The 68304-nt window shown below is 49.7% G+C and overlaps 4 protein-coding genes and 1 pseudogene across 9 annotated transcripts; 3 read left to right on the top strand and 2 right to left on the bottom strand.

Annotated features, from left to right (window-relative positions):
* The first annotated feature begins 15368 nt into the window (after window positions 1–15368).
* Window positions 15369–24996, top strand: LOC107326725 (zinc finger protein 263-like). Of its 3 annotated transcripts, none has more exons than XM_088151439.1 (6): window positions 15369–16717; window positions 17810–17939; window positions 18798–18880; window positions 20579–20705; window positions 24108–24196; window positions 24859–24996. In XM_088151439.1, the coding sequence occupies exons 1-6, from the start codon at window positions 16283–16285 to the stop codon at window positions 24859–24861; spliced, it is 867 nt and encodes a 288-aa protein (XP_088007565.1). In that variant the 5' UTR covers window positions 15369–16282; the 3' UTR covers window positions 24862–24996. The 3 variants fall into 3 exon arrangements, with proteins under 3 accessions (XP_088007565.1, XP_088007564.1, XP_088007563.1); XM_088151438.1 differs by having other exon boundaries at window positions 24856–24966; XM_088151437.1 differs by lacking the exon at window positions 24859–24996 and having other exon boundaries at window positions 24108–24846.
* Window positions 24997–25764: 768 nt separating this feature from the next.
* LOC103050911 (uncharacterized) lies at window positions 25765–29094 on the top strand (annotated as a pseudogene).
* Window positions 29095–36169: 7075 nt separating this feature from the next.
* LOC103051394 (uncharacterized) lies at window positions 36170–38685 on the bottom strand. The gene is made up of 2 exons (XM_088151188.1): window positions 37327–38685; window positions 36170–36891 (listed from the first exon to the last, which is right to left on the bottom strand). Exons 1-2 carry the CDS (start codon window positions 38683–38685, stop codon window positions 36496–36498), a joined length of 1755 nt encoding a protein of 584 aa, XP_088007314.1. The 3' UTR covers window positions 36170–36495.
* Window positions 38686–43205: 4520 nt separating this feature from the next.
* LOC103051153 (H-2 class II histocompatibility antigen, E-S beta chain-like) lies at window positions 43206–54166 on the bottom strand. Of its 2 annotated transcripts, none has more exons than XM_088151462.1 (7): window positions 53837–54166; window positions 51399–51686; window positions 47177–47458; window positions 46885–46998; window positions 46660–46683; window positions 43987–44010; window positions 43206–43353 (listed from the first exon to the last, which is right to left on the bottom strand). In XM_088151462.1, the coding sequence occupies exons 1-7, from the start codon at window positions 53919–53921 to the stop codon at window positions 43340–43342; spliced, it is 831 nt and encodes a 276-aa protein (XP_088007588.1). In that variant the 5' UTR covers window positions 53922–54166; the 3' UTR covers window positions 43206–43339. The 2 variants fall into 2 exon arrangements, with proteins under 2 accessions (XP_088007588.1, XP_088007589.1); XM_088151463.1 differs by having other exon boundaries at window positions 51399–51594; window positions 53837–54022.
* A 1508-nt stretch (window positions 54167–55674) lies between these two features.
* Window positions 55675–67374, top strand: LOC103064419 (uncharacterized). Of its 3 annotated transcripts, none has more exons than XM_088151409.1 (6): window positions 55675–57922; window positions 58374–59221; window positions 62251–62319; window positions 62547–62633; window positions 63309–63767; window positions 65962–66115. In XM_088151409.1, the coding sequence occupies exons 2-6, from the start codon at window positions 58726–58728 to the stop codon at window positions 65976–65978; spliced, it is 1128 nt and encodes a 375-aa protein (XP_088007535.1). In that variant the 5' UTR covers window positions 55675–57922; window positions 58374–58725; the 3' UTR covers window positions 65979–66115. The 3 variants fall into 3 exon arrangements, with proteins under 3 accessions (XP_088007535.1, XP_088007533.1, XP_088007534.1); XM_088151407.1 differs by having other exon boundaries at window positions 55679–57922; window positions 63309–64195; window positions 65962–67374; XM_088151408.1 differs by lacking the exon at window positions 55675–57922 and having other exon boundaries at window positions 58062–59221; window positions 63309–64195; window positions 65962–67374.
* The last annotated feature ends 930 nt before the right edge of the window (window positions 67375–68304 follow it).

Below are 68304 nucleotides of genomic sequence, written 5' to 3'. Positions count from 1 at the left end.
TGATTGTTTCAAATGTACTTACTTTTCATAAGAGGATCCACACAGGAGAGAAACTCTATCAATGCATAGAGTGTGGGAAGAGCTTCAACTGAAGCAGTCACCTTTCTTCCCATAAAAAGATCCATACAGAGGAAGAACCCTATAAATGCATGAACTGTGGAAAAAGCTTCAGTACGAATGGTTCCCTTATATATCATAAAATGATCCATATGGAAGCCCTATAAATGCATAGTGTTGGAAGAGATTCATCCAAAGCAGAGTCCTCGCTCCCCATAGAAGTATCCACACGGAGAGAAACCCTTTAAATGCACAGAGTGTGGAAAGAGCTTCAGGTTGAAAAGTCACCTAACTTCCCATAAAAGAATCCACACAGGGGAGAAACCATAGAAATGGTCTGAATGTAGAAGGGGCTTTTGTGAAAACAGGACCCTTACTTCTCATGAAGGAATCCGCAGAGGGGAGAAAAAGATATGCATGCATGGAGTATGGAAAGAACTTCAGGTGGAACAATCAACTTACTTCCCATAAAAGGATGCATTCATGGGAAAAACCCTTTAAATGCATAGACTGTGGGAAAAGCTTCAGTATGAACAGTTCCCTTACTTCCCATAAAAGGATCCATACAGGAGAGAAACTCTTTAAATGCATAGAGTGTGGGAAGAGCTTCAGTTCAAATGGTTCCCTTACTTCTCATAAAAGAATCCATACAGGAGAGAAAAATAGGCATACATGATATGTAGACAATACTTCAGGTGGAGCAATCTACTTCCCATTAAAGGACCCTCATGGAGGAGATGCTTTTAGGGACTGAAGTGTCCTTAATTCCTCTAAAAGGATCCAGTATGTTATGAAACATATAAAGGCATGGAACCCAAAGAGTCAACCCGTTGAGCTGCCTTTCTGCCCATAAAAGGATCCACTCTAAGGATCCCGTAAGTACAAGGATCCTGTGGAAAGAGGTTGAGGTGACCAGTCTTCCTTCTTTTGGAGGATTGCCATAGGAGAAACAGAATAAATGTATGGATTATGGAAAGAGCTCCCCAGGATAGATTTCTTAATATCAGAGGTGTTACCTAGTCAGTTAGGTCCAGGTCATGAGAATCTCTTACTAAATTGTTGCACTCATTATGTCAAAAAGCTCTCAAAACCTCTTCCTGATCAAGCTCCTTTATCTAGGCAGAAGCAACACCTGAAGCAAGTCTGGGATCAGGCTTCAGGCTTTGGGGAGAAATGGCATATGCAAGCAAAGCAAGGAAAGATGTTTGTGTCCATTTGAGTATTTTAGTTTTAATTGTATTGAAAATACCAGTCTTCCTTAAACATGTATAAAGTATTTAAGCTATTGATTCTTTTTTCATACAACCCGATGTGTATAACTGTGGTTTATCAGTAAAAATTTCACCCAATGTTTATATGCCTGTTTACCTTAGTAAATCTCCTGGTGTAAAATTGCATTAATCCTGCTGAAAGCAGAAGTGTAGCCAGTGAGGTTATGATTTTAGCTGTTGCCTTTTTACTTTAAAAATGGTTTTATTGATCCAATAGTGTACCATATGAGCAATATTTTAATCAATCAATGTTTTCTCTTTATGTCTTAATTTCTCTGAAGAAAGCAACCAGAACCATATTTTCTAAGCTTTTATTATCAAGAAATACCATTCAGCTCAAAGGGAATCCTTTATGAATTTTTTTTTTCTGTGAGTGTTACATTCCCAAACCACTGCATTTCTTGAACTTTTCAATGTCACTTTAGTGCCATTGTATTAGTTAAAGCAGATTCCTGAATTTGTGATATCAAGGTGATTAGAAAGTTCAATCTTATCTGAAATTTTAGGGGACCGTGGCATTGCAAATTTGAGAAACCTGGCATGCTTTTGATTCTCTGCTTTTTATCTTAATATAGCTTTTTAAAAAAACGTTTCGATACATCCTAATTATTAGCTATATTTTTTATTTTGAAGAGTTAATATAGTAAATTATTGGGACCAGTTATTGCATAGTGCAAATGATGCCCCTGCTTAATATACATGGAAGAAAAAAGCTAAAGGAAGAAACCAGATGAATATGTGGGAGAACCTTTAGTGAGGGGAGAGGAGCAGAATCGACTAATAGTTAGAAAGTGGTAGAAAGAGGTGGAATGAGATGGGGGGAGAGTAGGAGTGTAGTGTAGTGGTTAAGGTGCTGGCCTAGAATCCAGGAGACTGTGAGTTCTAGTTCCGCCTTAGGCATGAAAGCCAGCTGGGTGACTTTGGGCCAACCACTCTTTCTCAGCCAACCCACCTCACAGGGTTGGTGTTGTGGGGAAAAAAGGAGGAAGAAGCATTATGTATGTTCACTGCCTTGAGTTATTTATAAAAAAATAATAAAGGTGGGATAAAAATCTAATAAATAAATAAATAGGATTGACTTTTCATACTACTTGATATCACAAATTCAGGAATCTGTTTTATGTAATACAGTGGCACTAAAAAACCTTGAGAAATGCAGTGGTTTTGGAATGTAACACAGAAAAAAAATCCATAAAGGATTCCTTTTGAGCTGAATATTTTTTGATAATAAAAGGTTAAAAAATATGGTTCTGGTTGCTCTACTCAGAGAACTGAAGACATAAAGAGAAAAAGCTTGATTTATCTCCCTCCTTTTTAAAAAAATATTGCTTACCTGGATTCTCATCTGCCTTTTGAAAGATCTCATATACTTTGTGGCTCGCCAGCTGTTTTGGGAAGCCCTTTCGGAGCCCCTCAAGAACGCACTCACGGAAGCGGGACTTTGTCCTTCGGTCTGGCCCTGATCCCATACTGGCTTGGCATCTTTTATTATTTCTTCCACTGGAATATAAGTCTGATTGTCAAATTTCCATCTATCTTTGGCATAATTTCTGGCCGCCTGCCAAATTAGGGTTCTCTCTGCCTCCGTCAAGAGAACATTCAATAATAGGTGCATTACATCTCCCCACGTTGGCTGGTGGGAGAGCATAATCCCCTCAAATAACTGGGTCATCCGTTCTGGGTCATTAGAGTATGAGGGAATATGATTTTTCCAATTAAAGAGGTCTGCCGTGGAAAAAGGTAAATATACATAGGCTCTAGTGGTTTCATCATTAGGTCTCACCACCACCTGTTCTCTCAAAGGGAGCATCCTTGCCCCCCTCTCATCTCCCTCCTCCTCCTGTCCTTTCTTTCCCTTAAGGGCCGTTTTACTTCTGGTGACTGCTGGAGAACTAGCCCCCGGTCCTTGCTCTCCCTCTCCTCCCTCCTTCATACCTATTTCCTCCCTGGAGAAAGTGAAATCTTCTGGGATAGGTGGAAAATCTTCCTTGTCCATACGACTGGAAGAACCTCCCCCATCCTGGTCTCCCTGACTGGTAACTGTGTCACCTTGGGGAGGAGGAGGAGAAGACTGTTGAGCCCCCCTGCCTGAGGTACTCGGCTCTCCTCTTGCCCCGGCTCTGTCCCTTTGTTGGGCCTTTAAAGCAGCCTGAGCCGGGGATGCAGTTGGGATTGTGGTGTATGCTGGCGGAAGGCTTTCAAGAGACCCATAAAGGATCATTTTTGGCTCCTCAGAGCTTGCATCCCCATATGGATTATGGAGTTTCAGAGGTTTTTGCTGAACTATTAGCACAGTCCCATCACTGGGGTAGTGTTTTGGGTTCATCATTACTGAAGCAAAGCATCCTGCATATGCCAAATCTCCTCTCTCTATTCTGCCTGGAGTTAGTCTGCACCAATCAATCAGCGTCCCAATGTTTTCTGCCTCTAAGCTTCCGTCCTCCGGCCACGGAGGGAGAATTTCCTTTTGAGATGCCCAATCTTTGTTACAAAGATAAATTAATCTTTCTTTCGTCATTCCGGACTGGGAATCTCCCAGAGCTCGCCAATTTTTCATTACACACCCAAGAGGCGTCCCCCTGTGAGGGTGTGGCTTACTGGCACATCTGCCCATGCCAGAAGTCTTCCATACACCTAGCGCTAGGTTTTCTTCCCTGGTCCGGTTTGCTTTCACTCACACACACACACTGTCACTTGCTGCAAGGCGGGACACGCTACTGGCGAACGGAGCACACTGGCTTTCAACTCTGGCAGTCGTTGGTCTCAGACCTCGTGCCAAAATTGGGGCGTCTATACCCCATTCACTGAGCAGTCCTGGTCACCTCCAGGAGACAAGACAATAGACACACACACACCGTTCCTTTCAACCAGACCACCGGTTTTTCCTTCCCCCTTTGGGGATCCCTTAGGGGTCACCGGGCTCAAGCCTACCCACCTCTGTGGATGTATCTGGAAGCGAAAAGAAGGTCCTATGCTGTAAAGAACAATATTGTATAGGTACCTGGAATGTAAGATCTATGAACCAAGGCAAGCTGGATGTGGTCAAACATGAGATGACAAGATTGAATGTCGACATCTTGGGAATCAGCGAACTGAAATGGACGGGAATGGGTGAATTTAATTTGGGTGACCATTATATCTACTACTGTGGGCAAGAAACCCTTAGAAGAAATGGAGTTGCACTCATAGTCAATAAGAGTGGGAAAGGCAGTAATGGGGTACAACCTCAAAAACGACAGAATGATCTCAGTGCGTATCCAAGGCAAACCAGTCAACATCACAGTAATCCAAGTCTATGCCCCAACCACTGATGCTGAAGAAGCTGAGGTTGACCGCTTCTATGAAGACCTACAACACCTTCTAGAACTAGCACCAAAAAAAGATGTCCTTTTCATCATAGGGGATTGGAATGCTAAAGTAGGAAGTCAAGGAGTAATCGGAATAACAGGCAAGTTTGGCCTTGGAGTACAAAATGAAGCAGGGCAAAGGCTAATAGAGTTCTGTCAAGAGAACAAGCTAGTCATAGCAAACACTCTTTTCCAACAACACAAGAGACGACTCTACACATGGACATCACCAGATGGTCAATACCGAAACCAGATTGATTATATACTTTGCAGCCAAAGATGGAGAAGCTCTATACAGACAGCAAAAACAAGACCAGGAGCTGACTGTGGCTCAGATCATGAGCTTCTTACTGCAAAATTTAGGCTTAAATTGAAAAATGTAGGGAAAACCACTAGACCACTCAGGTATGACTTAGATCATATTCCTTGTGAGTACACAGTGAAGGTGATGAATAGATTTAGAGGATAAGATCTGGTAGACAGAGTGCCTGAAGAACTATGGACGGAGGTCCGTAATATTGTACAGGAGGCAGCAACTAAAACCATCCCAAAGAAAAAGAAATGCAAGAAAGCAAAATGGCTGTCTGATGAGGCTTTACAAATAGCTGTGGAAAGAAGGAATGCAAAAAGCAAGGGTGAAAGGGAAAGATATAAGCAACTGAATGCAGATTTCCAGAGAATAGCAAGGAGAGATAAGAAAGCCTTCTTAAATGAACAATGCAAAGAAATCGAGGAAAACAATAGAATGGGGAAGACTAGAGATCTCTTCAAGAAAATTGGAGATATGAAAGGAACGTTTAGTGCAAAGATGGGCATGATAAAGGACAAAAAAGGCAGGGACCTAACAGAAGCAGAAGAGATTAAGAAGAGGTGGCAAGAATACACAGAAGAACTATACAAGAAAGATCTTAATGTCCCTGATGTCCACACTGGTGTGATCACTGACCTTGAGCCAGACATCCTAGAGAGTAAAGTCAAGTGGGCCTTAGGAAGCATTGCTAACAACAAAGCTAGTGGAGATGACAGTATTCCAGCTGAGTTATTTAAAATACTAAAAGACGATGGTGTTAAAGTGCTGCACTCAATATGCCAGCAAGTTTGGAAAACGCATCAGTGGCCATGGGATTGGAAAAGGTCAGTTTATGTTCCAATTCCAAAGAAGGGCAATGCCAAAGAATGCTCAAACTATCGCACAATCGCACTCATTTCACATGCTAGCAAGGTTATGCTCAAAATCCTACAAGCTAGGCTTCAGCAATACATGAACCGAGAACTACCGGATATACAAGCTGGGTTTCGAAGAGGCAGAGGAACTAGAGATCAAGTCGCCAACATTCGCTGGATCATGGAGAAAGCACGAGAGTTCCAGAAAAATATCTACTTCTGCTTCATTGACTATGCAAAAGCCTTTGATTGTGTGGATCACAACAAACTGGCAAATTCTTAAAGAGATGGGAGTACCAGATCACCTTACCTGTCTCCTGAGAAATCTGTATGCGGGCCAAGAAGCAACAGTTAGAACCGGTCATGGAACAACCAATCAGTTCAAAATAGGGAAAGGTGTACGACAAGGCTGTATACTGTCACCCTGCTTATTTAACCTATATGCAGAGTACATCATGAGAAATGCCAGGCTGGAAGAATCACAAGCCAGAATTAAGATTGCAGGGAGAATCATCAACAACCTCAGATATGCAGACGATACCACCCTAATGGCAGAAAGTGAAGAAGAACCAAAGAGCCTCTTGATGAGGGTGAAAGAGGAGAGTGCAAAAGCTGGCTTGAAACTCAACATTAAAAAAACTAAGATCATGGCATCTGGACCCATCAATTCCTGGCAAATAGAAGGGGTAGAAATGGAAGCAGTAACAGACTTCATTTATTTGGGCTCCAAGATCACCGCAGACGGAGACTGCAGCCATGAAATTAAAAGACGCTTGCTCCTTGGGAAGAAAGCTATGGCAAGCCTAGATAGCATATTAAAAAGCAGAGACGTCACCTTGCCGACAAAGATCCGCATAGTCAAAGCTATGGTTTTTCCAGTAGTAGTGTATGGCTGTGAGAGTTGGACCATAAGGAAGGCTGAGCGCCGAAGAATTGATGCCTTTGAACTGTGGTGCTGGAGAAGACTCTTGAGAGTCCCCTGGACTGCTAGGAGGTCAAACCAGTCAATCTTAAAGGAAATCAACCCTGATTGCTCATTGGAAGGATCGATAATGAAGCTCAAGCTCAGATACTTTGGTCACCTAATGCGAAGAGAGATCTCTTTGGAGAAGACCCTGATGCTGGGAAAGATTGAAGGCCAAAGGAGAAGAGGACGGCAGAGGATGAGATGGTTAGATAGCATCACTGAAGCAATGAGCATGAAACTGAGCAAACTCAGGGAGGCAGTGAAGGACAGGAAGGCCTGGCGCAATATGGTTCATGGGGTCACGAAGAGTCGGACACGACTTAACGACTAAACAACAACCACCTCAGGATCACTTAACTGGAAAAACCTGCTCAGAGTACCCGAATGTACTCACCTGTTCTGGCGCAGCTCAAGGGAAATTCCCAGGCAGGAATCGTCAGATCTTTCCTTTGTGGATCCCTTAGGGGTCACCGGGCTCAAAAGGCCTCCCCCCTTTCAGGTTCACCGGACACTTAACAAAATCCCGGACGAGCCCCCATTTCTGTTAGCAAAATTTGAGAGTTTCTGACTCTCCCCAATTAGGATTCAGTCCGGCAGAAGATCAAACACGAAAGGACTAGCTGAGATTTTAAAGTTTTATTGAAAGTAAGCCAATTGAGTCAGCTGGGGTCTCCCCTTAAGGCAGAGGAGAACCCCTCCCACGCCCAAAGAAGACAATTTTATACATGTTTCTTACAAAGAGATACAGCAATTAACAAATGATTGGTTGAAATTGGCATAAGTTTTGGATCCTCCTTATTATTGGGGGAAATTTATCTTCCTGATGACCTATTGGATACTAGTCAGAGTTCAGGGCACCCCCCTTTGTCTTTATGGCCTCGACCCTTATGGAGACAGGATGTCTGAATGAGAGAAATGTGTGAACATTCATGAATGTCTGTGTCTGTGCTATCCCTTTGGTTTTCAAATGTAAGGAAGTGAATATGATGGAAACGAAGAGCCCTTTTTCATACAGTTTCACCAACACACTGATGTTTGAAATGGTTTAATGGGCATTCAGGAACCTACTGAAAAGAGCCCTTATTTAAACACGGCCTGTGTGGGAAGTCAGTGCGGAGAGTCGTCCTGTGGGGACCTTCAGAGGAGACATATACGCAACATGTCCGTGTACTGAACCCGTCTTTCTCAGCACGCTAAGCCACAGTGATCAGTCTTTGTCTCTCATTTACTTCTTTTTCTACATTTGCGGTTTCCTTGGGGAGCGCCAGGCGGGGACTCCCTCTTCCCTCCTCTTCTTCCCACAGTGACAGCCCCGTGAGGAGGCCTGGGCTGAGAGGGGAACCGGACCAAAGGCACCCAGGGAGCTCCTAAGGCTGAGGGGAGGCCTGAACCGAGTCTCCTAGTCTGGGCCAACCCTTTCACTGCTCCACCACGTGGAGGCTTCATCCGAGGGAGAGTCAAGGCCGAGGCCTTGAAGTGGCAGCCGAAGCAGGGATCGCTCCAGTCAGACCACCTCAGCCACGGAGCGACTCCGGGGGGGGTGTCCAGTGTGGTTTTCCCAGCAGAGAAGCCGCTAAAATGAGGGGTGGCTCCCCCAAGGGTGGCCGTGGGGTCACTCTTGTGTCGTCCTTTTGGGTTGCAGACTTTTATCCTTCCTGTCTGAACCAGGGACGTTTTTGACGTGATGGGAGTCCCCAGGAGTCTTGATGGGGGGCTGGAAAGTGACTTTTGAGGGGGAAGACACTGTGGGGGGAGGAGGGCCCCCAGAGGGAGAAGAGGGGACCCGACAAGGCCGTGCCCAGCGTGGGGTGTGACCTACAAGGAAGAGGCCCAAGTTGTGAGGAGCCAAGGAGGAGCTTCTCTGGGGGGCCCAATTCACATTAACGGGCAGAAGAGAGGGGGATTTGGGGGCCTGTCCTTGAGAAGCTCGAAAGAGCCCGGATTGAGGCGTTTCCTCTCGAGGAGGAGCGTCCGCCTCTCCCTGGCCGCAAAAGGAGGCTCCTCCTCACGTTCTGGGCTGAGCCGGGTTGGCGTCTCCCACCCCCCGTCCGGACTCCCCTTTCCCGCCTCCCTCCCGCTCCACCGCCTGAGGGAAAGTCTTCCAGAGGGGGAGGGGGAGGGGCCGGGTGCGCCACGCCCCTCCCTGGAACGCCTCTTGGTGGGCGGAGTGGTAAACGGTGGGGGAGGAGCTTCCTGCTGGCTCCGCCTCTCTTGCTTTGGCCGGTTTCCTCGAAGTCGCTCCTGGGGTCTCCTGCTCCACCTGCCTTTGGGTCTCTGCGGGGGGGTCCCAGACCCCCTCCTTACCGGGGGGCTCCTGCCCCCTTCTGATTTCAGGGATCCGGACAGCGCCCCACCAGCAGCAGCAGGGGGACCCCGGCAGAGCCCATGGACCCCACCCCACAAGCACCCGTCCAAGGGAAGGGAGACCCAGATGCTTCCAGCCCCAGAAGCGGAATCGGGAGGGGGGTCTGGAGGAGGGGGGACTTCAAGCGTTGGCTTGCCCGGAATAAGCAGGAGCACCAATGGGAATTCTCCCTTCTGCCGCGTCACCTGTCTCCGGGCAGAGTCTCTCTTGATTTCTCCCTGCGGGAAAGTTTTGGAACAGAAGCTGAGAAAGTTGCGGGGGGATCCGACCCACGACGTCTGCAGCTGCAGCCGGAGGGGACCGTTCCTTGTTGAACTGGGGTGCCCCGAACAGGACCCAGGTGGGGTCTGAGCAAAGCAGTATCTCGGGGAGACATTATTTCCTGAGACTTGGGAATCCCATTCTTCCTGCCGATGCCCAGAATTGGAAGGGTTCTCTGCAGGCGCAACCCACGTCTTTCTCACAAGACCCCCTGACACATCTTCTGTCTCTAGCCTTGTACCTGCACCTTTGACTCTTGCTTTCCAGGGGAATAACTGGATGCGTTTCCTCCTTTAAACTTCTTCCTCTTCACGTGTAGCCCATTTCTCTGACCTACCGGGATCATTTTGAAGTCTAATAATAATCAGATGAGGATGTGATTTTGAAGTCTGTTTCTGTCTTCCAGGGTACAGGCTGTTCCTCTTCCCTCCACATTTCTCTCACAATCCTTAATTACATAATTATTATTAATCATATAAACACTGAACCTAGAAGACCCAGGACTGGATTCCCATTTCTCGGAGAGGTATTGATGAACACGATTTGAATATGATTTTGCTGGCCCTTGTGCTCACCTTTAACTAGCTTGCAAATCAGACTCTCCTGGGATTTATTTATGGATACATAAGAAATAATCTGGATCAAATTTGTTGTTCCAGAGAGGTGTTTATGGGATGTTGGATGATGGAAACAGGGGTCATGACTCCTGGTGTCTTCATCTGCTCTGGAAGGAGATGGGAATGTCCATTTTGTCCCCTGGGAAACCTTAAACTTTTCCCTGCATCTTTCCTTTAACAGTAGGAAGAGCGTCTCCCATTGAAGGCAAACCCAAGCTATTGAACATCAGTCTCCTTGGGGCTCTTCTCCTCCCCGCGGCTGATGAGGGTCTGGGCCGAAGAGCTTCCTAAGAGGACATGCTGATTGGAGGGATGGGTCGAGCCCTTTCTCTCCCCTCCTCCTCCATTCATCTCAGCACCATCATCTTTCCGGGAGTATGATTGATCTCAGAAGTTGGGTTCCCCCTGGTTTCTAAAGGCCAGAGAACAAATCTGTTGTTTTACCTCATTGTGGGGTCAAGGAAATAGTCTTTTGGCAATTCTCTAGCAATCCTTCCACATTCTTGCCCTGCTTCAAAACCCCCTTCAGCTCCTTCACAGTATTAGCCTTCAAGAGCAGCTGTAGATAGTGGTGGACTCTCCCTATCAATGGCATCCTCATTTTGCTTTTAAGAGCACATCTGAATCCGATGCTTTGATCTCTGGATTCCCTGGATCCTCTCCTTCCTTTCTGTTGTTTTGTGGGACTATGGGACCCAAAGGGCTGAAGGGTCTGGGGTCCACTCTCTGCTTTGGTACATTCTTGGCAGCAGCTGGGGGCTTGGTAGGAGTTGCAGAAGCGGTGGATGGGCCTATTTCTGGAGCAAGCTCTCCACCCCCACCCTCTCCAAAGTCCTTCTGCCACTCCCCTGAAGCTGCTCTTGCAGGTGACCTCTGGGAGACCACAGGGGTGTGCTCTGGGTCTGCTCTGCTAAGGAGGGTCAGCTGGTGAGGCCCAGAAGGAGAGTATCATCTGGAGATCATCCTGGAACATCACCACTGGGATGATCTCCCAGCTGCTATTTTTTAAAATATATTTATGTTTTAACCTATTTTTAAAATTGTTCTTCCTTGCTATGATCTCCCCAACATCATCCAACCTCGACTTCCTTCCTTCCTTCCTTCCTTCCTTCCTTCCTTCCTTCCTTCCTTCCTTCCTTCCTTCCTTCCTTCCTTCCTTCCTTCCTTCCTTCCTTCCTTCCTTCCTTCCTTCCTTCCCACACATTTCTTCCTTACATTCAGCTTCCTTCTTTCTCCTGAGATTCCCAACTTCACTTCCAAGTGACCAAGTGGCAGAAGTACCCTTTAAACCCTCCCCCCGCAAAGGTTTCTTCAGCTCAGCATCTCTAAGCAGGCGCCCCCAGCATCTCCCACTTTGGATCTGCAAAGCCAGAGATTGCAATTTAGACATGTAAAATCACACTGTAGTTTGCAGCCATTCCATGAGAGGCTCATTCCCACAACCCCCAGGTCCCCAGGCCCTTTGCTTTCCAGAGCTCAGGAAGAAATCCCATTTGGCCTGGAGAAGCTCCCGGATCGGTCTCCCCAGCTTTTGCACTAAGAATGCCTCCACCTCCCGGCACTGGGCTTGACAGCAAGAGAAGCTGGAACCTGCAGGAGCCTCTGTCAGTGTGTGCCTTCTCTCTCCCCACATCCTCCCTAGAGAACTGAGAGGGACTCCCTCTTCCCTGGTTGTGGCCAAGGTGGGGAGGGGGGTTGTGGGAAGGCAGCCAATCTGGCACTCTCTTGCCCCCCTCCCTCCCCATGGGTGGGTCGGATTCGGACCTTCCAAGCCCCGAATTAGACCTGGATCTGGAGCCTCCAAGGTTTGTTGCGTTCAAAGAAGAAGGAGAAGGAAAGGGAAAGAGGGAAATTGAGAGTTTTTCATACCTAAATCCACAAATGCAACAAAAAATATAAGAAAAAGATTCATTTTGGGGGAAAAAAATTTTTTGCACATCAGAAGCTTCAGTTTTTGTTATGAATCTCAAATTAGAGGCTTTTAAGGTCAGGCAAGAGTTGAGCTTCTATCCCTTGTTGGGGAAGCCTCTGAATTTGGAAAGGAGACCAAGATGCCCCCCCATAATTCCCCGTTGCTCAATCAGGGTTTGGAGGGGAGGGGGAATCACAGGGGGGAACTGATGAAGGATATTGGAGTGGAGTCTGAGTTGGTCCCCCCAGATTGGCACTTAGGGAAGGAGACTGGAGACCCTGATTTGGAGGCAGAGAGGATGGCCTTGAAGGACATTGAAGATATGTTACCAAGGCAACGTTCAGAGAAGGAAGTGCCCTCAAGATCATCTGCAAAGTCATGAGTTTGTCTTATCAGGCATCTCAGCGGTTCCCACAACTATCTTAAACATTCATCCTTCATGGATTCTTTCTTCTGGGCCTTCTAGACAACCCCAAATCTGCTTAATTCTCATATCATCCAGAATAAAATTTAACCAACTCAATAATGGACAGTAAAGACTGCAAAAAAGGAAAGTGGACAGAAGTTTTTGTCCCTGCCTCCAAATAAAACTTTGAAAGGGGACTTAAAACACAGAACAAATTTAAGACTAAGATGGACCTTGGCCTGAACCAACCAACCTGCTCTTATGTTCTCGGCCCTGTTGTGTCTCTCATGTCCATCCTTCTCCCTTCCCTCCAGCCAAGCCCACCGTCACATCTCCCCCAGCAAGATGGACCCTGGTTCCCCCAACACCATCCTTCTTTGCACTGCGACTGGCTTTTACCCCTTGGTGATTGACATCCAGTGGCTGAAGAACAGGCAGCCAGAGAAGGAGGGTGTCACATTCAGGGAGGAGCTCCAGAATGGGGACTGGACATGCCAGCTCCAGATGATGCTGGAGATCCAGCCCAAGCACAGGGATGTCTATGCTTGCAAGGTGGGGCATGCCAGCCTGGAGGCCCCCATCACTGTCCAATGGGGTAAGTCCCTCCCTTCCTTCCTGGTCTGGGGTCACAATCCTGCACTGAGAAGGGGGCACCAGTGGAAAGACCCTCCCTTGTGTAGAGCCAGAATGGGCCCACCTGGAGGAAGCTGGCCCTGATCCTCCTGCTCCTTCTCCTTCCCTAGAGCCACGTTCCTTCAACTCTGCCAAGAGCAAACTCTGGATGGGAACCATGGGGGCTGTGCTGGGGGTTGTGTTCCTGGTTGCGGGGCTCTTTTTCTACCTGAAGAACAAGTAAGTCCATGGGGGGCTGGATAAGAAGTTATGGGGAGGGAATCATCTAGCAGAGGCATCTCACCAAGATGGCAAAGTGGGTGCACTTGGGGCCCCGAATATCATGGCTGATGCTCCCACTGGGAAATTTGCTTGGGAACTTTTGTTCTTCGAGGGGCTAGAAGGGAATATATTATGGGCTATCGATGGGGAGTGGGACCCCCTAAGTGCTCCACCCATTCACGGTTCTGATTGCATCTTTTTCTCCTTTTAGCAACTCCCATCCAGCAACCTGCAGGTGAGTTTCTTCTGTTCCCCCTCCATTAATTAGGAGGTTTTTCTAATTCTCTTTTCTGGAGCCCCCAAATTTTTTTCTAAGATTTTTGGCAGCTTTTCCTTAAAGGGGATCCCAAAATGCGGTGCAATAAAACACAAAAACACCACACAACACTAAAACCTCACCCAGTATGTCTCTCTTTTTTTCTTTTTAGCAACTCCCATCCAATAACCTGCAGGCGAGTTCTTTCTATTCCCCCGCCATTAATGGGTTTTTCTAATTCTTTCTTTTCCCAAAAAATATCTCTTAAGTAATTGCAGTAGCCTTGAAAGAGCCCTGCAAAGCCTCCTTGCTATGGGTGAGGCTCCATTATTTTCTTCAGCAAAAGCTTCCAAGATTTTCTGGATTCTCCAAATATTTTTCCAAGATTTTTGGCAGCTTATCCTTACAGGAACCTCAAAATGTAATACAATAACACACAAAAGCAGCACACAAAACTAAAACTTCACCCAGGATATTTCCCCATTTTGTGAAATTGCAAAAGAAAAGGAAAGAAGAGCCAGTTTGGTCTTGTGGTGAAGGCACCAGGCTAGAAAGCAGGAGACGGTGAGTTCTAGTCCTGCCTTAGGCATAAAAGCTGGCTGGGTGACTTTGGGCCAATTGCTCTTTCTTACCCAACTCACCTCACAAGGTTGTTGTTGTGGAGAAAATAGGAAAAGGAAGGAGTATTAGGTATGTTTGCCACCTTGCGTTATTTATAAAAAAATAATAAAGGCAGGATAAAATGTCAAAAAAAAAGGAGTGAGGCCATTCAGGTCATTGGGGGAAGGAGAGGGAGCACCCCAAGTTTGTGGGCTGCCCTTCCTGACCCCCCCCCCCCCGTTAGACATTTCATACAAGCTCTGGCAAAGTGACCCCAGGCTCCCTCCTTTCCTGCCCCCACCATCCGAGCACCATCTTCTCGGTTAAGATTGTCTGCAGGGAGGGAGGCCTCCTCTCTTGATTAACCTCCAATTAAATCAGTCAGCCCAAATTAGGAATAATTCCATCTTGGCAACGTCACCCTGGAGCCTCCCTTTTCAGCCCCTCTGCTGAACTCGAACCCCGTTCAAGTCCCGGGAGCTGAGATGGGGGAGGAATCCCTGGCCCTTCGCAGCCTTCACCACCCCAATCTCTTCAGCTCAGCACAGACCCCCCATTCATAGCAATGGCTGCAACCCACCCACCTGACAGCCACTTAACCTCAAATCCCTCTCACGTTCAGCTCAGGCCGCTGGATCCAGACAGATCCCAGACACTCTGCCTCTACCAGCCAGGCTGGGATCCCCCATTCCTGAGAAGTGATCTCAGGAATCAACTGCTGTCTGCCCAGCAGAGCCCCAACCTCCATTTCCCTTCTTTGACATGCTCTGAATTAAAATCTGGTGGCAACATCTGGAGGACACTGGGGCAAAATGCACGCCTGGGGGATCCACGTGGACAGCGGACCCAGGTCCCGTTCTCAGATGCAACAGCACAGGAAGTCGAAGCCTTCAACGAAGCCTTCAGTGAAGAACGGCGGAAGGGGAGTCGGGGAGAGTTTGCTCCTGATGCCAAACTGTTGGGCTGAATGATGTGGTTGGCATCCTTTGCGGTCGGCCGTCTGCAGTTTACACATTTGCACAATGACACGGCGAGGCATGTGATTTCTGGGTAGCTTCTACTCGATGCCCCTTGGCAGAGGCCGATCTCCCCTGCGGGTCCTGCCCTGAGCAGGGGTGCGCCCGGATGACCTCTGAAGTCCCCCGCACCCTCCCCTTCAGAGGCCCGCGTGGTGCCCGCTGGTTCCGCTAAGGGGCGCGCTCCTCGCCGCCGAGCGCCACTGCGCATGCTCCGCCCCGTCCGCCTGACTCAGGAGGGCCGACCGTGAGTTGCGCCCTGGGAATCTTTGGGGGGCGGGCAGGAGGGGTCCCCCGACCCAGAGCCTCCCCGGCGGGGGGAACGACTCCCTTCCACCCGTGGGCAGAGCCTCCCCAGCCGGTTTTTGCAGAGGGAGGGGGAGAGCGCGGCTCCCCTCCAAATATCCCCGGAGCCGGTGGCGAGAGGGGGGCCCCGGATTCCCCGAGAGGGTCTGCTGGACTCCGAATCCCGAGGCTTGGGGGCAGGGGGAGACCCCCCCATTCCTGCTCCTGGCCTGCGCATGCAAGAGGTCCAGCACTGGGGCAGGGAAGGAGTTGCGGGGGGAGAGTAGGAAGCCTAAAGGAACAATGCGCTTGAATTGTGCATAAACGCTTCCCAGAAACAAGAATCTGGGAAAGGGGATTTCCTGCCTGGCGCTCCTCCACCCTCTGCAAAGGGTCCCATTTCAAGGTCTTTTTTGGGGAGGGGGTTGAAAGGTCCAATTCTGTGCCTCAAATGTATTTGATGGCAGCGCTGGAAGGACCCCCAAGAGCTTTTCTGCTGCCAGTGGAGCTGAGCTGCACCTCTGCAGAAGACCCTCCCCAAAATGAGGGCAGGGGGGCCAGAGATTATAGGAGGAAGGGAGGGACAGCCGTTGCACTGAGCCTGAAACATTGCTTGATTTTGCCCCCCCATCAAACTGTTACTTTGCCCCGATTTTAATTAAAGAGTCACAGTTACTAAGTGAGAACAGTCTGTGTAATTGCTGAAGTTTGCTTTCCTTTCCACCTCAGATGCCAAAGCTGGAGGTCACTTGAGAGCTGGATGGCTTGAAAAACTTCTCCCGCCCTCTCTGTGCAGTTCATGCAGATCCTAGGACTGAAAAGACCTTTGGAGGCCCAGGAGATCCGCAGGGCCCTTCTGGATCTATGTTAGAGAACGGACCGAACATGGACGCAAACCAGCCAGCGTGCGAGGGAGTGGGAAAGGGCCGTGCTGCTGCTCAGCCCGGGAACTGTGGGGAGGTCTGGGCAGGAACCGGGCAGAGGGTCCTGGAGGAGGAAGCCCTCAGCTCTGAGATCCAGCACTGGCGCTTCAGGAACAGTCCCTTTCAGGAGGCCGAGGGGCCGCGAGAGCTTTGCAGCCGCCTTCACCGCCTTTGCTGGGGGTGGCTGCAGCCAGAGAAACACACCAAGGCCCAGATGTTAGACCAGGTGATCTTGGAGCAGTTTCTGGCTGTCCTGCCCACGGAGATGCAGTGCTGGGTGCGGGAGTGCCGGGCGGAGACCAGCTCCCAGGCGGTGGCCCTGGCCGAAGGGTTCCTCCTGAGCCAGGCAGAGGAGAAACAGCAGGAAGGGTACCAGGTGAGAGATGCTCATCTTGGGAAATATGAAGGGATCTTAATGTGATTGAATTTTTTTTATAATAACTTTATTAAAATTTAAAAACAGAAAGATAAAGACTAACAAGAACGAATAATCAAGGAAAAGAATAGAAGAAAAGAAAGAATAAAGAGAAAGAAAGAGAATAGAAGTGCAGAAAAATAAAAAGGAAGAAAAAAGCTGAGATACAAAAAAAGAATTATCTCACATTTCTTTTACAGCAGATATAAATAAAACATACATTAAACTCTTACTCTAGGATTACACATTAACATTCATTTTTCTATAATCTATTAATTTTACTAATCATCAAATCCATTTATCATAATTTCATTTTTTTCTGTTTCCCTCAAAAGTTCAAAAGGGGCTTCCAATTAGCATCGAATTTTTCAAAAATTTAATTACTTTAAATCTCCAGATCTTCCCAAAGTTTATAGTCCCCCCCCCCCAAAAATGAGATACCAAGAGAAATACTTACGGCCGTTAAAAAGAAGTCTCTCTTAAACTGAAGAATAATTATAATCCAAAAGTGCTATAGAAATGGGGATCGGCCGGTTCCAGTGTCCTTATACAGGCTGCAGCTCAGCCATGAACAGCAATGTAATTCTCGTTTCCCAGCCACTCCACTCACAAGCTGCTTGCAAAAACTTCAGTTTTTGCGATTTACTCACAAGGAATGGCCATCTAGAGATCAAATAGCTTGATTGCAAGCTTCCTCCTTTGTCCAGAGAAAGAAAGCGCCCTGCAATGTCTGCAAAGCACTGAAACAGCTGAGGTGCTGTGTCCGCTGTCCAAAGACAATGAAACCGCCATGCCCGCCACCAGAAGCGTAATTGAGTTCTTAAATATCTCCCTAACAGAGTTTCTAGAATTAATAATACAACAAGATGTTTAGAGAAGATCATTAGAGAAATTGTTCCTGTGTTTTTTCAGAGGACATATTTGGAGCAATTGTTCCATCATCCTCTTCCCACTGATGGACCTAGAGGGCTTGGAAAGTTTTGGCCAAAAAATGAAAATCCAGTTCCTCTTCTGTTCTGTTCTCTTAATTCCTCTTCTTTTCCTATATTTCAGGTTCTGAGGCCCTTCCTGGAGGTGAGCACTAATTGTCCTGAGGGAAGGGTGGATCCTGCAAATCCCTCTCAGGAGTTGTGTCTCAGAGGGATCTTGAAGGAAGAAAGTCAACATCAGGATACCTCACTAGGTAAGGGAAGATCCTTCTACAGGGTTGGAGGTTTTCCAGAGAGATTCCACTTATTCTTAATTCTCTGTATCTTCTCGTGTCTAGTCGTTGGACTTACTAGAAGGTGACCAAAAAGAAAGACTTAACTCTCCCTCTTCAAACTAGAAGGCTTAAGTCCCACAAAGGAAGTCCCTCCCTTCAGTCCATGCACTACCTTCAGATGGTTCCCTGTTTTCATGACCTCTTCTGGGGAACACCTTGGGTTGCATTCTGACTCCTTCATCCCCCATCCTTCTTTTTGTTCTCAGAGATGGGTAGGGGAACCACCTATCTTTGTCCTTTCTTGATAGATAATTTCTAGTAAATTTGTATACATATCTCTGCTGGACCATCTCCAATACCATCTCTCCTTGCAGGCATATTCCTGGGGTGACAGAATTTCAACATTTGCTCAATCCACATGGAATGTAATTGTTTCAGGCTGTGGGGGGTCGGGGAAGTATCTACCATGGTTGAATGAATGCTTTGGTTGCTAAGAGTATACTTCCTTGTGTCGTTCCTGCCCAAAGGGCTAGGAGAAAGGTCCAGTTCGGGTTTGTTCCCCGTGCTCTTTTTCACATTTTCTGGGCTGCTTACCCAGCCTGGCTGCTGCCTCCAACTGATATGATCAGTTAATGAGTGGTATGGCTGTGGTCTTCTCTTCTCCTTTTATTCTTGGCTCCCAAGATAAAGCCTGTGGAAGGCTACTGAAGGCAGAGGGTAGGACTGGCGGATGGAGGTTTCCTCCTCAGGACAAGAAGAAGTCTTAAGTCTTGCCTTCAAGCTAGAAAAGATGGAATTAATCTCTTTCTTGCTTCCACCCATCTCCTTCCTTCCCAGGGAACAAAATGGAGTCACCGTTGTTCATAGGATCATCTCCTTATACTGGTGGAGCTGAAAGAGCAGCTGGACCTCCAGCTCAGGTAGGAAAGAAAAGATCAGGGGCTAATATGGGGGAGCAGTTAGAGACCTCCAATTTTATTTGGGATCTCAGCATATGATACTGCTGTTCCTGAGCTACTCAGGACATGGAAATTAGGAATCAAGTTAGTGATCTGTCACACTCGGCTTACCTCTCAAAACACTTTTGGAAATATATTCATTTCTTTTGTGGTTACATACTTTGTGGACTCAAAAAATGACACCCGGCAGTTCACAATATAAAACTTAAAAATGAATAAAACAATATAAAACATAAGAACCAATAAAACAGAACTAACAGGCAAAACAATGATCTCCTCTGAAACAGTACTGTCTTTGATCATTTTTGGAAGGCCAGTAATTAGACTCCCAACCTAATTTGTAGAACTATAGTGGGATAAAAGATCTACACTGAGAGTTATTGCTTCTTTTCAAAATGTTCAGAGCTTTCTCTTCTGGGCTGTAAGGAGGTTTACAATAAAGGGTAAAGACCAAAGACACCCCTGACTCCAGCTTGGCTTTCAAGAACTGCAACCATGCTGGTTTGGGGCTGCATTACAGAAGTGGTTTCGTATATACTCTTCCTAGCTTTTTCAACTGTTTTGTCTAGGAAAGAGATAAAGGGGTTAGTGGTCCCTCATCACCTGACTCAACCTCAACCTGCTACCTGGAAGATTACTTGAGGGCACCTGGAGGTGCCACCTTCTGAGGCCCAATTAACAGTAACTAATAATATGAAATCTTTCAGGAGACAGGAATACAATTAATACACAGCTTTGTTACCTCCGAGATCATCATCTTCAGGGAGAACCTGCCGTCTTACACAGCCTAGATGGAGAGGATGCTGTGTGAAACCACCCCTTGAGAGATCAGGGGATGGGACCCAGGGATAATATTCCCAGTGGCAGCCCCCTCACCGGGGAACAGTTTGCTTCTACCCTTTATCCTTGAGGAAATGGAATAAAACACAGGAGAAGCAGAAATTGGTTTGCGTTGTCATCTGCATCTTGATGGCATCCCCACAGATTGCTGGATGAGACTTCCCAGCATTTTCATGAACGTGCCGGCTGTGAACAAGACTGGTCCTTCAGAGGATCCCAAGGCCATTTGGCTACCATGTCAGACAGAAACCACCAGTACCTCTTTCTGCAGACATGAAGGTTTGGAACCACTGAGAGGGCTCCAAAAGTATACTACGGCTGAATGACACTGAAGGTCCTACAGAATCAGTCAAAGTAATAACATGTGTCCTAATTGCTTGTCAGCCATAGGCTGTGAACTCTGCTCGTTTTATCACATAATATGTTGAGTCCAGCTGGGGAAATGACCAATTAAGCATTATAACTGTGCTTTTAGGATTTGCAGATTAAAGGAGATCTTGCAAATTCTTCTCGAGTCTGCTAACAGGGATTCTTCCTCATTTAGAATAAGGACGAATAGGCTGAAGAATAGCTTCTATCTTAGAGCTGTAACTATACTGAATTCTATCATATAGTGCAGTATTAATGCAGCATCAGGGGTTGTGCAATATGGAATGTGAAGGTTGTGTTATATGTGTTTTATGTGTGTTATGTGTTTTATGTGTTCTATGGTTTTTATATTTTTAAAGCTGCACTGGGGTGGCATTTAATTTCGTTGTACAAGTAGTACAATGACAATAAAGATTTCTGTTCTGTTCTGTTCTATCCTGTTCTATTTAGGGCCCTGTGTCCTTTGAGGAGGTGGCCATTCATTTCACCAGTGAAGAGTGGTCGCTGCTGGATTCCAGCCAAAAGGCCCTGCACCGAGAAGTCATGTTGGAGACGTCTGGGAATGTGGCCTCCTTAGGTAAGGGTTCCTCTGGAGGAAAATTAAGTCAGAGTGGGAAGTAACTATATGGTTTTCCGTTATTTACAGCTTAGGGGATCTGTGCAGGTCTTGCTAAAATGATTTTTCTCTTTCCCTCTTACATTAATTCCAGTCCATGTCTGCAGTCTTCTAAGTACCACAGTTTCATTTAGAAGAAAGAGATCAGTCTGGTGACCAGTCAGTCTGGAAAGGGTTGACAGGCAGTCTTGGGATCTTCTTTGGGGCCTGTGTCAATACTGCAGAGCTACTGAGAAGATAAATAGGGAGGGGATGTTCTTGCATATGTCAGTTGTCCTGATCGACACCATATTTTCTCTTACAATGATGTTGCAGTGACATCCGTGTTGTGGCACTGGATGCAACTTAGGTGCATCACACGTGACACAAATGCTTGCTTGCTTGCTTATTTATTTATCAATCAAATTTGTCACCACCCATCTCATTAAAAAGCAACTCTGGGCAGTTTACAGAGAAGATAAAATTAATTAAACATACAATATAAAAGTAGTTGTTGTTGTTTAGTCGTTAAGTCGTGTCCGACTCTTCGTGACCCCATGAACCATATTGCGCCAGGCCTTCCGGTCCTTCGCTGCCTCCCTGAGTTTGCTCAGTTTCATGCTCATTGCTTCGGTGATGCTATCTAACCATCTCATCCTCTGCCGTCCTCTTCTCCTTTTGCCTTCAATCTTTCCCAGCATCAGGTTCTTCTCCAAAGAGATCTCTCTTCACATTAGGTGACCAAAGTATCTGAGCTTGAGCTTCATTATTGATCCTTCCAATGAGCAATCAGGGTTGATTTCCTTTAAGATTGACTGGTTTGACCTTCTAGCAGTCCAGGGAACTCTCAAGAGTCTTCTCCAGCACCATAGTTCAAAGGCATCAATTCTTCGGCGCTCTGCCTTCTTTATGGTCCAGCTCTCACAGCCATACATTACTACTGGAAAAACCATAGCTTTGACTATGCGGATCTTTGTCGGCAAGGTGACGTCTCTGCTTTTTAATATGCTACCTAGGCTTGCCATGGCCTTCCTCCCAAGGAGCAAGCGTCTTTTAATTTCACGGCTGCAGTCTCCGTCTGCGGTGATCTTGAAGCCCAAATAAATGAAGTCTGTTACTGCTTCCATTTCTACCCCTTCTATTTGCCAGGAATTGATGGGTCCAGATGCAATGATCTTAGTTTTTTTAATGTTGAGTTTCAAGCCAGCTTTTGCACTCTCCTCTTTCACCCTCATCAAGAGGCTCTTTAGTTCTTCTTCACTTTCTGCCATTAGGGTGGTATCGTCTGCATATCTGAGGTTGTTGATGATTCTCCCTGCAATCTTAATTCTGGCTTGTGATTCTTCCAGCCTGGCATTTCTCATGATGTACTCTGCATATAGGTTAAATAAGCAGAGTGACAGTATACAGCCTTGTCGTACACCTTTCCCTATTTTGAACCAATCGGTTGTTCCATGACCGGTTCTAACTGTTGCTTCTTGGCCCGCATACAGATTTCTCAGGAGACAGGTAAGGTGGTCTGGTACTCCCATCTCTTTAAGAATTTGCCACAGTTTGTTGTGATCCACACAATCAAAGGCTTTTGCATAGTCAATGAAGCAGAAGTAGATATTTTTCTGGAACTCTCATGCTTTCTCCATGATCCAGTGAATGTTGGCGATTTGATCTCTAGTTCCTCTGCCTCTTCGAAACCCAGCTTGTACATCCGGTAGTTCTCGGTTCATGTATTGCTGAAGCCTAGCTTGTAGGATTTTGAGCATAACCTTGCTAGCATGTGAAATGAGTGCGATTGTGCGATAGTTTGAGCATTCTTTGGCATTGCCCTTCTTTGGAATTGGAACATAAACTGACCTTTTCCAATCCCGTGGCCACTGTTGCGTTTTCCAAACTTGCTGGCATATTGAGTGCAGCACTTTAACACCATCGTCTTTTAGTATTTTAAATAACTCAGCTGGAATACTGTCATCTCCACTAGCTTTGTTGTTAGCAATGCTTCCTAAGGCCCACTTGACTTCACTCTCTAGGATGTCTGGCTCAAGGTCAGTGATCACACCAGCGTGGACATCAGGGACATTAAGATCTTTCTTGTATAGTTCTTCTGTGTATTCTTGCCACCTCTTCTTAATCTCTTCTGCTTCTGTTAGGTCCCTGCCTTTTTGTCCTTTATCATGCCCATCTTTGCACTAAACGTTCCTTTCATATCTCCAATTTTCTTGAAGAGATCTCTAGTCTTCCCCATTCTATTGTTTTCCTCGATTTCTTTGCATTGTTCATTTAAGAAAGCCTTCTTATCTCTCCTTGCTATTCTCTGGAAATCTGCATTCAGTTGCTTATATCTTTCCCTTTCACCCTTGCTTTTCGCATTCCTTCTTTCCACAGCTATTTGTAAAGCCTCATCAGACAGCCATTTTGCTTTCTTGCATTTCTTTTTCTTTGGGATGGTTTTAGTTGCTGCCTCCTGTACAATGTTACGGACCTCCGTCCATAGTTCTTCAGGCACTCTGTCTACCAAATCTAATCCTCTAAATCTATTCATCACCTTCACTGTGTACTCACAAGGAACATGATCTAAGTCATACCTGAGTGGTCTAGTGGTTTTCCCTACATTCTTCAATTTAAGCCTAAATTTTGCAGTAAGAAGCTCATGATCTGAGCCACAGTCAGCTCCTGGTCTTGTTTTTGCTGTCTGTATAGAGCTTCTCCATCTTTGGCTGCAAAGTATATAATCAATCTGGTTTTGGTACTGACCATCTGGTGATGTCCATGTGTAGAGTCGTCTCTTGTGTTGTTGGAAAAGAGTGTTTGCTATGACTAGCTTGTTCTCTTGACAGGACTCTATTAGCCTTTGCCCTGCTTCATTCTGTACTCCAAGGCCAAATTTGCCTGTTATTCCGGTTACTCCTTGACTTCCCACTTTAGCATTCCAATCCCCTATGATGAAAAGGACATCTTTTTTTGGTGCTAGTTCTAGAAGATGTTGTAGGTCTTCATAGAAGCGGTCAACTTCAGCTTCTTCGGCATCAGTGGTTGGGGCATAGACTTGGATGACTGTGATATTGACTGGTTTGCCTTGGATACGCACTGAGATCATTCTGTCGTTTTTGAGGTTGTACCCCATTACTGCCTTTCTGACTCTCTCATTGACTATGAGTGCAACTCCATTTCTTCTAAGGGTTTCTTGCCCACTGTAGTAGATATAATGGTCACCCAAATTAAATTCACCCATTCCCGTCCATTTCAGTTCGCTGATTCCCAAGATGTCGATGTTCAGTCTTGTCATCTCATGTTTGACCACATCCAGCTTGCCTTGGTTCATAGATCTTACATTCCAGGTACCTATACGATATTGTTCTTTACAGCATTGGACCTTCTTTTCGCTTCCAGATACATCCACAGCTGAACGTCCTTTTGGCTTTGGCCCAGCCGCTTCACTCTTTCTGGAGCTACTTGGAAATGCCCTCCGCTCTTCCCCAGTAGGATATTGGACACCTTCCGACCTGAGGGGCTCATCTTCCGGCGTCATATCTTTTAGCCTTTTGACATTGTCCATGGGGTTTTCTTGGCAAGGACACTGGAGTGGGTTGCCATTTCCTTCTCCAGTGGACCACATTTTGTCAGAACTCTCTGTCATGACCTGTCCGTCTTGGGTGGCCCTGCACGGTATAGCTCATGGCTTCACTGAGTTATGCAAGCCCCTTCGCCATGACAAGGCAGTGATCCATGAAGGGAACAATATAAAAGTAGTCCTAAATAAATAGTATGCCATCTCATTATGTCAAGACCTGGGCTGCAGGGCATTGCACTGGCTGTTGTTATTTTTATTTCTTTTACGTTAACCGCCCAGAATGACACAAGATGAGCAGCCATGCAAATCATTTAAATTAGTAAATAACATTCATAGATGCAGGCTAGGGACTGGCGTGGGTTCAGCAAACTATGTTGGTAGTGTTTGCTCCACTAGAAAAGTTTATTTTATTCCTTTATGTATTCAATTTATATAGCTGCCCATCTCAAACCAGTGACTCTGAGCATTGAAAGAGGTGCTGCAAATCGTGAGAATTAAATCCCTGGTAATATCCTGAATTTCTGACTTTCTAATTGGGTTTTCTAATTTCTTTTTTCCCCCGTGAAGCAGTAGATGAGCAGGAGAATGAACATTACCAAGAGCCAAGTGTGATGCCCTCAGAAGTAATCAAGATTGAAATACAAGAAGAGACATCTGAAAATAAGTGGGAAAGGAGGAGATATGAGAAAAAACAGTACTACAATTGGAAAGAAAAATCCACTCTTGAATGTGTGGAAATGGATCGCTTCCTGGCCCAACATTATTGCAAAGAAAGCAGTATAGAAAAGTGTCAAGGAAGTGGGGAAATATTCCAAGCAAAATCCAATTTCAGTAACCAGTGCAAAATTGGAAAGAACTTCAGCAATAACAGTAGCCTAAATCCCCATAAAATTATCCATACAAGGGAGAAGCCTTTTAAATGTGTGGACTGTGGAAAGAGCTTTAGATGTAGTAGTAATCTTAACTATCATAAAAGGATGCATACAGGGGAGAAACCCTATAAATGCATGGACTGTGGAAAAAGCTTCAGTTCGAACAGTTCCCTTACTTATCATGAAAGGATCCATACAGGAGAGAAACCGTATGAATGCCTGGAATGCGGAAAGAGCTTCATCCAAAGCAGTGACCTTACTTCCCATAAAAGGATGCATACAGGGGAAAAACCCTATCAGTGCATAGATTGTGGAAAAACCTTCAGTTCAAACAGTTCCGTTACTTATCATAAAAGGATCCATACAGGAGAGAAACCCTATCAATGCGTAGAGTGTGGGAAGAGCTTCAGCAAAAGTAGTGTCCTTACTTCCCATAAAAGGATGCATACAGGGGAAAAACCCTATAAATGCATAGACTGTGGAAAAAGCTTCAGTTTGAACAGTTCCCTTACTTCCCATAAAAGGATCCATACGGGAGAGAAACCCTTTAAATGCATAGAGTGTGGGAAGAGCTTCAGCAAAAGCTGTTACCTGACTTCCCATAAAAGGGTCCACACAGGAGAGAAACCCTACCAATGCCTGGAGTGTGGGAAGAGCTTTAGCAAGAGCAGCGTCCTTACTTCCCATAAAAGGATCCATACAGGGGAAAAACCTTATAAGTGCACAGACTGTGGAAAGACCTTTAATGGGCATGGCCACCTGACTTCTCATAAAAGGATTCACACAGGAGAGAAACCCTATAAATGCCTGGAGTGTGGAAAGAGCTTCAGTCATAGTGGTTCCCTTACTTCCCATAACAGGATCCACACAGGGGAGAAACCATATCAATGCATGGACTGTGGAAAGAGCTTCAGCAGAAGCAGTTCCCTTTCTTGCCATAGAAGGATCCACTCAGGGTTGAAACCTTATATGTGCAATCAGTGTGGGAAGAGCTTTAGTACAAGCAGCTCCCTTACTTATCACATTAGTATCCACACAGGGGAGAAAGTATATCAGTGCATGGAGTGTGGGAAGAGCTTCAGGCTGAAAAGTCACCTAACTTCCCATAAAAGAATCCACACAGGGGAGAAACCATATAAATGCATGGAATGTGGAAAGAGTTTTTGTGAAAACAGGACCCTTACTTCTCATGAAAGAATCCACAGAGGGGAGAAAAAATATGTCTGCATGGTGTGTGGAAAGAACTTCAGGTGGAGCAATCAACTTACTTCCCATAAAAGGACCCACATGGGGGAGATGCTTTTAGGGACTGAAGTGTCCTTAATTCCTGTAAAAGGATCCACTGTGATATGAAACCATGTAAAAGCATGGAATGCAGAGCGTTAAGTCAAGAATTGTGAATTTTCATCTTAAAAGGCTTCATGTGCAGAACTTTATATCTGCAGGACCACCTCTCCATGAGGACATCTGTCTGTCCCACCAGAGCATATAGGGTGGACACACTCCAGGTCCCCCGCCTTAAATACTGCCATCTTGTGGGCCCTCAGAAGCTGCCTTTTCCATTGCAGCCCTGGTCTATGGAACACCCTTCCCCTGAGATCTGACCGGCCTCCACCCTTCTGTCCTTCCAGAGAGCACTTAACACCTGGCTCTTCCCTCATGGGTAGGGCGAGGCCAGGATGGGGTGACAGTGTGGGTGCATTAGAGATGTGTGGCTGTGGTGCCAGGTTTTTCTGTTTTTATTCTGTTGCTGTTGGCTTTTATATTGTTTTATACTGTTTTATTGGTTGTAAGCCACTCAGAGTTGTTTCGAGTTGGGTGGCTATATAAATGTTTTAAATAAATAAAGTAAGAAAGAAAGAAAGAAAAGTTTTAAGTAAGTACAGGTAGTCCTCACTTACTGACCACAATAGGGACTGGCAAGTCCATCATTAAGCCGCATAGTCATAAAGTGAAATGTCACGCGTGTCAGTGGGGCAGTTCCAGTTGCAGTTGTTAAGCAAGTCACCCGTGGTTGTAAAGTGCGACGTCAGGTGTCTGCGACTTGTGACTTCTTGCCAGCTTCCCCATTAACTTTGCTTGTCAGAAGCTGGCTGTGAAGGTCACAAATGGTGATCAAATGACCTCAGGAAATGCGTGCTGGTAAGTGAGGACTACCTGTAAGAAAGAGAGAATATACATGTACTGTGGGAAGAGGTTCAAGTGGAATAGGAACCTTATTTTCTGTAAAAAAGGTATTGGAGGTGCACGGGGAAGAAACCTGATAATACATAGAAAACAGTTTGAGAAGAAAGTATCCACTTGGGAGAGGAATCCTATAAGCAAGGAGGATGGGAAGAGTTTCAACAAAAAGTAATCCCCTTAGTTCCTGTGAAAGGATCCACATGGGAGAAACCACAGAAATGTGTGTCTGGGAGAGGAGTTAAAGAGCAGGAGTCTTACTCTCCAAGAAAGGAGAAATTATATAAATGGAAGAAGTGTAGTAAGAACTTCAGTACAAGGAACCCTCTTATTTCCCAGAAAAAGGTTCACACACAGGAGAGACATTATAAATGCATGGAACTCAAAGAGAGCCTGTTGAGCTGCCTTATTTCCCATAAAAGGATCCACTCTAAGGATCCTGTAAGTACAAGGATCCTGTGGAAAGAGATTGAGGTGACCAGTCTTCCTTCTTTTGGAGGATTGCCATAGGAGAAACAGAATAAATGTATGGATTATGGAAAGAGCTCCCCAGGATAGATTTCTTAATATCAGAGGTATTACCTAATCAGTTAGGTCCAGGTCATGAGAATCTCTTACTAAATTGTTGCACTCATTATGTCAAAAAGCTCTCAAAACCTCTGCCTGGTCAAGCTGCTTTATCTAGGCAGAAGCAACACCTGAAGCGAGTCTGGGATCAGGCTTCAGGCTTTGGGGAGAAATGGCATATGCAAGCAAAGCAAGGAAAGATGAAGATTTTATCTCTAATTGTATATATACCCGTCTTCTTTAAACACGTAGCAAAGTATTTTAAGCTATTGATTCTTTTTTCATATAACCCGATGTGCATAGCTGTGGTTTATCAGTGAAAATTCCTCCCAAATGTTTATATGTACATGCCCATTTAATATGCCGCTGGGTGCAAAATTGCATTAACCCGACTGAAAGCAGAAGTGTAGCCAGTGTGTTTGATTGCAGCTGTTGCCTCTTTACTTTAAAAATGGTTTTATTGATCCAACAGTGTACCATATGAGCAATACTTTTTATAGAAAGGAGGGAGTTCAATCAAGCTATTTCTCTTTATGTCTTCATTTCTTTGAGTGAAGCAACCAGAACCATATTTCCAACCTCTTATCATCAAGAATGGTACATTCAGCTCAAAGGGAATCCTGTATGGAATTTTTTTTCTGTGTTACATTCCCAAACCACTGAATTTCTCGAAGTTTTCAATGTCACTTTAGTGCCACTTTATTAGTTAAAGCAGATTCCTGAATTTGCGATATCAGGGTGATGAAAAAGGTCAATCCTATCTGAAATTTTAGGGGACCGTGGCATTGGATATTTGAGAAACCTCATCTTGCTGACATGATTCTGACTCTCTGCTTTTTATCTTAATATAGCTTTTTAAAAAACGCTTCGGTATAACCTGATTATTAACCATATTTGTCATTCTGAAGGGTTGATATAGTAAATTATTGGGAAAAGTTGTTGCGCGATGTAAATGATGCCCCTACTTAATAGGCTTTTGCGCGGGCCAAGGTCCGGGTCCGGACGGGAGGCCACCAGGAGGCCCCCGAGGCCGCCCTGCAGGAAAAGCCCGGCGCCCCCGAGGGAGACCCGCGCCCGGCAGAGGAACGGGCCGCCCGACGCAGCGGCTCCCTTCCCGCCCAAACCTGACAGGCGCTCCTCGCCCGCCATTGGCTCGCCAGGGTCACGGGGCCAGCGGGCTCGGCGCCCCGCCCCCAGCAGCCCTTCCCGCGCCCCGCCTTCCCCCGCCCCCACCACCCCAGGACGCCCGCCGCCCAGAGCCTGCGGGGCCACGGCGGAGGGGCACTGGGCATGCGCGCCGCCCTCGGGGCCGCGGCCGGGAGGCGGGGCGGGGCGGCGCCCGACGCCTGGCCGCTCTAGGACTCCGCGCTCGCTCGCTCGCTCGCTCGCTGTAACCCCCCGGTCTCCGCGGGAAGGCGGCGGAGGGCCCGGCGGGGCCAGCCTTCCAGTCCGGGGGGGCGACCCATAAATGGACGTCGGGATGGGAAAGAGCTGCCGCGTAAGGGGCCCCTCAGGATGCTCGCAGGGCCCGCGCAGGGCAGGGTTTTTCAAACGTGGCCACTTTTAGGTCTGGGGGTTGAAGTCCACACACCTTAAATTGGCCAAGTTTGAAAAAGACTGGATTAGGCTAAAAAGTGGGAAACGTGTTTCTAGGAGACGCATGAATCAGAACATCATGTTAAGCTGTAGCTGGTTTATTCATCTGGGTATTAGTTCTGTATGCATCGGATGGTGGTTTGTTAATTCGGGCTTCTGGAGTTCCCCCAGGGGTTTGGGCCAGGAGGTTAATGGGGTTCTGCTGGCTAATGTTTATTATAAGTTCAAATGCTGATTTATTTACTTATTAAATGAATTTATATGGCCACTCCTCTCAATTGCTGTTTGTCACCTCAGACATTTATGATTTGGATTGTTTAAAGGGTTGCTCTTAACTTTGTATGCAGCCACAGAAATCATTTGAATAAATAACTAAGAAATACGTTTTTTAAATTTATTTATCCAGTATTTCGATCGCTTGATCGAAGTTGATCCAGAAGGGTTCTCCTGAATTTCCCCCAGATGCAGATAAGTCACCCTATCTAATAAGATTCCCCTCCCTCTCCCCAGACATTGGTGTGTTCACAGGACTTTCTTATTTTGAATTTTTCTTTTTTTTAAAGCCAACTTTGCAGGTCTGTAAAGCAAAGGAAAGCTGAAGTAAGTTCATACGCGCAGTCACATTTTCACTTAGCAACTGCTTTGCTTAACAACCAAGTTGCTAGTCCCAACTGGGATCACTAAACGAAGACTACCTGTATGAATATGTCATACAGTTAGTCTCTAACCAGAGTCTATGGGAGTGAGTGGCTATAATAAATTTAAATAATCATGATAAAGATGATGGAGAATCTGCCCCTTTCAGGGAGGAAAAGGGTATGAAGGACTAGGGACTCCTCCCCGATCTCTCATCTCCTGGAGCTCAAAGGGGGGCCGAGTTCAGTTAAAGGGCTGAAATGCAGGAAAGAGTGATTAACTTTTTAACCATTAAAAATTAACTGGTTAACTTTTGTCAGAACATGTACAGTGTTAAAAATCAGGAGGGCAGGGAGCAGTCATGAAAGACACTCCACCCCCATGGGATGCTCTCTCCCCTTCCCCCAATTCCTCTACCCCTTTGATCCCTTTTCAGTTTCCCCAGTGCCCCGTCCCCGACTGAACACCCTCATTTGAGGAGAAAGAATCCAATTTCTCTATTTGCAGATCTCTGAGCTACTGAAAAGAGGGAGGGAGGCTTGCCAGGTGCTGTAAAAATGATATTTTATTGGAATCTGATGCATTTTGGAAATGAATCCCTTTCTCAGGTGCTTTAAAAACAAAACAGACCAACTTGGAGCCCTTTTATTGAGACATTTAGTGAATCAAGGTATCTGTGAGGAGAAGAGCCCCTTTTGATGAAGTTCTCTGTGTGTTCTAAGTCATTTTATATACATTTTATATATAGTACTTCTGTTTGTGCTGTCTTTTAACAAACTTGAGACAAGTTTTGTGGTTTATACTGTTTTGTGAGCTGCCCAGGGTTGTGGTCCATAATATGGATGGCTATCTAAGTCTTTTAAATTAAAACAAAACAGAAACAAAAACTGGACTTGGTTTTTTGAAGGAAAGGTTTGCATCCTCATACTCCAGGCGAGGAGGTCTGCTGTGTGGTTTGGCACTTGACCGGTCCAGTTGTGAAAGAAATGTATAGATGGGGGACAGTCTAGATAGGATGACAGGATTAATCAGTAGGGAGCCCTGATTTTATTTTCTAAGAGTTAAAGATCAAAGTAAAAGAAAAGGGAACAGGCACGACCAAGAGAGCCGCTGAGAGCAGAATGGGAGAAGATTGGAAAGGTTGACTCTTCAGTCCAGTTGGAGACATCTGGACTTAAAGGGGGAGAAAGGAGGATGGATGGATGGATGGATGGATGGATGGATGGATGGATGGATGGATGGATGGATGGATGGATGTCTTCTGGGTCAGGTTGTACCCAGTAAGGAGATGTATGTCCACCCACAAAAACCAGGCAGAACTTCAGTCACCCCATCATGGCTGCCATCTTCACTCTTTTGACCCTACCCTGTGCCGCCACCCCCCCCACCATCATTTATAAACAATTGGGAAATTCTCTCAAGATGGAGAAATACGTTGGGAAGGCACAAGATGGGTGGGGGGCGAGAAGAGGAAAGGGCTTGTTGAGAAAAGGTGACAAAATTGGTCCAGGTTGATCAATCAGCTATTTAAGTCTTTGTTAGATTTATCTCTTGCCTTTTGTGCAGGAGCTCAAAGCTGCCTTTGTAACCCTACCTCCTCCTATTTTTTTCTCACAGCAGCAACCCTGTGCAACTGTCCAGTCACCCCAGGGAGCTTTGGTGGCAGAACAAGCGCCCAAAGTTGCGGGCATGTGGCGCCCCCTCTCTCCCCTCCTGTCCCAGAGGCTGCGATTGGCATGAGCAATCAGGCCATGGTTGTTCTGACCCTGTTGATCCTCTGTTGGGTGGGGCACCCATCACTCTTCCCAGTAGCCTCTCACTAGGTCCTTCCAGCAGCCGAGAGGATGCTTTGCTTCCTTCCCCCCATCAATGAAGTGCAAAAAAGAAAAGGGGTGAGGTTAAGTCCCATCGCTGAGTCTAGGAGTCATCTCTACCCTCCCATTTCTGGAAAGTGAAATGGTGAGAGAGAGGAGTGCCTAGAAATGTCCAATTTTTTACAAGACCTCTCTAGGACTTTGCCTTGATCATCAACATGAAGCTTTCATTCATACTTTGAATGACCCAGGAAGGATGAAGGGGAGTCAGTCAATTAAGCCTCAAACAAAACCCGGTTTGTCTGGAGCAAAGGTCACCCTTCTGGGTGAGCTGGATCAATGAACTGGGTTTCTTCTTGGATGAGGGGCATTTCCCCAGCCCCCACAACTCAAGAGAGTTTGTGCATGTTACTGATAGCAGAGAAAAGCTGCTTGAGGTGCTGTACCTGTTCTAAGAGCAAACCTTGGGGGAGGGGGTTGTGCCTTCCAGTCAGTTTTTGACTCCTGGAGACCACCTGGACTAGTCCCTGCAGTTTTCTTGGCAAGGTTTTTCAGAAGTGGTTTGCCCTTGCCCATTTCCCAGGGCTGAGAGGGGGTGACTGGCCCAGGGTCACCCAGCTGGCTTCGTGCCTGAGGCAGGACTAGAACTCACAGCCTCCCAGTTTCTAGCCTGGGGCCTTCACCACTGCCAAGCTGGCTCTAGGGGGAAACTTAACAGACCTTATTTTCTCATTCCTCAACTGAAATTACAGCAGAAAGAGAATATTTATGGAAGTGATTAAAAAATATGCCTGATCTTACACGGAGATTCTGAATTCAGGCTTGCTTCTTTGTTCATTTTTCTCATGTGTTTCCTTACTCAATTATACCTCACATTTCTTTTTTTAATATTGTTTTATGGTATTATTATAAAACACAAGTGGTACATTATGTTATTTGGGTACAGTGGTGTTCATACAGTATTGACTACAGATTATTAACACTGGTGATTTAGATAACTTAACCCTTTAAAGCTAAAGAAAAAAAGGATTTATGTCAATATTAACTAGGATTTCTAAAACGTTACTGTTGATAAGCATAAAGTTGTTGAGCAGAGTACAGCAGTGCTCCCAGAAACCCTTTGCCCAGGGAAAAAATACACACCAGCATGATAGGTTTGCAAACTGCAATGTCCATATCTTGTTCTCCAAAGAAACTCAGCCAGAAAATATATACTATCTGGTTGTTTATTGATAAAAATGCAAAACTTCATAAAATACAAGTTATATACAAAATATAAGAAAAAACACTTCTTCTCATAAATTCAGCATCCAAGAGTTATCTACAGTACAAAGTCTCTAGCCAAAAACTCTCAGAGAAGAGGTACACTACTTGGTTATTTGTTACAACTACATAACCCATAAAACTTACATACCTACATAGTGGCTAACGCTCTACTACAACTGCAACTGTAACTGCAAAGCTGGGCATACAATGCTCCAGTTATATTGTCACTCCATACCCCCCCACTGGGTAACTAGCATACACACGCCAATAGGTGGCAGTAATTAGCAGTATACTGCACCACACACATGTCACAAGTTGTTTTGTTTACATAAGCTACAGAAGCTAGACAAAATATTGTACAGATAACGGGATGGATTTCTTCCCATGAGAAACTCCTGACAAAAGTTGCTTAAATTTTACATCTAGAGCTGGGTGTAGCATTGATAAACAGCAGCAAAATGCTTAAATTATTCATTAGACAATAAAGGTTTCCATCTTAAGCTTAATACTAAGGCCTCCACTGATTGTTACTTGTTGTTTATGCATATTAGAAAAATAGAAGAAAAAAGTTGAAAAACTATTTGGTTTCTAACTTCCCCCTTCTTTATACCTTTATCTATCTATCTATCTATCTATCTATCTATCTATCTATCTATCTATCTATCTATCTATCTAATTTCTCCCCTGCCCATCTCCCCCAATGGGGGAACTCTGGGTGACTCACACAGAACATTAAAACCATAAATATATATAAATACATAAAACATTGATTTAAAAACATTACTAAAAGATTTGCAGTGTTTATGAGCATTTAGGTCCCCGTAGAAACCATACTATAAGCATTTGTGTTTTCCTTGCTGCGTAATATATTGTATATATATGGGAACCATTCTTCCTTGAATTTGGTTAATTTTTGTTGCAGATATACACAACAAAATTGTGTATTGCCAAATAGCAGTAATTATTCCTCGGATTAACCTAATGTTAATGTTAATTGTGTCATTGCCAAATAGCAATAATTATTCCTCGGATTAACCTAATTGGCTATGATACTGCCACCGCACTAGCTAACTAACAAGCTCCTGGCCCTGACCTTAGTACGTCAACTGGTTACCGCTTTCACCTTTGATGCAGCTCGGCTGGTTAGCTAGTTAGCAAGGCAAAGGGCCCCGTGCTGTTGCATTCCTTTCAATGGGATTGTCTACACTACCTGCTTTTGTCTTCCTTCCCTCTTTGTCAATTAGGGTTAGGTAAAGATAAATCTGATAATGAAACTCACGCTCAGATACTTTGGCCACCTAATGCGAAGAGAGGAGTCTTTGGAAAAGACCCTGATGCTGGGAAAGATGGAAGGCAAAAGGAGAAGAGGACGGCAGAGGATGAGATGGTTAGATAGCATCACTGAAGCCATGAGCGTGAAACTGAGCAAACTGAGGGAGGCAGTGAAGGACAGGAAGGCCTGGCGCAATATGGTTCATGGGGTCACGGAGAGTCGGACACGACTTAACGACTGAACAACAACAAAGATAAATACCAATTTCCTTTCTTGCTAACCCCTGGGTTGGGGGTAAGTTGAGGGCTGTAAGAACTACCCCATCAGGGTGCCGCCCTTTGCAAGTCACCTCCATGGACTCCCCACCTCGCTGCAGTCCAGACTCACCATGGTGCACTGAGGGGGCGAACAATGCTGAATAATAAATCTTCTTTAATTGTAGTGTCCTGGCATCTTCCTTGGTGCTTGCCTTTTGCGGAATCTGACCCGCAACTGCCCTAACTGGCAACAGAACCACATGAGGCAGTTTTTTCCCTAGATCCCCAACTGGAGATGCCTCCATCTCTGGCTGTCCCCACACTCTGTGTGAAGCAAAGGGCTCTGTGTGTCCTTGGGCCCGTCTTCCGCCTGTCTCCTAAATGCTTTTTCAGTCTGAAGTGTCCCTGGCGAGACCATTTCCCCACCCCTCGTTTATTAAACACTATTATCCCCTGAACTCCTTCTCTCCCTCCTTAAAGTCCCTCCAGCTTTTTGGCTGCTTGCGTTTCTCTCCAAGTTTCTTTTTCTGCATCCCCAAATATATTTCTGCATCACATCAACAGGCCCTTACTTAAGCTCACATAAGTTGGTCTCTTCAGAAAATAGGTTTATCCCCTTGACTAACATAGCTCCTTCCTAATCGGATTTGGAGACGTCTGATACACAATTAAGAATATTTAGGAATTTAGCGAAACAATATTTTCCCAGCTTCTCGGAAATAAAAGGTTTTTCTCCACATTTCCCCATTTCCAATCCCAGCAAGAATTTGACTTTGTTTTTCAATGAGATCTAAGCCCAAGACAAACACTGATTCAGCAGCAGCTTTCACACAAGATGCTAAGTTTCTTTAGATCAGCCTAGGTTATTATGTGGTGATTTAGCACATTGTGTGAACCCAACCGATTTGGCCACCTCACAGCTGTACGAAACGAACCGTACCAAACTTTTTCTGGGTTGATCAGCAGTAAAACTTTGTTTCAAGCATTTGCAAAGGCTGGTGGACTCCTCAGCATCAAAGTAGGAAGCCACACCCACCCACAGATCTCAGCATAATTTACACATTTCTATCCCGTCGCTCAATCACTATCCTGTTTTGTCATTGGTCAGGCTTACATTCTTGTCCAGTATTACACATGCAAGACATGTAATTTAATATTCATTAGTTTAGTGCTCATGCTCAGTTCTACTCTTCAGCTGAAGGCTTTGGTTAGTTGATAAAAACTTCATTTAGACACTTTTAGTGAGTTCTAATACAGCGTTCTATTCATCCCTTATCTCTAGCTAGCGTCTACCTACGTTAACTCACCTAGAAGAAGAAGAGGCTTCTTTATTTTAGAAGGAAGACCTTTCGGTTCCAGCTACCTCCTGCTTTTGTTGCAACCAATCTTAAATGTGCTCACACAGCAGAAAAAAAATTATTTTTTTGTCTGTTTAGATTACATTATCCTCCTTCCCAGAAAGCCCCCCCCACTTTCTCCTTTAAAAATTTTTTCTATCTGACCTCTTTATGAAACAATCGAAGTTTCCTTGTTAATGTTGGTCAAGTAAAAGCTACCTTTTTGTCACTAATAACTATTACTTTTTAGCATTTCTCACACAGCTCAATGTGAATATGGGTTTATTTGTGGGCCAGGAGGGGAATTGTGTTCACACAATGTTCCAACTGACCCCATTCCCACATTCACAGTGTTTACTTTGCCTTTTAGTCAGTATGGATTCTCTGATGAGATTTCAGTTGCGTGCTCTATGTGAAGCTCTTCCCACACTCAATGCATTTATATGGCTTCACACCTGTGTGAATCCTCTGATGTGATTTCAGGCTTGCATTGTCGACAAACCGCTTCCCACACTCTGAACACGTGAAGGGTTTCTCCCCCGTGTGGGTTCTCTGGTGGGTTTTCAGATACGTGCTCCGAGTGAAGCTTTTCCCACACTCAGAGCATTTGTACGGTTTTTCACCAGTGTGGAGTCTTTGGTGACCTTTCAGGGTTGAACTCTGGGTAAAGGTCTTCCCACATTCAGGACATTTGTATGGTTTTTTGCCAGTGTGGATCCTCTGATGTAATTTAAGGAGGATATTGTCCCTGAAACTTTTCTCGCATTCACAGCATTTGTAGGGTTTCTCCTCTGTGTGAAGACTCTGATGCAGTTTTTATGGCTTATCTTATGACTGAATCCCTTTCCACACTCTGCACACTGATATGGCTTCTCCCCCATGTGAATCCTCCGATGGCTCTTCAGCTGTGGGCTGGAACTGAAGCGTTTCCCACATTCAGAGCACTGATAGGGCTTCTTGCCTACGTGAATCCTCTTGTGTGCTGTCGAAGGCTTTCACGGCCGGCATACGATGGCTGGTGTGGGTCTTCCGGGCTGTGTGGCCGTGTTCTGGAAGTTTTGTTTCCTAATGTTTCGCCAGCACCTGTGACCGGCATCTTCAGAGTGCAGCTCTGTGCTGGGCACAGAGAGAACTGCTCCTGTCTGTGCTCCTGCACTCTGAAGATGCCGGTCACAGGTGCTGGCGAAACGTTAGGAAACAAAACTTCCAGAACACGGCCACACAGCCCGGAAGACCCACACCAGCCCTCTTGTGTGCGTTCAGACAGACGCTCTGCCTGAAACTCTTCCCGCACTCAAAACACTTGTAGGGTTTGGCTCCTGTGTGGATCCGGTAGTGATTCTTCAGCTGCCTGCTCTTTCCACACTCAGAGCATTTATAGGGTTTGTCACCCGTGTGGATCCTTTGATGGATTTTGAGGTATGTGTTGTGGCTGTAATAATTTCCATACTCGCAGCATTCATATGGCCTCTCCCCCGTGTGAGTTTTTTGATGACTCTTAAGGTACCCACTCTGACTGAAGCCCTTTCCATACTGGCATTTGTACAACTTCTTGGCCATGTGAATTTTTTGATGTGTTTTAAGGTTGGTGCTCTGAGTGAAGCAGTTTCCACACTGAGGGCATTTATAGGGTTTCTCTTCCATGTGGATTCTCTGATGGCTTTTGAGGTGTGGGCTGTAGATGAAGCTCTTTCCACACTCATCACAAGCATAAGGCTTCTGGCCAGTGTGGGTTCGTTGGTGCAGATTAAGTTCCGAGCGGCATCTTAACTGGGCGGCACACTCAGGACATTTGTATGGTTTCTCTCCAGTGTGGATCCTCTGATGGGTTTTAAGGTGGGAGCTCTGAATGAAACTCTTTCCGCACTCTAAGCATCTGTACGGCTTCTCCCCGGTGTGGATCCTCTGATGGGACTTGAGACTTACACTATGCCCAAACATCTTTCCACACTCAAAGCATTTGTACGGCTTCTCCCCGGTGTGGATCCTCTGATGGGACTTGAGACTTACACTATGCCCAAACATCTTTCCACACTCGAAGCATTTGTACGGCTTCTCCCCGGTGTGGATCCTCTGATGGCTCTTCAGCTGGGTGCTGTGAATGAAGTTCTTGTTGCACTCGAAGCATTGATACAGTTTCTCTCCAGTATGGATTCGTCGATGGATCTTGAGGTTCGTGCTCTGCTTGAAGCTTTTTCCACACTCAGAGCATTTGTGCTTCTCTCCCGTGTGGATTTTTTGGTGGGTCTTGAAGCTTTTGTACTGGATGAAGCTTCTCCCACAATCAGGGCATTTATACAATTTCGCCCATGCTTTAAGCTGTTGAAAAGTTTTTCCACCCTCCGAATGTTTATAGGGCTTCTCCATCTGGAATCTCTTGTGCAAATGAAGGTTTGTTCTGGGGCTGCACTGTTTCCCGTGCTGCCAGCCTGCACCCATTTTCTGGCCACCGGGAATGCCGTGATGTTTGCTGGGGTAAGAATCCTCCTGCTCCTTCCCCAGATTTCCAGCATTCTTCTGGTTCTTCTCCAGATGTAATTCAGGCCCTCTGAAAACAACAGGCTGGTTTCTGCACTTCAGTTTTCGTTCTGTTTTCATTTTTTGCAGCTCTCCTTCATGACTGGGCTCTCTCCTTCCTCCTGGAGGAACCCCCAAAAGTAAACTGATCAGTGGGGAATGGATCCCCGGATTAGGAAATAAACATTCTGCTCCTGCTGCCTTTTAGCCTGCTTGCTCTTAACCTGCACCTTTACGCTATGCTTTCGATCACAGGTTTCTCCAGGCACCAGTATTTTCTATTTATTTACTTAAAAGATTCATACGGCCACCCATCTCAGAGCACAACTTTGGGCAACTCAGAATAACAAAACCATAAAAGGAAACAAAAACTAAAACTTACTTAAATCCTAAGTCCTCTGGTGCTCCATAAACCCAGAAAGAACTTAATTTAAAGGGATCTTGGAGTTCTCTGCTTGTACCAGCCATCCTGGGATCTCCAGTTTCCAAATGTCTGTGCTGCAACTCTTTTTTCCCTCCCTTTGGGGCCTGGTGCATTTCCTGGACATCATTTCATCTCTGCTAAAAGGGACAGACTTTCACCCGCCTTCCCAATATATCCATCACTTGAAAGCCTTCTAATTATCCTTGTGATAATCAGCAAACTTATTTCAGACTGTTAGAAAACAGCACGGACCCACGTGAGTTAAAGGTGAGATTGCAGATTGTGGACCTCTCTTTCAGGAGCGTTATCGAAAGACGGCCTTTGGCCCTGCAGCAAGCAGTTCATCCGTTTAAGGCAGGAGTTTGGGTTTACACCACAACCTGGACTGAGGAACCTTTGCAGCCCACGCGGAAGGGACCCCACCAGGTGCTGTGAACTACCCATCCCTCCCTGCAAGCGGAAGGAATAGAAACTTGGATCCACCGTTCTCGGGCCAAGGGAGCACAGGAGCCTTCAGGGTGGCTCCCCCGGGAGTGGGCACCTGAGACGAAATGAGCTGGCCTGTTGAACCTGTTGAGGACCTGAAATTCTCATCCAAGAGACACAAGTGAGTGGGCCAGGATGGCCTCCTCCCTTAATGTGGTTACGGCTTGACCAGGATTAGTGCTCTGGACATTTCTACTAACTAACCTCTTCCTTTCGCAGCAAGATGCTGCAGGTGACTCTTTTGCCGTGCAGAACACGTCTTGTACTTGCACCCCTGCCCGCCACAGTCAGGGCCCCCCTGTACTTACCCTGCTGTACCAACCACTGCCTATTTGGGTTGCAGGAAACACCCAGGTTGTTCTCCACGGGAGCTTGTAGCCGAGGGACAAGGTGGTCCCCTCCGCTGCATATCACCTTCCACCACAACGGGGCGACGTATGTTGAGACATAGGACCGCCCATGCTGAGTCTCAACTCCCCAGGAGCCTTTTCACCCCAATAGTTATCCATGCAGCCCCGATAATGACACCTTAATAATAGCCACCCAGTTCCCCCCATGCCGTGGGTTCGATATTAAAGCGTTTAGCGTTCCAGCCTTTGAAGAAGTTCCCAGCCCCTCCTTCCCAGCGAGGCCCCTGAGCCTGGCACCAGCCACCTCGCAGTGCCGCGTCTGCTTTTTCCTACCGAAGGCAGGACCGGCTTTCTTGCCTCCGCGTTGCTTGTGCTGGAAAAGGCCCAGCACTCGTGCCTTGAACCTGGAGACCCAGTTGGGGGAGTGGGAGGAGGAGGGCTGCCCTAAAAGGAGAGGGAGGCAAAGCAGGATCTCTGGCCACCCCACCCCTCGGGCTGCTCCTTTTGGGGACAAAAATACCAAGGGCAGAAAGCAAGTCAGGAACGGTGAGCAGAGGAGGCCAAAGGTGGGGGTGGGCCAAGACGAAGAAGTTTGGGGCCCAGGAGGGGAGCCTTTTCTGCCGTGGCCCCTGCCCTGTGGAACAACAGCCCTGCGGAGATCAGACTGGCCTGACCCTGCTGGGCTTGCGAAGGCCTCAAAGACCCCGGTCTTTGCCCGAGTCTGGGGCCCCGGGTGCGTGACGGAGCCCCTCTGCAGGAGGGTCATGGCCTTTTCTGGTGATTCTTTCTGGCTGCTCTGTGTTGTGTTGTTGTTATTTGGTGTGTGTTAATTGCTGATGCAGGCTGGGTAACTGAGAATGGCAAAGAGCATCAGAAGAAGTCCGTATGTGCTCCCTTGATTGTAGAGAGATGGTCGATTGTGGAGAGTGCTGAGAAAAGCGGGGATCCCGGAAGATCCCCTGGTCCCCGTGAGAAGCTTCTCCGCAGGCCAGGAAGGCCGATCCGGAGGGCACCCGGGCTCCAGGTGGCGGAGGAGGGCAGCCAGGCCGCTTCCTCTCCCCTCCTTTATTCAGCCGGCAACAAGGGGTCATGTGCCACAGTGGCCAGGGGGCCCCCATGGGAGGTTGGAGAGAAGAGGCTGGGGATGATGGGCTTGGAGAAAAGCCTCCCACCAGTCTCTCCCAAAGGTAGCCTTCCCCCAGGAGGGACCCCTGTCCCCCCCCAAACTGACCCAGAAGCCAGAAGGAGCCCTGGATCTCTGGCTCTGCCCGGTCTTTGCCAGGGAAGGACCAGGCACTCCTTCGGAGTCCCAGCAGCTCCACCCTGGAGTCCCCCGTGTGATGGAAAGATTTGATGAAGGCCGCGCTCAGGCGCTCAGGGAGATAAGCGCTTCCTTGGCCCTCAGCAGGAGCGTGGGAGGTTTAAGAAGATGAGGCTGGCACCACCCTAACGAATTCACGGTGTTGTGGTTGGCTGGCTTGGGAAGTTTAGATTCGGTCTGGAGAGATTTCTGTCTTGAGGTGGAAGCTAATAAACGCAGCAAAACTGTATTTCACTGTCTCGTGGAGTTCTTTGGGCTGAACCCGACATCACCCTGGGACCTTAAGGGAGCTTCAGAGGGCATCTAGTCCACCCCTCCAGGCCCACAGAGGAAAGGAGAGCCCGGCTGGGAATCCCGGGAGAGCAAAGGAAGGGGAGGGTCCCCCCCAGAGCTGCAGCCCCCCACGACGGAAAGGATCCCCCCTCCCACTTTCTCCGCTTCTTTCTCCGCTCGGAACTATCTCCTCCACTCGGCGAAGTCCAGAGAGGCTCTGCCCGGAGACCGATGATGCAGCGGAAGGGAGAATTCCCATTGGTGCTTTTATTTGTTCGGGGAACCCCCAACGCTAACATTTGAGAGAAAAGCGCTTCCTCCCCCAGTCCAGACCCACCGGATTCCGCCTCTGGGGCTGGAAGCATCTGCATCTTTCACCTCTCTCTTGGGGGTTGCTTGTGGGGCAGCATCCATGGGCTCTGCTGGGGTCTCCCTGCTGCTGCTGGTGGGGATGCTGTCCCGGATCCCTGGAAGCGAAGGGGGGGAGGAGCCCCCCCCCGTAAGGAGGGGGCTGGGAGGGACCCCCTGATGCTGGTGGGAGGGGGGGGAAGAAAGGGGCTGGGACCCCCAGGAGAGCCTTTGGGGAAGGGGGTCGAGGGCAAGAGTGGCGGTAGCCTGCAGGATTGGGGAGGCCGAGGGGGGGAGGGGAGGGGAGGCAGCTCCGTGAATCAAACTGTGATGGAAAAACAATAAAATAAGGCTGCAAACTCTCCCCCCTCCCCCTTGCCTCTCCTGCAGCAAACTCTGCCCCCGTGTCCCTCCGCTGTTTCTTGCCCCCCCCCCCACTCGCATATGTAGAACAGGGCCAGCCCCAGGCTCTGGCATGATCCAAGGATTGTTAGCAAAATTTGAGAGTTTCTGACTCTCCCCAATTAGGATTCAGTCCTGCAGAAGATCAAACACGAAAGGACCAGCTGAGATTTTAAAGTTTTGTTGAAAGTAAGCCAATTGAGTCAGCTGGGGTCTCCCCTTAAGCCAGAGGAGACCCCTCCCACGCCCAAAGAAGACAATTTTATACAGGTTTCTTACAAAGAGATACAGCAATTAACAAATGATTGGTTGAAATTGGCCTAAGTTTTGGATCCTCATTATTATTGGGGAAACTTATCTTCCTGATGACCTATTGGATACTAGTCAGAGTTCAAGGCAACCCCCCCCCCTTTGTCTTTATGGACTCGACCCTTATGGAGACAGGATGTGGAATGAGAGAAATGTGTGAAGATTCATGAATGTCTGTGTCTGTGTAAAGAAGTAAAGATAAAGTCTGAGAGAAATGTGTGAAGATTTCTCAATGTCCGTGTCTGCATTATCCCTTTGGTTTTCAAATGTAGAGAAGTAAATATGATGGAAACTAAGAGCCCTTTTTCATAAGGTTTCAGGATGACCATGTTCCACTGCAGAAAGAGCCCTCTTAACGCCATCACATTGAAAGAATAAGAGGGCCATCACCTGCCCAGGTAAGGAGACCTTTGCTGGCCAGGTGAGAAACCAACCGCAGGAATTCCCTTCCTGTTCAGCTCCAGCGCCTGCTTTTCCTCACCTTCCGCTCTCCTTGGCAGTGCAACCCTTGTCTCCTTGCAAAGCGCGTTTTTGTTTCACCGTAGAAAAACTCTTGTTCCCTGTTTAACGCCTATCCAAAACTCGCCGGCGAATCAGGTCCCGATTTCCCGCCTCTCAACCCCCAAGCGTATCAGGATCTCTGCCTTTCTCTCGTTCGGGGCCCCTCTTTCTTGGAATCCTTGCAATGAAGACGGTTCTCCTCTGTAGCGGCGTGCTCCTTTCTTTCGCAAAAATTCCACGACAGGTTGCAAAAAAGGGAGAAATCCATCAGGTATTGAAAAAACATCCTTTTGCATCTGATAGCAGGAAGGAATACCAGGATTAACTCAAGGGTGCTGTGAAAAAGAGACAGGAAAGAAAATTAGAATATAGAGTAAAACCTTCAATTGAATATAAATAAGTTCTGTTTGGAGAGTCTGCAGGAGAAACACAGGGTGGGCTTCCCCTCCCCCTCCCTTTGGAGGACCAAGGATTCCTCCCCCATCTTATCTCCAGGGACTCAAAGGGGGGAGTTCAGCCAAAGGGCTGCAAAGGGAGGCTCAGTGTGAACTTGATAAAATGGAATTTGTCCCAAATTGGCTTAATTAATCAATTAATTAAACAAAAGAGGAGGCCTCCCTCCCTGCAGCTATTTCATCTTAACCGAGAAGATGGTGCTCGCATGGTGGGGGCAGGAAAGGAGGGAGCCTGGTGTTACTTTGCTAGAACCTGTGTGAAAGGTCAAAAGGGGGGTCAGGAAGGCCAGCCCAAAAACTTGGGGTGCTCCGTCCCCTTCCCCCAATGACCTGAATGGCCCCCCTCTGGGAGAGGTTTTAGTGTTGTGTGCTGTTTTTGTGCCTAAGTGCACCACATTTTGGACTCCCCTGTGAGGAAAAGCTGCCTCAAACCTTAGAAAAAGATTTGGGGGCTCCAGAAGAGAGAATTAGAAGAACCTCCTAATTAATGGAGGGGGAACAGAAGAAACTCACCTGCAGGTTGCTGGATGGGAGTTGCTAAAAGGAGAAAAAGATGCAATCAGAACCGTGAATGGGTGGAGCACTTAGGGGGTCCCACTCCCCATCGATATATTGCATGACATCCCCTTCTAGCCCCTCGAAGCACAAATGTTCCCAAGCAAATTTCTCAGAGGGACCATCAGCCTTGGGATTTGGGGGCCAAGGGGACGGTCTTTGTCATCAACTTGCCAAGCTTGATGAGATGCCTTCCCTGGAGGATCCCCTCACACGAGGGCCTCTTTGCATGGCAAACACAGGTGGGGGTCCCAAAGCCCCAGAAAGTGCCCAACCCCTCCCGAGAGGGAGGGAGGGAGAGAGAGAGAGAGAGACTGTCCCAAAGTCACCCCGAGGGGCAGTGGGGAGGGGGTCCTTCTCCCCCCCACCCCGCCCATTGAGCTGCGCTTGGTCCAGGAACCCTCCGCTCGCCTTTCCTCCCTTTGTGGTTTGGCAGGGCGCAGGGTGGGGGGGCAGAGAGGGCGGCTGGGTGGGCCGGGCCTGCCAGGGAAGTGGGGAAGGGCTGGCTGGGCGCAATGGATCTGGGACCACTGGAGGCCAGAAGGCCCACCCTGGCAGCCCTCCCCGAGTGGGGAATAAGAGCCGGGCTGGGGGGCTGCGACCATCCGATCTGGGGAGGGAGGGGACAGGTCACTTCCTCAAAGGGGGGAGGCTCTTCACCTCCCTGGAAAGCTGCAGGCAGTACAGGCAGTTGGAGGAAGAAGTCCGGCCCCTGCTAGCCCCCTCCCCCCATCCAGGGTCATTCTGCTAAGTCAGGGAAGGGTGGAGGGTCTCTCGCCCCGCAAAAGGGCCTTTTCGCTCTCCTGCCTCCGATATTCTCCCACCCAAATGCAGGACTTGCGCTTTCTCTCTCCTCATCCAAGTCGAAACTCGTGGAAGGTTCAGGGGCCCGAACGGAGCCCCCCGACCTGCTCCTCAGCACTTCCCCCCCCCCGGCGGAGGTGGAGACGCGGCGTCCATTCACTGGGCAGACGCCTGGACAGGGAAGCCGACCCCGGATGTCTACCGCTGGCTGGAGGCCCAGCGGCCTTGGAGCTCAACGGACCCGAAGGGGCTGCGATGGGGCTCGGCACGCGCTGGGAGCAGATCCTCCTCCTGGCCGGAATCGGCTTTCCTAGTTCGGGGATGGCACCCTCGGTGGACATGTGGAGCACCCGTGATTTCCTACCTCCAGAAAGACTGGGGAGTTGGCAAGGCATGACCGCCTTTGGGCTGACCCCCAGCCCTCGGCCTCCAGTCCCTGACCCACACCAAGCACCCTTTTAGGACTTCAGGCCTAAATGAAGCCAAGGGGCTCCCCTGGGCAGGCCACAGCAGCTCCCCCAAGGGCTCCTTCTCCAAGGGGGCCATTCAGTTGGGGGCCTGCAATGGCCTCCATCTGGTGCTTCTCTGCCCTCCAGCAAAAGGGGGGCAACTCGGTGGCTCTCCGGCCACTGGATGAGGACTCAGCTCCAGCCTTCTGGGGGCTCCTTCTCAGCTACCCAAGCAATGGAGGGGAGCACTGAGTGAAGGACCCCCCCACGGAGCCCCTCGGACTGCAATCCCCTGGGAGGGTCTCTGGTGACCCTGCAATCCCTCAGAATCTCCCCCGTGAGCTTGAGAGAAGCACCCCGATCTTGGAGAGAGGAGCAGACGTCTCCCCTTCTGCCGAGGATCAGAAATTCAGGAATGGAGGGAACTGATTAAATGGCGTCTGACCCGGAGACAATTTGGAGCTGAGACCAGACTATTCGGACAGCATCAACTCACATCATTCCAGGGTTTTCCTACAGTCTAAGTTTATTGTTTTATATCAAACAAAACCCAAGGGAATTCGTTAGCTAAATGAGAGTTTTTGACTCTCCTCAGTTCGGATTCAGTCCGGCAGAAGATCAGACACGAAAATACCAGCTGAGATTTTGAAGTTTTATTGAAAGTTGTCAATAGAGTCAGCTGGGGTCTCCCCTTAAGACAGTGAAGAACCCCGGTCACACCCAAAGAAGAAGATTTTATACATGTTTCTTACAAAGAGGTACAGAAATTAACAAAGGATTGGCTGAAATTGGCATAAGTTTTGGATCCTCCTCATTATTGGGGGAAACTTATCTTCCTGATGACCTGTTGGTTGCTAGTCAGAGTTTGGGGCACCCCCCTCTGAGCTTCTGGATTTTATTGTTTCCTAGAATGCAGATTGGGGTCACTTCCCCCCATATCTTTATGGCCTCCACACTTAAGGAGACCAGATGTCTGCCTAAAGCCCTCCAACATAACAGAGATGAGGGAAACGTGTGAAGGTTCATGAACATCAGTTTCCTTGTTATCCCTTTGGCTTCCAAATGTAAGAAAATAAAGATGAGGGAAACTGAGAGCCCTTTTTCATAAGGTTTCAAATTGACCCAGGGGAGAATAGCAACGTAGATGAAGCTCCTGTGCATTCGAAGCAGGGAGAGATGGAGAATCGAGGAGGGATCCAAGGAAGGGAAGGACCGAGAAAGGAAAAGAGGCTGGGGCTCTGCTGGGCAGAGACCAGTTGATCCCTGAGATCATTTCTCAGGAATGGGGGATCCCAGGTTGGCTAATAGTTTTGGGGGCTCCAGAAGAGAGAATTAGAAAAACCTCCTAATTAATGGAGGGGGAATAGAAGAAACTCACCTGTGGATTGCTGGATGGGAGTTGCTAAAAGGAGAAAAAGATGCAATCAGAACCGTGAATGGGTGGAGCACTTAGGGGGTCCCACTCCCCATCGATAGCCCATAATATATTGCATGATATTCCCTTATAAACCCTTGAAGAACAAAAGTTCCCCAGCTTGATGAGATGTCTTCCCGGGAGGATCCCCTCCCCATATCTTTTTATCCAGGCCCCCCCATGGCTCACCTTTCTTGTTCTTCAGGTACAGGGAGAGCCCCATGGCCAGGAAGACCACCCCCAGCACGGCCCCCACGGCCCCCGTCCAGAGTTTGCTCTTGGCGGCGTTGGAGGAACGTGGCTCTGCGGAAGGAGAAGGAGCCTCACGTGACCAGGAGGATCAGGGCCAGCTTCCTCCAGGGGGGCCATTCTGGCTCTACACACAGAGAGGGTCTTTCCAGCGCCCCCATCGATGACCCCTTCTCAGTGCAGGATGGTGTCCCCAGACCATTAGGGAAGGGAAGGGAAGGGAGGGCCTTACCCCACTGGACAGTGACGGGGGCCTCCAGGCTGGCGTGCTCCACCTTGCAAGCGTAGACGTCCCCACGCTGGGGCTGGGTCTCCAGCATCACCTGGAGCTGGTAGGTCCAGTCTCCGTTCTGGAGCTCCTCCCCGAAGGCGACGCCCTCCTTCTCCGGCCACCCATTCTTCAGCCACTGGATGTCGATCTCCAGGGGGTAAAAGCCCGTCATGGTGCAGAGGAGGATGGTGTTGGGGGAACCAGGGTCCATCTTGGTGGGGGAGATGGTGACGGTGGGCTTGGCTGGAGGGGAGGGAGAAGGAGGGACGTGAGAGACTCAACAGGGCCCAGAATGGAAGAGCAAGTCAGTTGGTTCAGGCCAAGGTCCGTCTTCGTCTCGAAAAGGTTCTGTGTTTTAAGTCCCCTTTCCAAGAGTTTTGTTTGGAGAGAGGGAGAAAAACTTCAGTTTCCTCTTCTGCAGCCTTTCCTGTCCACTGCTGAGTTGGTTAAATTTGATTCTGGATGAGATGAGAATTAAGGAGATTCGGATCTGGCTCAAAAAGGCCATCAGATGACTAAAAAGCCAATGATATAAAATTCTAGAAACTGAGTAAAAGCCCACATGTTCTGTGGATAACATACCGAAATAAGCAGAAAACAACAATGAAATTTAAAGGAAAAAAAGTGCAGAGTGTGAGGGGGCTGCAAAAAAGGTCAATGCAATTTTAGGCAGCATCAACAGAAGGACGTTTGTCAAGTCCGGGGAAGGGACCCTTTGTTCCCCTCCATTTCGCTAGACCCATGTCCCGTTGTGGGCAGCAGTGTTTGTGAAGGACTCAGAGAAATGGGCAAAGTTCAGAGAGGGGCAACAAGGGGTATCAAGGACGGGAACCTAAGTCGGGAGTCGCTTTTCTTGCTGCAAAAGTTGAGGGGGATGCCTGACCCCAAAAACAGCTCCGGAGAAGGAAGCTCCAGGACGACCCTGCGAGGCTGTCCGGCTCAAGGGCAAGCAGAATTGACAGCTCCGGATCTCAGGAAGGAAGGTTTGAACAAAACCTTAATGAGGACCAGGACCTTAGAGAGCATGCAGAGGAAGCCATGGAAGAAGAGGATGCAGAAATTAACCCTTGTCTTTTTTACCAGAGGATTTGGGCTCAAGATGGAGGAAGGAGGTATCAGCATCTGGACATGATTATTCCAAATTCTCCTTTCAGAGCCAGATGGACAGAAGAGCTTCTCGGGGATCTCAAGGTCTCATGCTGCAGAGGATCCTCGCGGGGGGGGCTTTTGGGGGCACTCGGGAGACCCACGGCTGATCGTGACCAAGACCACGAGAGACCGGGACCCCAGACCACGCTCTGCCTGCAGCCGGCCGGCCTCCTTCCAGGCCGCAGGAATCGTGTCTTCCCGGGGAAAGGACGTGGCGTGGGGTCCGTGGCAAGAGGTCCAAGAGGACGTGGCGTGGGGTCTGTGGTGGAAGAGACCCCGGAGGGACCTCGGGGGGGGGAAGGAAGGAAGGGCGGCTGTGATGGAATGGAATTATGAGGGCCAGACTCGGGGAGAAAAACGTTTTCTTTCATCTCCTGAGCCGCGAGGGAGAGATAAGAGGATGAGACTGGCACCTCCCTGAGGAATTCACACTGTTGTGGCTGGAGGACTTTGGCAACTGGGGTTTCAGTCTGGGAAGATTGATGTCAGGCCTAGCCCAAGGAACTCCAAGAGACAATGCCAATTCAGTCCAGCTATGTTTATTAGCTACAACCTCTAGCAAGAATCTTTGTTTTGTTTAATGCAAATTCTTCTGAATGGGAAAGTACTTTTAACAAGAAAATGGAAGGATCAGATTTAAATCAGCATAAATTCAAAATCTTGCAATTTTACTGAAAACATCTTCAAAATGTATAGATTAATTTTAGTAGTTAAATAAGGAGATAACCAGATGGCATGAATAATTGTTTATGGCCCAACCAAAGATAAACCTAATTATTTACAAAACTGTCTTGCAAAGGTTTTGCGATAACATTTGATCTGACCGGAGTTGCTGGGCAGGGACTTCAGTTCTGGATCCACTATTGGACTGGAAGAATTTGTTTTTCTTTTTAAACACCCCCCCGCCCGAGATACAACATCCTCCATCTATCTATCCAGGAATTCTTAATTTAAAAAAGCAAGAATATACATTTTATCTCCCCACATCGCACATGTTCAGGATCTATTTTTTAATATCAAGCTTGATGGTTAATGTAGTAAAAAAATGAAATGCTGGTTTCATTCTGATCAAGCACCCGTAGAAATGATGCTGAATCTGGCTGAAACTATTGCAATTAGTGAGAGAGAGGACGTTGATGCTCCTTTGTTGCGGTTAATTGAACAATAAACTTAAGACCTAGACATTATTTTTTTCCAAAGAAATAAAGGCTCATTTAATTTGGGGGATACTTCAGGAAACATTTGTGGTCAGAGTGGAGCTTTGGCCTCTCGGGGGAAGGAGGTGCCTGAATCCCCACAGAGAAAAGTCCACTCAGAAGGAAAAGAAAGAGGGACAGAATATTCCCCAAAACAGGCTCAGGAAACATCTTGTGATTTCAGATCTCCTAAACTGGAGCTTTTGAACTGTGGTGCTGGAGAAGACTCTTGAGAGTCCCCTGGACTGCTAGGAGGTCAAACCAGTCAATCTTAAAGGAAATCAACCCTGATTGCTCATTGGAAGGATCGATAATGAAGCTCAAGCTCAGATATTTTGGCCACCTAATGCGAAGAGAGATCTCTTTGGAGAAGACCCTGATGCTGGGAAAGATTGAAGGCAAAAGGAGAAGAGGACGGCAGAGGATGAGATGGTTAGATAGCATCACTGAAGCAATGAGCATGAAGCTGAGCCAACTCAGGGTGGCAGTGAAGGACAGGAAGGCCTGGCGCAATATGGTTCATGGGGTCACGAAGAGTCGGACACGACTTAACGACTGAACAACAACAAACTGGAGCTGGACCAACGATCTGCTCTGAAAACACAAACAGTTTTTTTAAAGAAATGAAACAAAGGTATTGGGATTAAGAGAAAGAGGTGGAGAATTATTGGCCTCTCATATGAAACATTTTCAGTGAAGTAAAAATAATACCTTTGATGAGGGATTCCTCAGGAACAAATTGTACTAATCAGAATGAAATTCATGGTCAGTGTTTTGAATTTTGCAAAAATTCAATATAATCTGGATCTACATAGTGAGCAGATAAAGGCTTTTTAAAGGTGGCAAATCTTCCAGAAATGTTGGACATGCTGTCACAAGACGCGGCTGAACCCCGAAAGCTACAAAACTCTGTAATTCTGTTGATCTGCTGGAATCCAGGGAGGCCCCTGAGCCAGATGGAGTCATTGCCAGGGATGGAATAAAACATTCAAGGAGAAAGTGCTTTTGGGGGAATTTGGGGCAGCTTGTAAAGCTCCCTTTCACTGGATGGATGGATGGATGGATGAACCCCTGAAGGAGGAACCTTGAAGAGGGCAGTTGGAAGCCCTGAGACGCCTCATGAGACAAACTCATGAAACTGAAGCAATTTGCAGATGATCTTTGGGGGCTTTGGGGGGCTATCAAAAATCACTAGACAAATTAGCAGAAGTAATGAAGTAAATATGGTAAGTATCGTGGGAATGTGAATTAATATTATTTAATATTATGCCAGTTGACAAGAAAGTTGTGTTGGTTGTAGGGAAAAATTACATGTTAAATATTGTCCAGAACAAGGCCAACACCAGCTAAAAAACTTATTTTACATGGCCAGTACATAGAAAAACTAGAAGGTAAAGCTGATAACTACAAGACCTGGAAAAAGAAGGCAAAGAGAGTCCCAATAGTTATAGGCCCCTTGGGTGCAATCCCAAAACATCTGGAGCACCCCTTGAAGGCCGTCGGCATTGGCAAAATCACCGCCGGTCAGTTGCACAAGGCGGCTTTCCTTGGAACAGCTTCCGTCCCGCGACGACACCTTCAGCCCCATCAAACAACATCTGCCTACCCCAGGTCCTTGGGAAGGACTCGATAGGTGGACGAAAATGCCAAACCCAGTCTAAACATCTGGATGGCTCTTTGCCCAACCATAATAATAAGGGTTAGGGTTATTTCGTAGATCTGGGCACTCAATCTGAGAGCGTAGAATAAATACGGAGTAAATCTTTATAAGGGAGAATCACATGAAAGGGGGGGTCCTGGTATCTCTCCCCCCAGGAAGCCCCCCCTCCCGGACTCACTTCTCCGGCCAATCAGACGCGCTCTCTTGGCTGCCTTGTAGTTGTACACCCCGTAGTTGTGCCGGCAGAAGTAATCTATGGCGGCCTTCACGTCCAGCAGGATGTCCTGATTGCTGTTCCACTTGTCGGCATCCACCTGCCCCAACGGGGTGATGGCCACGAACCTCCCGAGGTCGCTGTCGAAGCGGACAAACTCCTGCCGGTCATAGAAGAAGCTCTTCAGGAACCACACCCGCTGCGTCCCATTGAAGAAGTGGCACTCGCACGTCCACTGGTGCAAGAAATGGGCTGGGGGGGGAGGAGGAGGAGGGGCAGCTGTCAGGAGGGAGTCCAGGGCCCATCGCTCCCAGCTGCCAGTGGAGGAGGGACCCATGCAGGAAGGGGCACCTGGGAGACCTGCTGCAGGAGACCGATGGATGGCCTTTGGAGGGCCCTGCTGCAAGGGGGACCCAGGTGGGCCTTTCTCAGCCCCCCTCCACTTTCCTCCTGGGACTCCCTGGGGGAGAGGCGGGGGGGCTGTGAAAGACCCCTTGGCGCAATCCACTCCATGTCTCAACACTGGGGGTGTGGGGAGGAAGGGCCCCAACCCACCCCGAGTGGGAGAAGCTCCAACACCTTCCTTCAGCAGCAGCAGCCAACCCCACAGGGCTGTCGCTCCCTGGAAGAGGGAGGGGGAGGTTTGTCAGTCCCAGTGGGGCTCCCTGAGGGAGATGGAGAGTTGCTGGGGGTCTGGAGTGGGGAGGAAAGATACAGAAGGGGGAGCTTCTTGGTGGGGGTCCTCCATCTTCCCAGAGTGAAGAAAGGCAGGCAGAAGCTCAACCGGTCCAGCAGCCTGCCCTATTCTCTGCAGGGAACCTTGGATCCAGATGGGGCCTCTTTGCCCCCCAAAGCAGAAGGAAATATGTGGGGAGGGGGGTGAAGAGACCACCAGAAACTCTCTGGGCTGGAGTGAAAGCAATATCCTCCACCCCCCACAATGGCACCCCCATCCCCACATCCACGCCCCCAAGGCCTGGGAACAGGAACCTCCCAGTGTCCTCCTCAGCCATCCCTGGGAGGGGAAGCCGGGCACCCCGAGGCACGTTAGCTTCACCAGCCCTCAGTGCCATCAGGGCACCCAGCCCCCACCTCCCCACTCACTACAGACACAGACATACCACAACACATTCATACACACAAGCCCACAGAGGCTCCCTCCCTCCCTCCCGCCGGCTGGCAGAGGGCTCCCCTCATTCACCACCAATTTCCTCTCATCCAGAGGAGGAAACCGTCAACTCACAAAGGCCCCTAAAGAAACAATGGAGCCAGACTGACCAACTGACCTTCCTTCCTTCCTTCCTTCCTTCCTTCCTTCCTTCCTTCCTTCCTTCCTTCCTTCCTTCCTTCCTTCCTTCCTTCCTTCCTTCCTTCTCAGGGCTACTTGGAGGGCAGGAAAGGTGGTCTCCCTGGGGGGGGAAGGGGTCCACAGTAGCCTGCCACTCTACTGTTGCCCCCCTTCCTTGGGGGGGATATGAGGAGGGTGGGGGACAATAAAGATGTCTGGACTGATGTTCCTGGGGTCTCCCAGCCCTTCCCTCCCCTCAACCCTCCACTGTCCCTGGTTACCCCAAACTTTTCTTCTCCCCCAATATTCAGCCCCACCATCTCCCTTTGGTCTTGGGGGAAGGGGTCTCAGCCTCTTTCCTTCCTCCCCTCCCAAAATGGGTCCCTCTGCAGCCCCCAAGACTCTCCTTCCCTAAAGGACAATCTGGGGGGAGCAACTCAGACTCCCCTCCAATATCCTCCATCAGTTTCCTCTTCCCTCCAGGGCCTGATTGACCAATGAGGAATTATTGCCCGGGGGGGGGGTTCTTGGTCTCCCAAAACGGGATTTAAATTCAACTCTTGCCTCTGATTTGAGATTCATAAAGAAAACCTGAAGTTTCTAACAATGCAAAAAAGTTTTCCCCCCAAAATGCATCTTCTTCTTATGGTTTTTCGTTGCATTTGTGGATTTAGGTCGGAAAATGCTCCCATTTCTCTCTTTCCCCTTCCCTTTCCTTCTCCTTCCTCCTTCAGCGCAACAGACTTTGGGGGCTCTGGATCCGGGTCTAATTTGGGGCCTGGAAGATCTGACTCCGACCCAGCTACGGGGGGGGGCGAGAGAGGGCCCCTCACCTGCGTCTCATTCCAGGTCAGCTGCCTTCCATGACCCCCTCCCCACTTCAGCCCCAGCCAGGGAAGAGGGGGGTCCCTCTCAGTCCTCCTGGGGGGGATGTGGGGAGGGAAGGGGCAGAGACCACGCGGAGATCGAGGCTCCTGCAGGCTCCCGCCTCTCTTGCCCTCAACCTCCTTCCCCAAAGTCACTCCTGGGGGTCCCAGCCCTTTCTTCCCCCCCTCACAGCATCAGAGAGTCTCTCCCATTCCCCCTCCTCCCCCCGCCCACCCCCCCTCCTTACCGGGGGGCTCCTTCTCCCCTTCGCTTCCAGGGATCCGGGACAGCGTCCCCACCAGCAGCAGCAGGGGGACCCCAGCAGAGCCCATGGATGCTGCCCCACAAGCAACCCCCAAGAGAGAGGAGAAAGACGCAGATGCTTCCAGCCCCAAAGGCGGAATCGGTGGGTCTGGACTGGGGGCAGGAAGCGCTTTTCTCTCAAATGTCAGCGTTGGGGGTTCCCTGAACAAATAAAAGCACCAATGGGAATTCTCCCTTCCGCCGCGTCATCGGTCTCCGGGCAGAGACTCTCTGGATTCCGCCGAGTGGAGGAGATAGTTCCGAGCGGAGAAAGAAGCGGAGAAAGTGGGAGGGGGGATCCTTTCCGTCTTGGGGGGCTGCAGCTCTGGGGGGGTCCCCCGCCACCTCCAGAGGGGCCAACCCCTTCCTTTGCTCTCCCCGGGATTCCCAGCGGGGCTCTCCTTTTCTCCGTGGGCCTGGAGGGGGTGGACTAGATGCCCTTTTGGGTTCCCATAGTGTCCCAAAGGAATCCCAGGCTGGGGCTGCTGAGCCATTGAAAGGGCGCCTGGTCCTTCCCTGGACAGGGTGAAGTAGGGCCAGAGCTCCTGGCGCACATTTGGAAGGATAGGGAAGGGAGCCTGGCTTGGACTGGGACCAGATGCCTCCCAGCTCTGGGGAAGTTGGCCTGGAGGCATTTTCCGTTGCCAAAGGGGGGAACAGCTGGGGGGCCTATGTTCTAGCGGGCTTTAAGGTGGGGGCCTGACCCTTCTGAGGAAACCTGAAGGGAAAGAAGCCCCCCTTCTCTTCCGCCATGTTCCGGAGCAGGATGTCGTTCTTTGATTTGATCAATCAGTACGGTATATCTGAATTTTTCTCAGTGCTGCTTTCTGAATCGTTCCTGTTCAGAAATACTTTCTTTGAATACCCGCAACTCTTGTTTCTTTGCTGCAATTCTTGAAGGACTCAAGTCCAAAGCGGTGCCCGGGAAAGACAGTCACAGCCTGGGGCTTCTCCCGCTGGACCTTCCTCTTTGGGCCTGAAGCCCCCAAACTTCCCAGGACCCCAGGAATCCCAAATGGCCCCACTGCAGCCCCTTCTAATGTACAGGGTCACTGGGGCTTTGAGCCCCCTAACGGATGTCTGAGATAACTGTTTGGCCTCCCAGTTAAGAGTCTCCCAAACTTTGGTACATCCAGGTCTTCACATCATTTTGGGGGAAAGCACCAAATGGTGGGTTGGAGGGCTCCATTCTTAGCCCTGGATTACTCAGTGCATTTATAAATGGCATTTGGGGGGAGGGAGTTGAAGTCCACCCATCTTAAAATCCCCACGATTGAGAAACACTGCCCTATACAGTAAATGCTCCGAATGAGGAAAAAAACAATTCCGTTACAGCTTGTGTCTTAAAAACAACTTTACAACCCCAAAACAAATCACACTGAACAGAAGTTGTATCCGTGCTGTCAGTGTGCAAAAAGCTTCAGCTGTGCTCACACCTTAAAGTCTGTGCAAGAGTTCACTCAGGAAAAGTGCCGTAAATGCTCGGAGCGTGGCCGAGGTTTCAGCTGGACTTGCAGCTGAGACGCGTCAAAGAATCCACAAAGATCCTCCAGATTCCTTAAACTGCTTCAAAGGAGTCACACAGATGAAAGCCGGATAACCTCATGTGGACCTTTCCAGGAATCCCCCCCCCCCCACACTAAAAGGTTTCAAAAATTATGCTGAAGAAACATTTAGTCAGGCTGTCTGCCAGTACTGAAGTAGCCTATAAGCCCCATAAAACAAATAAATGAACAAATACATAAAAATTTATTAATTCAGCGTGCAAACTGAGCTGTGTTCACGGCCTTGTAGAAAGCGGCGCTCGCTCCAGCAATTTGACAGATACATAAAATAAATTAACAAGCCCTGTAAATTCAGTGCAAGGACTGAGGTGGAAGAACATCTTCACACTGAGAAAATGTTTTGAGATCTTTGTTTTCAAAGGATTGATCATCTCAAGGGGTTTCTTTTGCCACCTCAAGGAAGGCACGTTAAATTTTGGCTGACAAAAGTCTGTGGGAGCTTCCTTCGGAACCAGATGCAAGTCAACCGATTAAGGCCATTCTGGAAGTGGGCTTGGGGGAGCACAAGAGACTCCCCCAAGTTTCAATCTCTCTTTGACAATTCAGAGAGTCACCGTTCCTTGTCATGCAGGCCAGACCTGCATCTCTCTCACAGCAGCAAAGATTCTGCGTAGGTTGTGATAAACCCCAGAACGTCCATACAAAGCGGAACCAGATGATGCCAAACGTTGCACAACAAAAAACCTAAATGCGATGATTCTTGCTCTGCAGGAGGAGGACCAGGATTTCCAAGCTATTGGATCAGCTTTCCACCCGACGTCTTTTTCCTTTCAAAGGTTATGTTCTGAGTCGTTGCACTGACGGTTCTTACATTCCTAACTAAGACCACCTGCCTGGTGATATTTGTGACCCAGGACCCGGATCCATTTCCCTGTCTGATAAAGAAGGCGCTTGCTCTGAATTTTGTCTCTGCCAGCCTGTCTGAAAAAGATCTTGCTATTTTGGGAGCTAAATTTGTGGCCAATGACCCCGGGGTGTCTGCAAGGTATGGTCAAAACAGTCAAGATGGCAGCCACAGCAGTTCAATCAAAGCTCTGCCTGTTTTTCATGCGTGTTGCGACACGTGCAGAAAAGGGGCGGATTCGGATCACGCTGTGGCCGCTGCCATCTTGATCTCTTTTTGCCCCTCCTTGTGAACACCCATGATAAGCGTCCTCCTCTCCTCTCCTCTCCTCTCCTCTCCTCTCCTCTCCTCTCCCCATCCGAGCCGCTGATGCGCAGGTTTTGTATTGCGCAACGTTTGGCACTGTCTGGATGTTCTGGTGGTTAATCCGTTGTCTCTTTCTACTGTTCTGGCCCTTCTTACGGACAGCGCCCGGGTGGTTTTTAAATCTGTGCAAACGAACACATCTGGTCCTTTCCACCTCCGTAGCAGGTACATTTTGGATCGGAGCTTTCTGTCAACAGGGCTGCAGAGTCTCGAGTCCCGGTGCCCGGGCTTTCAGAGACCCTTCCCCGCCTTAGGGAACAAAGGCAGGCTGCCACGTTTGCTGCTTGGGGCCTCCTCCAGGAAGGCTCGGGAAAAAGGAAGCTGGGCGGTTAGGAAAAGTCCATATTTGAGCCACCAGCTGCCGAGCGTCCTTTCGGGTCCAGACCTGCTTCTTGGAGCAGGGGGAGTCCGGACACTGGTGCTCGTAGCGTGAGAGGAACGCCACTTTAGTGTGCAAATAAAGGACTCGCACCCTGCCCTGGGTGCCAGGGAGGACTGGAGGCATATCTGGGTGCCCCTTGCCTTCCTCCCGCAGGCAGGGGCTTCGGGGCTCAAAGGGGGCTTGGGCTGATTCACACGGCTGCCAGGCTGTGATTTGCTCCATGGTGAGCTTATCTCACTGCGCCTGGCCACGATAACGTGCCAACCAGGGTTGATGCGTGGATCTGCTCAGTGGTGGTTTAATCAGGAGACCACGGCTAACTAAATTACAGCTCAGCACGTAAGGGGGGAACACGGGCTAAAAGAAAGCGGAGACACCAGGCGGGGCACTCGGCGGGGTTGGGCTAGATGGCCTCTAAGGGCTCTTACGGTTCCCGGCCCTTAATGCCCAGCGGCTCCCAAGGGGCTCTCGAGCAATTCCTGGTCCGTCGCAGAGCGGCTAGAGGCGGCTGGGCGCTCTCAGCCGGACCGCGTCTCTTGTCTCCGCGTCACTGCCTTTCAGAGGAATCGCAGGTCCAGAGGCGGAGGCTCTTCGGGGGGGGGTCGCTTCTGGGGCAGCTGCGGGGGTCCCAAGGCGAACTCCGCGCCGAAGCCGGGCTCCCAGCTGACGCGCAGCCCAGGCCGAGGCGGCGGCGGCGGCGGCGGTGGCGGCGGCGGCGACACTTCGGGCTCCCGTTCGACACCGGCCCGAGCAGCGCCGCCTCCTCCGGCCGCGCTCAAAGGGGAACCGGATGTGCTGGCGCGCGCCTACCGCGGCGGACCCGGGAAGGGGGAGCCGGTGCAGCGGCCGCAGGGGGGCAGCGAGCGGGGCGCGGTGAGCATTGGGGGCCGGGGCCACGCACTGCAGCTGCACAGCCTGCGGGGCCTGGCGCGGTGGGCTCTGCGCGCCCCTCCCGCAGGGCCGGCCTGCTTGGGGGTGGGCTGCTGGGGGGGAGGGAGGAAGGGAGGGGCCCGGCTGCAAAGAGCCGGGCGGGCGGAAGGAGAGACCCGCCGCCCCACGCCGCCCCGCACACCGAAGGCGCAACGAAGCTGGGGCGCCAGCAGCGGAATCGGAAAGGGGTGTCGCTGCCTGGGGGGAGACTTCAGGCCGCGAGGGGTGGAGGGGGGCCGCTCGTGCCCCCGGGCCTGCCTTCGCCGGCGGAGAGCGAGAGGACCGGGTGCGGTTCCCGCCGTCGCCCGGGGGGGCGGTGGGGGCTGGAGTTCTTCGCCGCGCGCTCGGCGGGCAACGGAACTGGATCTTTCCCCCTTTCTCCATCCCGGTCCAGTTCGCTTCGCTTTCGCACCCCTTCGGAGAACAGCGCTTTTCCCCGCCCGCAGCTGCAGGAAGGAAGCAAGCAAGGCCGGCGGATGAGGAGAGAGCCGGCCTACCCCTGGAGAGAGGGTCGTTTTCAGGAGCAGCCCCTTTGACCCGCGGGAGGGCCGAATCGTCTGCATCCGCCGTCCGGGAAGAGAGGGCAGCGCGGAGGCCGAGCCCAGGAGGCGGGCGTCCGAGGAGCCGGCCTGTCCTCGGGCTGTGACCGCGCCGGGCCGCTTCGCTCCTGCGCCCGAGCCGCCTCGGCGCGCCCCGAGCCCTCTTCTGCGCCCGCGGCCCCGGCCCCGGCCCCGGCCCCGGCGGAGATGGGCGACCGCTGGGAGGGGGAGGCCGGGCTGGCCCGCTCCGGCCGCGGGGTGTCCTGGCGGAGGGAGGAGACGCTGCAGCTGCTGGACATCTGGGGGGAAGGGAAGGTCCAGCGGGAGCTGCGCGGCAGCCGCCGCAACCTCGACATCTTCGAGGTCATCGCGCGGGAGATGCGCGCCCGCGGGTTCCGCCGCTCGGCCGTGGAGTGCCGGGCCAAGACCAAGGCGCTGCGCTTGGCGTACCGGCGCGTCCTGGCGCACAACGCGCGCCCCGGCGGCGACCCGCAGACCTGCCCCTTCTTCGACCAGCTGCACCGCATCCTGCGCCCGGAGGCCGGCGCCGCCCCGAAGCGCCTGGCCGGCGGCCTCCTGCGCGTCCCGCCCGCGCCCCCGCCGGCCCCGCCGGCGGCCTGGAGCGCGGGGACGGGCGGCGAGAGCGCGGTCAAGAGGGAGGACCTTCGCGCCGCCGATCTGGCCGAGAGCCCCGCGGAGGGCGGTGAGTGGCCCTGCCCCGCGGGGGTGCGCGGCTCCTGCGAGGCTGCTCCGGAGCAGAAGCGGGGCCCAGCCCGCTCGCCCGCTGGGAAGGCCGGGTGCCCTTCCCGGGCGAGGGCCGGTAGTGGCCGGGCGCTTGTGGTGGAGCACCGGCAGTTCTGCCTCTGGGGCAGCCTCCCGTTCGTTTCACGGAGCGTCAAGGTCGGGGGGGATCCTGGCGGTCACCTAGTCCAGCCGCTGCAAAACCCCCGCACCGCCCCGGCCCCTCACACATCTCCCTTCTGCAGCGAGAAACGGGGGGGGGGGGGGGCGGCAGCGGCAAAGCAATTGAGCCTTTAGACCAGGAGTGGGGAGTTGTTCAGTCGTTAAGTCGTGCCAACTCTCCGTGACCCCATGAACCATACTGCGCCAGGCCTTCCTGTCCTTCACTGCCTCCCGGAGGTTGCTCAGTTTCATGCTCATTGCTTCAGTGATGCTATCTAACCATCTCATCCTCTGCCGTCCTCTTCTCCTTTCGCCTTCAATCTTTCCCAGCATCAGGGTCTTCTCCAAAGAGATCTCTCTTTGCATTAGGTGGCCAAAATATCTGAGCTTGAGCTTCATTATCGATCCTTCCAATGAGCAATCAGGGTTGATTTCCTTTAAGACTGACTGGTTTGACCTCCTACCAGTCGAGGGGACTCTTAAGAGTCTTCTCCAGCACCACAGTTCAAAGGCATCAATTCTTCGGCGCTCAGCCTTCCTTATGGTCCAGCTCTCACAGCCATATATTGCTACTACCGGTATTATTACCGGTTCCATGACTGGTTCTAACTGTTGCTTCTTGGCCCGCATACAGATTTCTCAGGAGACAGGTAAGATGGTCTGGTACCCCCATCTCTTTAAGAATTTGCCAGAGTTTGTTGTGATCCACACAATCGAAGGCTTTTGCATAGTCAATGAAGCAGAAGTAGATGTTTTTCTGGAACTCTCATGCTTTCTTCGTGATCCAGCGAATGTTGGCGATTTGATCTCTAGTTCCTCTGCCTCTTCGAAACCCAGCTTGTACAGCCAGTAGTTCTCGGTTCACGTACTGCTGAAGCCTAGCTTGTAGGATTTTGAGCATAACCTTGCTAGCATGTGAAATGAGTGCAATTGTGCGATAGTTTGAGCATTCTTTGGCATTGCCCTTCTTCAGGAGTGGGGAGACCTGGGTTCAAATCCACCCTGAGCCACAGCAATTCCTGGTGAGAGCCCAATCAACCTCACAGGGCTGTTGTTGGGATAAATGGGAGGAAGGAGCCCTGCGCGTGTCTCCCTGAGCTCCTGAATAAAAGGCTTCTAGTAAACAAACGAATCTTCTGAGCTGCAGCACCTTTTCCTAGGTGATGCTTCACTTCCCGACTTTTTCATTTTGGGGGTGAAATTAAATCGTGGAGTCCTTGGGGTTCTCTGAGCTTGGTTCTTTTCTTGCAAACGTTTCGTTACCCAGCTAGGTACCATCTTCAGTGCTAGAATGGGTCGGGGTTTGCTCCCTATTTATATACTGTGGCCTGCCTTGCCAGTGCTGGGGGGGGTGGGGGTTTTGTTTTGGTCCTCTGGTAGTTCCTTGATTAGGGTATTGTTCACTGTTTTGTGTGCCTGCTGGTAACCTTTGCTTATCTGGCTGATGATTGCTAGTGATTGCTTGCTGGTGAGGCGATCTTCTGGCCTTTTGTCTCTTTTGAATAGTGTGTAGATGCTGTTTATCTCTATGTGCCTGTTGATGGCTGCCTTGTCTGAACACCAGGCTTCCAAGAATTCTCCTGCATCTTTGGATTTAGCTTGGTCTAAGATGCTGACAGTTTCCCAGTGGAAACTATGGTTGAGTCTGTCCATCTGTGGTGAGATTAAGGAGTTTTCATCGTGTCTTCTGACTGCTGGTTGGTGCTCATGGATGCGCTCTGCCAGCCTTCTGCCTGTCTGTCCTGCATAGTGGCTGTTACGGTCCTCACACTGTATGTTGTAGATGACTCCTGTTTTTCCTTCTTGGGCTACTGGGTCTTTTGGTCTGCTTAAGATATTTTGGACTGATTTTGTTGGTTTGTGTGCTGCAGAGATGCCGTGTGGTTGTAATAGTCTGTTGGTGGTTTCTGAGATGTCTCTGATGTATGGCAGTGTGATCCTTTTCCTGGCTTGTGTAGAGTGTGTTGTAGTAGGTTGAGTGGTCAGGCACTGAAATGAAATCCAAATCTTTGGGAGGTTCATATTCTTACTACCCCAAGAATCTCTCCTGCAGTGCACCCCTTAACCTTTCCCATGTCTCCAGGGGTTCCTGTGGGGCATCTCACCCCAAGTGTCCCTTCACCAGCTTCTGCCTGGGGCTGAGCTTTAAGAAACAGTGAGGTGGGGGGAAGGAGGCCATTGCCTTACACAGGTGTGCTCGTTCTCCCTCCCCCTCCCCCTCCCCCTCCCCCTGGTGTTTTGCCAAGTGTCAAGGCAGTGATCAGGTGCCACGGCTCCTGGGCCAGGCCCGTGCCCACGCTCCGAGCTCGGGGGCATCTGAATGCTTTCTCAGGGTCTGGCCCTACAGCCTCATCGCCTGTTTCCGTAGTGCCGAGGCTGCAGACCTTGGCTGGGCAGTGCCCCTGCTCATCGGGTGAGCCGGAGCCTGGGGGCTGTGCCGACCAGCCAGCGCTAACAGAAGCAATCTCAGGTCCCCCCCAGCTGTGGGAAACGTCCTCCCTTCTCCCGCTCCCATGCAAGAGTGAAAAACAAGTCAGCTCAACATTGCGAGGACCCAGCGCGAACTCTAACCTTCCGTGCCTTAACACGAAGGAGAAACGGAAACAGACGCTCCTCGACATCCAGGGGGCTTCCTCAATGCCGCTGCACCTGGCCACCATCAGTGCTGTTGGCAGGCTTTTGCCACCGGGAGGGTGGCAGTGCCCGGAGGCATCCCTCCCTCACTGGGGGAGGGTCTGGGGCAGTTGAGAGGCAGAGCTGCCCCCCCACACTGCCTGGACAGGAACCAGACTATTAACGCCCCACCCGCTTCCCCGCTCTGTTTTCCAGAGACCGACGGCAGCCGCCCGCCCAGGGGCACTGACAGCAGGACGGGAGCGGCGGCCGAACCGAGCGGCAGTGAGTCTGCGTCCCGTCCCGTCTCCTTGGCGGAGGGAGGGACCCGCAGAAGGCGCCCGGGGTAGTCCGTGCAGCTCCCGGAAGATGGGCTCCCTCAAGTGTGCTGTGCGTTGACATCCAGGCTGAGAACGCACGGACGCAATGCCCCGCACCGCCCCACACACCTGCTTTCTCGGGGGTGAGGGCGTTGGCGGCCACTCCGGCTAATGGCTCGCTCTCTCCTGCAGGCGGCTCGTCCGGAGGGGCGCTGGTGGAGGAGAGATGGGTTGCGGCCGAGCCTCCCGCACCAGATCCTGAGGGGAGCCCAGCCGTGGGTGCGTGTTGTGGGCTTGGTACCCCTTTACTCCTTCGGGCATTTTGCACGTTCTGGGCAGCTCTGGGTTTTCTTTGGAGGGGGAGATGCGCACCTTCCGGGAATGGAGAACATTTTGGGGAAATAAGCATAGAGGAGCACCTTTTCTTTTTGCATCTTCAAAAAGAAAATACAGGAAAAGGTTGATTTTGTGGGCCTCCATTTAGCAAACTTTGCATGCCATGGAGTCCAGGCTTCATCCTCATTTAACGGACAAGTCCAGTGAATCAGAATTTTCTCTGAATTGCTGTAATCACTGTAAATGACAGCAACTGTCCAGACAAAATTTGGATTCAATAATGTAATGTCCATTTAATGGAGATGAAGGCAGACCTGACATTTGTTAAGTGCGTACATTTGGATTTAATGGACTTTGGATTTAATGTCTTCTTCCCCAAACGCTATAATAAATGGAGGTTCTGTTATATTTCAGTAGCATTTTTTTTTACTCCCCCCCAATTTTTCCAGACGTTTCAGTTTTTTTCTGAACCTCTGTATCTCGTCAGAGAACGCTGTCTGCTGCCACAAATGCCTCCCCCTTCGCTGCTTTGGCGCGCGCACAAACAGCTGCCCCCAGGCTGACGGCCTTTTCTCTCTTCCCCCGCGGCTCGCTCCTCCGGCCCTCTGGGTCCTGCAGTCACTGACCAAGCCTCGGGGCTGTCCCCTGCGTCCCGCCTGGCCCTGATGAGGACTCGGCGGAAGAAGCTGGAGCGGATGGAGACGCTGATGGAGGCCGTGCTCCACGAGGCGAAGGAAGACCGCGAAGAGGCCAGGCGTGACCGGGAGCTCAACCGGCGAGCGCTGCAGGCAGCACAGAAGGCGCGCGAGAGGGAATGCGAGGCGGCCCAGCGCGTGGCACAGGCTGTGGAGCAGGAGTGCGCGGCTGCCGGAGAGGAGCGAGCTGCGCTTCAGGAGGCCCTGCGGGCGAACAACGAGCTCTTGCGGTCTGCCATTGCAGCGCTCCGTGCCGTTGCATGGTCCCGCTCCGCCAGGCTGCGGTGCCGCCGTCACCCATGGCCGGGGAAGAAGCCTGCACTGGCCGAAGCGGCTGCAGGGGCTTCTGCGTGCCAGCCGGCGATTGTCAATCTGACTCGGGGTGAGCTGAGTGTGTGCCCCCTCGAGGACGGGGCGCTAGGAGACGGGGAGGACATGAAGAAGGCCCCGGGGCCTGCCTGCAGCTCCAGCCCGGCATCTGCTGGGAGTGCTTCTCGGGTGCCTGTGGAGAGGTCCCCTTCGCCCACGTCCGGCACCCCGGCAGTGCCAACGTCGGCACTGCGGCTTCCAGAGGAGGCTGTCGTTGTGCCAGCCAGGACCTCTTCCCGCTGCTCCCAGCCCTCTCGGGAGACCATCGGAGCAGGACCGCCACCCACCCCCTGCCCCTGCCCCTGCGCTTTGGAAGAGGCTCCCCCCCAGAAGGTGGGGGCAGAGTGCCCTGCCTCTGGGCCTCAGTCGTCTGGCAGGGGACCCCTGGCAGGCAGCGTGACTGCAAATGTGGGCCTGGAGCCTCCATCTAAGAAGGCAAAGGTCAGTGGGGAACAGGGGGAGCGCACACATTCCGTGTCTTTTGCCCCATGCCAAGGAGGGTGACCATTTCCAACCACAGGCGGAATTCTGGATCATCTAGCCCAAGGGTGCCTTCAGCCCCCAGTGTAGTTCATACCTGAAGGGTTAATATGGAGGTGGGGGTGGACTTATTGTCCATCGCCCCTGAGGGCAGGACCAGAAGGTGGGGGGTCCAAGCTGGAGACCAGGGGGAACTGCCTGGCTGTATAAGCTGCCGCCGCCTGGGGAGGTGGGTCTCTGCCAGAGATCTTCCAGCTGATTCCGTAGTGGATCCTGCAGCAGGCGGGGGTGTGAGCGGGTGGTCTCTAAAGCCCCCCTCCTGCCGCTCTCCCCCGACCCCCCAGTCCTTTTTTTACCTGGGAGCTGTAGAGGGGCACAGACATGGGGAAGGGGTGAAGGGCCCGTAAGGGGGGGAAGGGCCAGGCATTGAGGGGGCCTCAGAGAAGAGACCCCCAGTCCAGAAATTGAGGCCTTCCTAGCATAAAAGGGGACCTCGGTCAGGCTTTCAAGATCCTCTCGTTCCACCCAGGAAGAATCAAGGAGCCTTCCTGGAATCCCTGCAGGGTTAGTTTCCCGACCTGGCCTACCTGGAAGGGCTGACAGGTAGATGAAAACTCTGGTTGCTGGATGAGGCTCATTTGCTTCCGGGACTGACCTGTGCAATCGCGTTTCAGCCAGAAGTTGCCCACCTTTTGTGGCTCCCCATCCCCAAGTGAGAGGACTGACAAAGTCTAGGTCGGGCTCTGGCCTGGCTCCTCCAATTTGTCTTGCCTTCCATTCAGGAATGCAGTGATATAGCATTCCCTTCTGTTTTTCCCCAACAACCCTGTAAGGTAGATTCATTTGAGACTGAGACTGAGGGAATAACCTGAAGTCACCCAGTGAGGGGATGGGCCTGGTTAGTGTGTGGATGGGGGACCACGGGGAAATCCCAGACAGGGAGGCTGGATGAGGAGGTCTGCATAAATCCCAGAAGGAAGGAACGGTGAACCAATCTGTGCCGTTGCCATAAAAATTAGGTGGATGTGACCCTAATGTCAGCAGAAGTCAAGTGTGGCCCAAAGAAAGATTTATCTTTTTAGCAGAATGGATCCCAAAGCCATGATGTGGGGGGTTAGTTTGGAGGCGTAAGAAGTCACCAGTCCCCCTTCAAACAGTCCATCCCGCAGCCAGCATTTGACTGCCCCGTATATAGCCCCATAGCCCCAAGAATCCCCCAGCGTGGCCTTTTTGTGTCCGTGAGAGTCTCCCGTGGAGCTTTGGGGGCCCTACAGGTATGCCACGGGCATGTGCTCCCAGGGCCCACTCTTTCTGAGCAGGGCACAGAAGTTGTCCCTGGATGTGGGGATTGGCCTGTTCCTTTTTAAATGGATGAGGGGGACGTTCTTGGTACCGTATATACTTGCAGATAAGCTAAGAATTTAAATGCCAAAGTGCGCCCCCAAAATTGGGTCCAGCTTGTCCGTAAGTATACGTGGCAATAATTTTTAAAAGTATCTTTATTTCCCATATAGACTCACGCATAAACCCATCCGCAGATAAGCCAACCCTCGAATTTTTAGCTAAAATACCGTGAAAAATTTTCCATGGTGTTTTGGTTAAAAATGCAAAGATTGGCTTATCGGCGAGTATATACGGAACGTCCTTTGGGGACATCCATCTCAGGCGGTGAGCAAAAGTCTCCGTTTCTGCATCCCTGAAGAAACCTCCCCTTCTTCCTCTGCCAGGCTCCCGTCGCCTTTGAAGAGGTGGCCGTGTACTTCACGGAGGAGGAGTGGGCCCTGCTGGACCTAGGCCAGAAGTCGCTCTACAAGGAAGTCATGCTGGAGAACTACGGGATCGTGGCCTCTCTAGCTCCGGGTCTCTTCCTGCTTTCCGCTCTCTGAATTTACCCCCAAAATACTGCGGCCGTGTTGACATGTGGACCGGGACTTCCTGACTGTGCAAGGTGTCAGCCCGTGGAACAGCCCGCGACGTACGGGTGAATTCTGCTTCCATGGAGGGTCACCTGCTGAAGGTGCCAGTCGACCCGGCACTGAGCAGGGGCTGGGCCAGATGCCCTCTAGGAACCCTTCCAGCATCTGGATTCTCAGATTCCAGACTCGTGAAGGAGGAGGGTGGCTGTCTTCACCTCTGTCAGGAATGAGACAGACCCAGAGCAGTTATAGGAGGAGAAGTGTTTTTTTGGGGGGGGGGCATGTTGTTAAAAATCGCAATTGAAGCCCCGCCCACTTTGTACATGGATGTGCAAAGGGGGTGGAGCTTCAGCCATGGCACCCTGGCCGGCACCTCACAGATTTTGACACTGCTTCGCACTGGCACCCCTGCCTAGGAACGCAAAGAATGAATAATCTTCCCGTTCACAATGTAGAGAAGCGGCTTCAGGGTCAGCATTAACGCTTTGGAGAGCTCGAGGTGGCGGCTGAAGCATTTGAAGTTTTGCAGAGGGGATGCAAAGAGTCAGGATGGGGAGAGGCCTGTGCGGCCATTCAGGCGTGGAAGAGCATTTGTTCTGTGCACAGACCGTGGAGCTCGACCGCAGTGCAAAGGTTGAGTCAGCGCCCAAGCTCCCGAATAGCCTAAAACAGCGTTGCTCAACCGCAGCGGCTTTACACTGTGTGGACTTCAGCTCCCAGAATTCCCCAGCCAGCCAACACTGGCTTAAGCTAAGGAACCGATCCTAGACACGACCTGATGGGAGGGGGTTGCATTGGGAACATGGCACGGTTTTGCCCTGCACAGAGAGGGAGGGTTAACGTGGTTTAATAGCGCGACGTAGGAACCATCTGCAGCCTGATGCTGGGCGAGTGTCACACAGTGGAAAGGGGGGTGTAGAGTTTGCAGAAAGGAAGGGGCAGAAAAACCTGGGTTGGGGGAGAGTTACTGCTGAGGCTCCAGGCTGGGTTTTGTTACCAGCAAGTCTGGCTCCCAGCTAAGCAATGTGCTTGGTAACTTGCCATCTTGGTTCATTGTAAGACGGTCTCAGCCGCTGCATACGGAGGCCTGGGCCATCTGCTCGTCCTGCCTGTTCCAAATGGGAGGGAGGGTCGTGGGAGCCCAAACGCTCCCAGACACACACCCCCCCAAATGAGAGTCCGGCTGCCTGGAAGCTCCAGAGCCGAGTCCCTGCAGCGTTCAGACATACAGCTTGGTGGAAAGGCTGCTGGCTTTGGAGCAAGAATCTGTGTGCCTTGGCAGAATTAGGCACTGTGTGCCCAACGCTGCTGTTCGCCTGTAATTTTTAGGTTCTGGTATTTCAGATGTAGCTCTGCAGAACGGTAAGGCCACCCGGGTGCTGCTGGACTTCAGACTTCCCTTTTCAGTGATTCATAGGCATCTCCAGCTGAAATTGGTTTTTGCGGACTTACACAAAAGGTTGTGCCCGAAATCGTGATTTGTGGGAAACAGCCAGAGAACAGAGGATGTTTTTGGCAGGGACTCATCCCTGCCCAATCCCTGCAACGTGCTCGGTGTGTGTGATCTCTGAGGGCTGTAGAAGGACTTCACAAGGTATAGAGGACTGTCTTAAGACACGGAGAGCAATTGGGTCTCCTCTCCTGACTGATCAGAAAGAGTCTGGGGGCAGTTTTCCAGCCTGGGGAGTGGAATAAATGGTGCAGAAGCAAGCACTTTTGGAATCTGGCTTCTATTTTAGGGGAGGATGAGAATTTAGAACATGGGAAAACAAGAATACATCATAGATTTATACCCCAAACCTATATTAATTCTAGCCGCTGAATTTAATCCCAAGACTTAATTCCATTTAATTAAGGGGAGGGAAAGAGTTTTGGACATGAACATACATCATAGATTCCTTCATTTATTCCTGAGGTAGCTGTCTGGGGAAGGCAGGAGGAAGAAGATTCCTTTGGGGGACCAAGGGGGGGCCTTGAGTTGGGATCAGGGCCACAGGAGAGCTGGTAAGGGAAACCCCAGATGTGGGCAGGGGGCACAGCTGGGTCTCCCGGAGAGCCTCGCAAATCCACAGGGGGCTCCCTCCAGGCATCATCTTCCCAGGTGTGTCGCCCCGTGCTGGCCTTGCTTCTCCTGTTGGCCACCGGTCCCTTCTG

Source organism: Python bivittatus, unplaced genomic scaffold (genome assembly GCF_059951505.1).
Source record: "Python bivittatus isolate LINGU-HERP-01145 unplaced genomic scaffold, Pbiv_v1 ctg000650_np1212, whole genome shotgun sequence".
Lineage (NCBI taxonomy): Eukaryota > Metazoa > Chordata > Lepidosauria > Squamata > Pythonidae > Python > Python bivittatus.
Note: the sequence above shows the minus strand (reverse complement) of the source record. Positions and strands in the feature narration are given on the sequence as shown.

Excerpts from the sequence above, each read along its gene's own strand:
- LOC107326725 (XM_088151437.1), top strand. The coding sequence starts at position 16,283 with ATGTTAGAGAACGGACCGAACATGGACGCAAACCAGCCAGCGTGCGAG. Across the intron at positions 16,718-17,809 it reads AACAGCAGGAAGGGTACCAG|GTTCTGAGGCCCTTCCTGGA; the intron begins GTGAGAGATGCT and ends CCTATATTTCAG. Across the intron at positions 17,940-18,797 it reads ACATCAGGATACCTCACTAG|GGAACAAAATGGAGTCACCG; the intron begins GTAAGGGAAGAT and ends CTTCCTTCCCAG.
- LOC103051153 (XM_088151462.1), bottom strand. The coding sequence starts at position 53,921 with ATGGGCTCTGCTGGGGTCCCCCTGCTGCTGCTGGTGGGGACGCTGTCC. Across the intron at positions 46,999-47,176 it reads CCCCGTCACTGTCCAGTGGG|AGCCACGTTCCTCCAACGCC; the intron begins GTAAGGCCCTCC and ends CTCCTTCCGCAG. Across the intron at positions 46,684-46,884 it reads GTACCTGAAGAACAAGAAAG|CAACTCCCATCCAGCAATCC; the intron begins GTGAGCCATGGG and ends TTCTCCTTTTAG.
- LOC103064419 (XM_088151407.1), top strand. The coding sequence starts at position 58,726 with ATGGGCGACCGCTGGGAGGGGGAGGCCGGGCTGGCCCGCTCCGGCCGC. Across the intron at positions 59,222-62,250 it reads CGAGAGCCCCGCGGAGGGCG|AGACCGACGGCAGCCGCCCG; the intron begins GTGAGTGGCCCT and ends TCTGTTTTCCAG. Across the intron at positions 62,320-62,546 it reads GGCGGCCGAACCGAGCGGCA|GCGGCTCGTCCGGAGGGGCG; the intron begins GTGAGTCTGCGT and ends TCTCTCCTGCAG.
- LOC103051394 (XM_088151188.1), bottom strand. The coding sequence starts at position 38,685 with ATGAAAACAGAACGAAAACTGAAGTGCAGAAACCAGCCTGTTGTTTTC. Across the intron at positions 36,892-37,326 it reads ACGCACACAAGAGGGCTGGT|AGTCTTCACACAGAGGAGAA; the intron begins GTGGGTCTTCCG and ends AAACTGCATCAG.